The 72,089-nt window shown below is 44.9% G+C and overlaps 1 protein-coding gene across 2 annotated transcripts; it reads left to right on the top strand.

Moving 5' to 3' along the window:
* The first annotated feature begins 21,201 nt into the window (after positions 1-21,201).
* Ngf (nerve growth factor) lies at positions 21,202-70,138 on the top strand. 2 transcript variants are annotated; one of them, XM_071618780.1, is made up of 4 exons: positions 52,952-52,998; positions 54,524-54,570; positions 64,720-64,843; positions 69,350-70,138. In XM_071618780.1, the coding sequence occupies exons 1-4, from the start codon at positions 52,969-52,971 to the stop codon at positions 70,085-70,087; spliced, it is 939 nt and encodes a 312-aa protein (XP_071474881.1). In that variant the 5' UTR covers positions 52,952-52,968; the 3' UTR covers positions 70,088-70,138. The 2 variants fall into 2 exon arrangements, with proteins under 2 accessions (XP_027796098.2, XP_071474881.1); XM_027940297.2 differs by lacking the exons at positions 52,952-52,998; positions 54,524-54,570 and adding an exon at positions 21,202-21,231.
* The last annotated feature ends 1,951 nt before the right edge of the window (positions 70,139-72,089 follow it).

Below are 72,089 nucleotides of genomic sequence, written 5' to 3'. Positions count from 1 at the left end.
TATTATTTTGTATTTCACTGTGTTTTATACTTGATGAGGCACTCTTCTATTTATTCTCTCACTTGAGTCTCAGAATGACCCTATGAGGTAGAAAGGAAAAGACTGGACTCCACAGATCATCAGGCTCAACAAGGGTTAGGGACTACTCTCTTGATAGTTGTAACCTGGCACTTAATATACTGCACTATACAGTGAAGATGCTCAAACACCCGCTGAATAAAGGGATGGGTGGGGGGATATATGGTTATAGAGATAGATAAGAAGGTAGATGAATGAATGGAATTAGCCTCCATTTTCAGGATGGATTCAATTCCCAGTTCCACTTACTAATGAGTGTTTTGTCCAATTTTCTAAACCTTTTTTTCTTCATTTATAAAATAATGATTGATAATGATACTGTTTGATAGAGATAATGATATTGTTTCTGCTACCACATTGGGGGAAAAAAGGCACATACTCCTCACATCATGGAGATTAGGAATAGAGTCAGGCTTTGAGCCAGGCTCTGCTGATTGTTAAGCGAGTATTTGTCTTAACGTATTATGGTAGAGGGAGGAAGGAAATTATTTACTGAGAGTTTTATCTCTCAGGCACTATTTTCGGAACTTTAACATCCTCAATCTACAGATGAAGAAACTAAAACTCTGAGAAGTAAAATGACTTGTCCAAGATTCCACAGTTGATTTGGGGTCAGAATTCAGGTCTATCTAACTTCAAAACCCAATTTTTTCACCATCTGCCATGTTTTTATATTAGCTCACAATAAGTCCAAGTTTGGAGGCCTGCCAGGTTCCCCCTGTACCCCGGAAACAAGACTGGCAGTGTATACCAGAGACGTCAGTCCTACTGTGAACCATCCACCTAAGTTGTTGCCACAGTTTTAACTCTTGACTACTAATACAAACAGCCCAGAAACATTGAATAATTTGGGCAAAAACACGGCTCTGCAGTTCCAAAATTCTAGATTGTGAAACTGTTCTGACATTGTCCAAATATTTTACTCCATACAATCTAAATTTTAAAAAGAAAGAAAGACCCAGCAGGTATTGGTAACCCTTATGAGACAGTTTCCATGGAACTATTTATGACCCAGAATAAATTTGAAGTACATGAAGATTTATGTGGAAGTCACAGTATAGGAAAACCTGGAGCAAAATAAAAACAGAGCTTGGTCTAAACCCTTTTCCAGCCTTTCTATTATAGTCATTGGTTGAATTACCTTATAGGCAGGAAACAAGTCCACAAAGCAACTTAAGAATCAAAACTCTGATTCAGAATGTTCCAATGTGGGGCACACCTGTGCTCAGGAGGAAGGGAAGAAAATAGGGTGGAGAAAAAAGAAACAGCTCTAATCCTGGAACAAATGGAAACTCTTAATAGGTGGGGCTTGAACATGTTGGTCTTCTGTTAGTTGAATCTTAACTATAAATGACACAAAAATGGCCTAAACTAGAATAAAGCAAAATGTTAACTTATAGACTTAAAACTCACGAGGCTTGTAAGTTATATGTACCTATAATGTTTTGCTCCCTTAAAATTCATAGGACGAGACCTAACCCCCAGTGTGATGGCATTTGGATACAGGACCTTGGGGAGATAATGAGGTATAGACAAAGACATAAGGGTGAGGTTCTCATGATGGGATTAGTGTCATTTGTCCTTTTAAAAAGAGACCAAAGAGCTTGCTCATTTGCTCCTACCCTCTCCTCCCACCCCAGGTGAGGGCAGTTAGAAAGCCAGGAAAGGGGCCCTCTCCAGAACCTGTCCATACTGGTGCCCTGATCTTAGACTTCCCAGACCTCAGAACCATGAGAAATAAATGCCTGGGATTTAAGCCACCCAGTCAATGGTATTTGTTATAGAAACCAGAACAGAAAAAAAAAACAAAAACCATGGGTGTAACTTCAGGCATGGCTGGTTACGGGGGTTCAAAGCTGCCATTTTGACACTATCCTCTCTCCCAGTATCTTGGCTCGTCTTATTCCCTCAAGGCTTCATTGCCAGAAAATCTCAGGCCCCCATAAACCCAGAACGGCTCCAGCTTACATTGCAGTGCCTCAGGCTCAAGTTGGAAGGACAACCTTGGGGGAGGCATTTCCTTCTGTCTCAGATCTTCTGGGGAAATCTCCTTGCATTTCACTGGTTCTGCTGGGGCTGCATGCCCATTCCTGAGCCAGTCTCTGTGGCCAGGGAATGTGATGTGCTGGTTGCCTTAGGCCTAAGCCACCTGCTTCACCCCCCTGATTCTCCAGGCAAGGCTCTACTCAACACAGAGCAGAGCGAGGTAGGTCATCAAATGACCACAGGACATTGTGGAGGCGAGCGCTGGAGATAAGACGAGCTCATGCCTAGCAGTTGATCAGCGCCTGGGTAGGAGCACACTTAACTCAAAAACGAATCCCTAGGGCTAGGAAAAGAGTGATACAGCAAATTAGCAGATACCAGCAAATAACAGGCTGGCTTGCCTCAGGAAACTTGCACACCAAGTGTGTTATCAAGCCTAGAAAGTCACAAGGTCAAAGGGGAGTTCAAGAAGAAAATTCATACCTTGTGCATTTTAGCCCAAAACTCAGTGCATGGAACTCTACAAAAGATTGGTTTAACCTGTTTGGTTGTTTTCTAATTAAATAACTTACAGGTGTGCCTCACTTTACACTGCATTCATACCTGAATTACTATGCATTAACTGATTTGGGGGATCTTTTTTTCAAATGTGGAGCAATAAAAGGGGCACTGCGAAATGTATCTATGATGTGAAAAATCACCCTTATTTTCTCTGTATGTTTGGATTATGGCCTAGAGGCCATTTTATAAAGTGGGACCTGGTGGCATCCTTAAAACTCACACACACACACACACACACACACACACACACACATACACACCATATATATATATATAAAACGTACCTACAGAAGCAGCTTAATTTTTTTTTCCTTGACAATCTTTTTCCATATGAGTTCATCGTTGTGGGAATAAATCTCCTTACATTCCCTTCCCCAGACTGCTCCTCCAGACAACAAATTCCATAAACAAATAGCCTTTCCAGCAACTTGACAGCAGAAAGACTCCAGGAGCCAACCACCCCTGAACCAACAAACAAAATTCTGTTTCAATAATGTCTGTTTCCATGGGATCAAAGTTCAGGATCCTGACCATCTCTATGGTACGAATTAGCATGGCAAGTCCCACTAAATCAAACAGACTTCACCAGCAGAATCCAACCACAACGAGTGTCACGGGGACGGCTGCCAAACCAGGCATAGATTGTGGACTGTTCGGATTTGTCGATTTGGAAATGTTATTTGAGCTGTTGATAAAAGCTGATATTCAATCGGTACTAGAACTAAAGTTGTGCTTATTAGGAATTACGTAATAGGCTGGGAACTCGGGGGAGCTCCCTTCAGCCGGGGGAATGCACGGCAATCTTTTAAGAACAATCTCTTCCACTGAAAATTTCTAGGATTTATGAATATGACGGTGACATAAATGTCTGAAAGTAGGGCAAGAAGGGCAAAGAGGATATATTTTTGGCCTCTGTGTAATGTCGTTTTTACAAGAAAAAAAAAGGAAACGACAGGTTGCAAAGGATTTATAAACACTTGTTAATCTTTATTTCACCATCCCCTGCTACCTGCCCCCAACTCCCCAGGAAGAAGCAGGTCACTTTACCTCATTTGGTTTCAAGGGGCACTTAAATTCAAACCCAGAAACATCTCCCCTAACTGCTCTGCGGATGTCAAAGCTCTTCCTAAGTGGAGGGCTGGGGAGAAATGCTTCCTTAGATGCAGCAATGGCCGAGCCCTTCCTGAGAGGCAGTATTGATGCCATCGGACATTCATTATGCAACTATTTCATTCATTATGCGACTATCTCACTCAAACCTGCAAGTAACCTTTGGAAACACATGCTATTTTTATGTCCACTTTTTATTAACACACGATTAATTGAACATATAACTGGGAGCCACTGTGATGTTTCCACACATGTACACAGTGTCCATTGATCATATCCATTCATCCTTCCTTCTTTCCCCCAGCACCCTTCCACCCTTCCCAGTCTCTAGGAATCCCTATTCTACTTTGGGGTTTACTTTTTTATTTGTCTGTTTCCCCATATAAGAGAACTCATTATACTTGTCTTTCTGTATCTGGCTTATTTTACCTAACATGGTGATTTCCAGTTTCATCCATTTTGATTCCAACGACAGGGTTTCAGTTTTCTTTATGGCCAAACTATATATATCCCGTATTTTCTGATTCTCCTGTTGCTGTACACCTAGGCTGACTCCTTACCTTGGCTATTGTGAGTAGTAACTGCAACAAACATGGGCACACTCTCTCTTCTGTACGCTGATCATTTCCTTAGATACATACCCAGGCCTAGATACTGGAATCTCCATACTGTTTTTCATAGTGGCTGTACTGATTTATATTTCTACCAACAGCGTGTAAAAGTTACTTTTTCTCCACATGCGAACCGGCATTTGTAATTATGTGGTGGTTTTTTTTTGTTGTTGTTGTTTGTTTGTTTTTGTTTTTCTATTTGTTTTAATTAGTTACACATGACAGTAGTACAATGACCTTGACATATCATACATTTGAATCAGATGGGATATAATTTCTCATTTTGGTGTTTTTTTATAATAGCCATTTTTACTGGGCTGAGATGGTTTTGCATTTCCCCAAACGCTAATGATTTAGAGCATTTTTAATATGCTTATTGGCCATCTGTATTTCTTCTTTCGAGAAGTGACTATTCAGATCACATTCCTGATTTTAATTTGATTACTTGTTTTTTTATTGTAAAGTTTTTTGAGTTCTTTACATATTTGGGATATTAACCTTTTGTCAGATGATAGGTGGCAATTATTTATTCTAGAAGGAGTAAATATAGGTTGTCTCTTTCCTCCTGTTTCCTGTGCCATACAGAAGGTTTTTGGTTTGCTGTAAACCCATTTGTCAAGTCTTGCTTTCGTTTCTGATGCTTTGGGGCTGCCAGTCCTAAGACCATTGCCTATACTAATATCTTGAAGTGGTTCACCTTTTCCTCTAGTAGTTTCAGAGTTACGCGCTATTGTTAGTAGTATTTTGACAGATGAGGAAACTGACACTTAAAAAAAATAATAATAATAAGGGACTTGCCTGGGTCACACAGGGTTTGAAGAAACAAAGGGTTGGGAAAGGGACTGAAAAGCATGAGAACAGGTGAGATTTACCTGCTTCACCACTGTCCTCGGCCAAGCCCCAGAGCAGGTCCCAAGAATAACTAAGTGCCTCTGTTTTCTCAGGAAGAAAAAGGGGACCAGAACAGGCACAGGGTGGGTGGGGGCCCAAGGTTCCACCGGGTGCTATAGAAGCCATGCACCCATATGAGTAAGCAAGTCAGCCGTGCTTTCCCATACTAGGTTCAAGGTGAAAACAAAAAGCAACCTTGTGGTCCTCCCTCCTTACCTCCTGTCAAGGGTGCTCAGGGTCCCACCCCACCAATTAAAAGGCAAAAACACTTGAGGCCCAAGTTGAGTTACAATAAACAAAAGTGACTCCACAGGCCTCGTACAGGACCAGAGCTAGACAAACAGAAACAACAATGACGGTCCCTAGCACAAGGCACTGCCTTATTACTTATAGGTAATAAGTTGAAGGGGTGAAACACCCCGACATGTCCATGTCCTCACTGCCAGGAATGTTTTCTCATTATCTACTCATGTCTTTGTAGTCCTAAGCCAGTTCCACCCCAGGAAGCTCCAGCGCACCCTAGATGGGACAGATCAGGAAGCTATTCATTTTTCCGGGTCCCTCAGGCAGCTGACCCACCTGCACAGGTCTGACATTGCTGAACTGGGAAGTGCTACAACATCTCGGGAATACTGATGCTCCTTATTAAGACATTCACATTTGTGCTGTTGATTTATTCAAATATAATGGGAAATCAGTCTTTAATAGCTCTCTACGGTTTCCCGCACTTTTGGGGAACAACATTCCCTCCAACATACTAGAGAGGGTTTGAGCAGCCTGACTTCCACTCAGCAGACCCCTTGGCTCAGTCATTTGACAAACCTTTACTGAGCACCTGCTATGTGCCCCTGGCCCAGGGACAGGCCAGGCACATAACAGGTGCTCAGTAAAGCACCTGACTTTATGCCTGATCTCATGCTCCCCAGAGATAATAGAATCCAGACAAATCATGACAATGGCAAGTAGCTGGTTTGCACAAGGAACAGGTATATCTGTTACCATAGGAGCACAGTGCAGGGTTCAAGGTCACAACACAGGCTAACTAGTCAAAGAAGTGTTTGCTATTACAGAGCAGACTCAGGTTTCACCTGCACTTTGGATTCATTCTATCTTCAAAGTACAGCAGGATGTTGCTGATGAAATAAGCCCACACCACCCATCACACGTCATTCTATCCAGGAAGGTCCCCAGAAGTGGCTTCAGGATCCAGGAGCATGTGCAGTCTGACCTGGTGGAGGAATCTAGCTGTCTGCAGTCCTCCCTGTTCTCAGACCTGTAGACCACAGGAGTAGAGAAGGGACCAGAGGACAGTGGGTGCTGGCCAGCTTGCCCAACACACTCATGGGAGCAGTCACTCACTCCTACACACAATAAATATTTATGCTGTGCCTGTTATATGCCAAACACTGCTTTGAGGAAAGAGTTGAAACAGGACAGAAATCACTGCCCTATGGAGCGTTTATCCCAGTGCAGCAAATCAGACAATGAGTAAGAATAGCAAGTGTCATTACTGTGAACTGCTTCTTGTTCTGCACAATTTATTTGCTTCATTTTTACCACCATCCTAGGAGGTGGGCACTAATACTAACCCCACTTTACAGACAGGAAGACTGAGGCACAGAGAAGCTAAGTAACTTCCCCAAGGTCACTAACTAGGAAATAGAAGAGGCATGGGTTCGAACCCATGTTACACAGAGCTCAGGCTTTCCACAGTTGTGCCATACTGCAAGATTAATCAGTTATAAGTTATATTAGAAGATGATAAAGACAGTAGGAAAAAAAATAAAGTGGAGAAGGAATAAAGTGGATAGGGATGCCAGGGTAGGTGTAGAGGAAAGCAGAGTTTGGATTTTCAATGACAACAACCAGGAAAATCCTCAATAGGGAGGGGGCCCTGAGCAAAGACTCAAGAAAGTGAGGGTTATGCAAATATCTGGAGGAAGGAAAGTCCAAGGAGTGGATGGCAAGTGCAAAGGCCCTGTGGGGGAGCCTGCCTGGAGTGTTGGAGGAGCTGAGGTGGAGGGAGGGAAAGTAGAAAGAGACAAGGAGACAAGAGAGGAAATGAGGATGAGAGGCCGTATCATGCAGGGCCATGGAGGATCCTGACCATGAGGACCTGGGACATCTTCTGAGCCAGATGAAAACCTGTGGTGGCCTTTAGGTTTCCTGTTGAGTATTTCTGTCTTCCCCTTCCAGCCACATAGTAGGAGTGCCCTTCCTTATCCCCACACAGGACTTGCTCAGCCAATGAAACAGAGACAGAGGTGTTGTGGTCACTTTCAGGCAGAAGCTTTAAGAACCAACATGTGACTTGTCCTGTCCTTGTTCCTCCTTCAGGGATGGAGGGAGAATCCTTCGGGCTCCACCACCAAGTGGCCATAGCGAGCAGAGCTCTTCTGCCAAACTACACTGGGCTTGTAGTTTGAGAAATAAGATTTGTTGGGTGAAGCCACTGAGATTTCAGTGTTGCTTGTTACCTCAGCAAAACCCAGCTCCAAATGACAGCCACAGATTCCAAAAAAAGGATTTGGGGAAGGAAAGTTTTAGCAGGATTACTCTGGAGGGAGCTAATACTTAGAATAGAATGAGAGTAACAAGGTTGGAAGAAGAGAAAGCAGTCAGTTAAGAGAGAATTGTTACAATCTAGGTGAGGGATGAGGGGATGGTCTATTGGATCATCAATGACACATTCTAGATAGATGAAGAGAAGCCACTAGGGTTTGCCAGTGAACTTGATATTGAATGGAAAAGAAAGTCAAAGATGATCCCAAGACAACTAGAAAGACAAGAAAGCTCTCAACCCTGCAAGCTACATTCTCTCTCTCTCTCTCTCTCTCTCTCTCTCTCTCTCTCTCTCTCTCTCTCTCTCTCTCTCATACACAAACACACCCACACACACACCCACACACACACACACACACACACCAATAAAGAACTGTTTTTCTTTTGGCAAACCAAGTGCCTAAAATTTTACAATTCAAGAGTCACTTTGCTAGGATAAGCATTGCCCTTTTTTAGACTACTTTTTTAAAAACAAACAACAAAAAAAAGACCCAGTAGGAAGGATTTGCTTTCATGTGGATCCATTTGTTTTAGCAAATTTGCAATTCGGAGGAACCCTGGAAATCACCTACTTCAAAGCTCTGGTTCCTTCTGGAGTAATGAAGGCCCAGAGAGTCAAATGATCTTGCCCAAGGTCATGTGGAAATTCAGAGTCAAGCTGAGGGTGAAAGAGAAAATTCTTGACTCCTGGGGCAGTGCTTTCCCTCCTGTCCCATACCCAGTGTGGACACAGAGTGCTCCTGACCAGGCCTGGGCCTTGGAGAGGCTCCAGGGAGGAGAGAAGGGGACAATTTAAAAGAAAATTACTTCCCTCACTATTTTTGTGAACCAGTTTTGAGCAGGCTTCAGGGAGCAGCTTCACTTAAGGTTGCAAAACCTTTCATTCCACCAACCTTGACTTTACTGGTTCTGATCCAAAAGGCAAACCTGAGAGGAAAAATTATTAAAGGGAACTGAAAAGAAATTCATCCTGCTTTCTCTGTGTGCTTCTGACATCTACAAAGCATAGGAGACATTCCAGTCCCTTCTTCCCTCTGCCCTGTTTGGTGTTTTCCTGCCCTGCCAGCTTCACACCACAGTCCTTGCAAAGCATTCTTGGAGATGCTCCCCATAGGTCAGGCACAGCTACAAACAGACAGTGCCAACTCGCCTGTCCATCTCCTAGCACACTGTATCCTTGTACGCCAACTAGAATCGTCTGTATTATACATTTCTACGTCATACTTTAAATTTGCAAAGTGCCTGACTATAATTTTTACTGCATTTTTATTATTAGTTGTACCTATTAAAACAGTTATTTGAAACCATTACCATTGGAACTGTTCTCTGATGTTTGGCAAACCTTGGGCAATGCCCATTTTTAGTGACTATTGTCCTAGTCCTGTTTGGGGGTACGAGGAAAGCCAAACCACCTTTTTAGGTAATTGTTGATTGGAAAGTTCCCAGGGGTAGCAGAGTGGTGAGAGGCCACAAGGCAGATTTAAACCTGAATCTCTTTTTCTAAAATGGTAACAAAGAATAACTTAAAGAGAAAAACACTGTGACAGATATTCACACCCTTAGAGGCCAAGTAGCAGCCCTCAGAGCCATCAGCAACCAGAGGGACAGCTTGTGATGTTTATTAGGCCCCAACATTTTGAAAAATGTGTAGAATAAACATGAATCCTGTTAACGTTTCCTTCTGAAGCTTAAGTGAATATCTGCATCACATAAAAATGCCAGAAAGTATATCAAAGTCTATACAAATGTTAACTAAGACAGGGTATTTCCAATGAGTTTGTTTTCATTGGAAAAAAAATTGTCCGTATTAAAAAAAAAAAGCATGCTCTGTGCCCCATTCCTTTGTGGAGAGATCTGCAAATACTGCTCTTGATGTGCCAGGTGAACTTCCCAGCCTTCCAGGGCAAACCCATTCTGTCTTTCCCTGCACACAGGCAAAGAGCATGGAAAGATGGCTAAAGCCACATTTGGAACAATGTGACTCTGTGCACTGTTCCTGGACACACAGCCTGTTTCATATATTAACTGCATTCAAAATTCCATTAATGACAATGCCATATGTGCTGTCTTCAGTTTTTACCCCCATTTGTACCTTTCTTCTACCCTAACAGATTCCAGCTGTTATTAAAGAACACAGTCAAAGTCCCATTACAACAAAGATTTCTCTATTAACAAATGAGCCAAACAATGGCCCATTTCTTGGAATAATTTTATTCCGTTCAATTAATGGCTATTTTTGAAGACAAATTCTTCCAAGTACTATACTTGGTTCTGCCAAGGCAGAAATGAAAAAAAAAAATCTGGATCCCCCATCTCAAAGGGCTCAATATTTGAATGACAAAATTCCAACCCAACTAAAGAATTGTGATAATCCCTCGAACTTCATTCTGAAGGGACCTAATATAGGATTCCACACGGAGATGGTGGTTTTATACTATAGAAAAGTTAGATTTATTTTCCCTTCAATTTCTTCAGCTTTGTCAGAGTCTGTCACTCCTAAGTTCTAGCAGTAGAATAGGAGACTTCCACCTCCAGTCATTTCTCTGCAATAATAAAGATTTACTTCCAAAAGAACAAAAGAGTTTTCCCCACCTTAATCTGCCATTCAGGTCCAGGAGTATAACATTTGTGTTGACATGATACAACTGAATTGGGATTTATCAAAGTACACACTAGATGCAGAGTTCAAGCCAAGCCTTTGCCCTATCCTGTACCCTGGTAGCAGAGTAACTCTTTATTTAATCTCTGTCTCTCTTCTTGAGCTTCTTGTGCAAGCATTTTTTCCCTCACCACAAAATGTTTTTCTTTTTTAAAAAATGAACTTGTTGCTCCAACTGCTTGGTATCTGGCTCTGGGTCCAGCACTTGAGGGTAAATGGTGAAGTTGAAATGTGTTTCTGGATTCTGTGGTTTCAGAGTGGTTGCTCTTTCCAAACCAGGGTGGGCCCTCTGCACAACTGTCAAGTTGGCCAAGTCTGTCTGTCCCCGTCTTGGGGCTGCTCTCTTGTCACCCTTAGCTTGACTTGAGCAGAAGTAAATGAGTAGATGGGATTAAATACTGACCCTTTCACTGGGCCCTCCCTATGTGCCAAGAAGTATCCCAAAGTACCTTAGGTACCTTTTCTTGGTTGAATCTTCTAGCATTTCCATATGTATGCCTAAAGGGTATCATTCTTCTCTGAGGAAACTGGTGCTCAGAGAAGTTAAGTAACTTGCCCAAGGTCACAGGGTTAATAAGTGGTTGAGGCAGACTGACCTCAGCCCCAGATGAAGCAGCAGATCATTGGCTTCACCTCCATCTCTGTATGTGATATGGTACAAAGATGAATTCTTTGCTTTAGCCGCAAAGAAGAAAAATTCTTGGAAAAATAATAACTCAGCTTCGATCAAGTTATTCAGAGTCCTCCTGTCACATCATAAAACCACAGGACTCACTTACCCTTTGGCTATGGGACACCAACTCTTTGCCAGAGAGGTTGCTGTCACAGGCGGCGGGGCATACACCTGCTCAGTGAGGCTGGAGAAGCCTGTCTGTCAGGAAAATGCCTTCCCCCTAATGCACTTCCTTCTTAATTAAAATAACATTTTGAAAGTAAAATTATACAGTGTGTAGAATAAACAGTACAACAATAGCTGTGATTAATCTGTCAGAGATTGTATAATGTGATGCTAATGGGAAGAAATAAACTCCTCCTGGAGATCAAAGTCATCTCTGCACATGGGAACTTTAAAATTAGAATGCCAATAAATGAAAAGGCACTTCAGGCTTGCGGAATGGCAAAGGGAAGACAGCCTGAGGACATCTTGCAGCCCAGAGAAGCTAGGAGTTGCAGAAGACAGGTTCTGGGTTGAATTCTCACCTTTTTTGTTCCCAAGCATCTGTACCCCTTTTTCATTAACCTTGTGATGGCCACTCAAACCTCCCTCAGTCTGCCCAAAGTACAGTCCACCTGGTTTAGCCCACAACAGGACACAGTTGCATGTATGTGGTGGGGGGGGGGGGGTTCATGCAGGGGGTCATGCTTGCCTAGGGGAGGTCATATGGAGCAACCACTAGAAAGACCCTCTCATGTGTTATGGGCAGGTATCATTTCAAATCATATGTGTTAGACTCAGGAAGCAAAGAAGCTGGGATTAGGACCCAAATCTCCCTGGTTTTGAAGTCTAGGCTTTTTATCACGGAGAAAGATATATGCTAAGAAGAAAGCATGACTATGCACATTTTACTTATATCCACAGAAAGGCAAGCAAAGAATTGAAGAGCACACATGCAGACCTACCGATAAGCAACAATTCAGAGTGGAGTACCTATGTGTGCAGCATGGTGTTAGGTGCTGGGGATGCCATGGCCCTGGCCATCCCAGAGAGAAGCTTGTCAGGTTTGGGGGGAAAAGAAGGAAGACAAACAAGCAGATAGGTCTTTATCATAGAGGGTGGAGTATGTGGAGTATGGTGGAGACCCCATCAGAGGGGTTAGGGTCCCTCACCCAGACTTGGACAGCCAGGCTACCTTTGGAGGTCACACCTTCACTGAGGCCTGCGGGGCAGTCAGCTGAATGAAGGGGTACAGAGCAGAGCAAATGTGGCTAGAAGAGAGCAAAGCATGTGCAAAACCCCAGAAGTGAGAGAGAAAATAATCCACAGAAGTCAATACAGCTTTTCTGAGAGCTACCTGAAAACGTATGCAGGATGTTTTCAGGGGCCTTCCTCTTGACCCTGTTTATGCCCAAATACCTTCTTCATTCGGTTTACAAGTGAGCTCTTCCATCATTCAAGTCAGCTCTGTCACTGCAATTACCCTAAGAAAACCCACGGACTTCAGGTAGTTTTATCTCAAGGCCAGTGGGCATCCCAAGTCATTTTCTAAGAGTAGGACTGAGACCTCAGGGTGACCTAAGCACCATGCCGCCGCCCCCCCCCCCCCACGCCGCCCAACACACACATACACCAATCGCTCTAGAGAGGCAATTTTTGCCAGGCCCAAAATTGGGCAGAGGAAAAAGTTTAAAATAGGCCTCTTGTCAACTAAGCAATATCAGAAGAGATACTGCATGTTTCCCATGTGCTACACAGCAGTTGGGCCTGCAGTTCCACACCGAGGGGCACAGGATGCCCCACTGATCCCAAACTGCTTGCTTTCTGAAAAGAAAGACAGCCCTGGGCTGATTAGGCCTCAAGAAGCACACCAGATCATGGAGGAATTAAGTTAGCCAGCACCCCTGAGTGATGGAGCTTGACAAAACCTAATTCTAGAGACCTGACACCTGGTTCATTAATCATTTTTCTAAAATCAGCCAACTTCGGTGGTACCCACCCATAACCCAGCTATCCTGGAGGCTGAGGCAAGAGGATCGCATGTTCCAGGCCAGCCTTGGCAACTTAGCAAGACCCCCAAATAAAATAAAAATTTAAAAAAGGCTTGAGATGTAGCTCAGTAGTAGATCACATCTGGGTTAAATGCCCAGTACCATAAATAAAATAAAATGTTTCCTAAATTAGTCAGTAAGGCACAGTACTGAGAGCATGGATATGTCAGCCCACAGACTAGGTTGATTATTTGTAAGTTATTTTCAACACCATTATTCAAAACCTGTGGGTATCTGTTTAATTTTATGTAACATGCATTCATTGAGGATCTATTGTATTCCAGGTATTACAATGAGTAATAAAGTCCCTGAGGATTTCACTATTTCTTGGAGAGAGCAGACTGTTGCCTACTACACAAATGTAATAAGGAGATGACTAGATATCCTTTTTAGCTTTTCCCAGTCTGTGATCACCGCCCCCCACCCATTCTGCCAGAGGCATGTGGTTTTCACAGGGTGCTGCCGAGACTGCAGCCACTGGAATGGAAAGAGGAGTCGCTCTTTAGCTTTCCACATCAAGAGTAGGGTTTCTGAGTCCACAGCAAGACCGTGGTTTTGAAAGTCAGGCATTCTCAAGGCAGCAGCTGGAGGGAGGGCTCTGAATTCCTTCAGCCCCCATAAAATATCAAGAACCAGGCTTGGAGGACTTGATCACAGAGTGTTAGTAAAAGCCTTTTGGAGGGAGCTCAAGATGTGACTTAAGAGGGGCTGTGACTGAGAAGAGAAGGAAAAAAAAAAAAACACTCTTGCCAGCCCCAGAGAGGAGGATGGATGGGGGAAATGGGATGGGCAAGGCCATCAGCCACCAGGGTCCTTGTTTTTTCTCGACCTTTGACCTGCACCTCTGATAGGGACTGGGTATTATAGAAATAAACAACTAGGGGAGAACCAGAGGACATGGGAGCCTCTTTCCCTGTGTTCAGGCCTCTGGGAGATGCCCCGCTGTTGTTGGCTTGGTGCTGAAGCTGTGGAGGAGTGAGAGTATGGCTTCCATGGGGAGGTGAGTCCTCAGCAGAGACTCTGACATGATGCCACGGGCTCCCTTCAGCTGTGTTCAGTGTATGGACACGACTGACCTTGACCGCGTTTCTGAGCTCCCCAATTACATATTTCACATGTGCCCTTCGATGTCCCAGAGGCCCCCCAAAATCCTAAACTGAAGACTTCTGCTTCCCCATCCACCACATGGGCTCCATCTTTGGATGCCCTATCTTCATTGTTAACACTGCCATTGACCTGGTCAAGCAAATCAGGAATCCAGGGGGCATCCTGGAGAACCCTTCCTCTTCCTCACCAACCCCCTCCTTGATCCAACTATTCCCTACATCCTGATAAATATGTCCCCCAAACGTATTCTGAATGTGTCTCTGCAGGTACAGTTCCCAGCATTTGGCTCAGGCTGCCACCACCTCTGTTCACCTCGACTGTGACTTCAGGCCCCAGGTGGTCTCCCAGGGGTCTGGTCCTTCCCTCACCCCCCATGATGCAGGCCCTCCTTGACTTCTCCTATGATGGCACTAGCTTCATCTGCTGCCGTTTCCTGTCCCATCAGCACCAGCCTGGCTCATCTTCCCGGCATGCACCATGTCGTCTCACAATTGTGCATCTTAGTTCAAGCTGTTCCCTCCGTCTCCATTGGTACCCTTCCCAACATTCTTCTCCTGGCTCTTGCTCATGATTCAAAGCTCAGCTCAGACAATAACTCATTAAAAAATATTTATTACGCATGTGTTCTGAGCAATACAGAGTGCTAAGAAGCACCTAGAAAGGATACAAGATCTTGGTTAGGGGGATCAAGAAAAGCACCCCACCAGACACATCCTCAAAGATTCTAAAAGATGCATCACAAAAGAAGAGAAATGGGCCAGATGAAGGAGGTTGGGGAATGGCCGATAGTTTTTTAAATGACATTTATGGCCCTGAGTGAAATTGCAAAATGATCTGGAGAAATAAATTCCCCAAGGCTAAGACTAAAGCAAAGAAAAGGAATTAGCAAAGAAGGGAATGTAGAGGCAGGAGGAGCCAGATGGCACAGGGCCTCCTAAGTCACTTTAAAGAACATGGAACTTATGCTAAAGTGCAATTAGGACAAAAACAAAGAGTCCCTGAAGCTCCAGGTAGGTCAAATTCTCCATCCTCTGAGCCTCCACATTTTCCCCTTGACCTCTCACCAATCTGTATGTCCACTTCCCCTTGGATAGTAGGTTCTTATAATAGCAAAAAATATTTCTTCTTGAACTTTGTTTCCTTGTACCTAACATAGATCCTGCCCAAGGACAGGGTTTTATTAAATGAATTGAGCTTAACCCCTGACATGGTGGCTCAGAGAGTCGCCCAGAATGTCACCTACCCCACCTATCTCCCACTCTTCTTTAGGAGCATTACCAGTGAAGGTAATGAGGCTCCTACACTGTCAGCTGATAAGATCTTAATTGTCACCATGTGACAGAAGAGAGAAGCCAATGCTTTCTGCAGGTTGGAATTTGATCATCCAGGAGTTCTGTCCCAGAGGCACCCAGAGCTGGTGATAATTGTACAGTGAGACCTGGACGGAGGTGCACCTACTTGCCTCGCCCACAGGCTCATGAGACACACTGAAGACTTGTCCCAGCAGGAGAGGCCTCTATAACACCAGTGACAACACCTGGTCTGCATGATCCACATGGTGGCCATGAGATAATGGGGTGGGGGAGGTGGGTAGCCCTTGTTAGGACAGGGACAAGCCAGTCTGAGAAGGTGGAAGCTGGCAGCTGTTTGGATCAGGTCACTCAGGGCACCTGACCCCCAGAGGTTCACTTGACTCTCTTGGCACCTAAGAAGCCCATTGCTTGGATCACCTCTGCTAGTCTCTGCTTCTGTCACATACTCTTGTCAGAAAAACCACCATTTTTTAATGGGACAGGAGTATAGTATACATAAAATAATGTACATTTGTTAAACAGGGGAGGCAAATTATTAGAATTTAAATTTCATATATCTAGAGGCTACTTTGTGTATTTGTCGAATCCCCAGCATCTAGAATGGGAATGGAACATGGCTGGTATTGAAATATTATTTACTCAATAAATTTAACCAATAAAATTATAGGCAATTTTAATTATTATGCCTCAAAGAAGATAGTGTGACCTCCAAGGTCACACTGCCTCAGTGGGTAGATGGATTAGGTGGACTAAAGTTGCCAGTTCCAAGCTGGTGGCTTTCCTGGCCTGTGGTGTCCCCGCAGGAGAAGGGCTGAACTGTTGGGTCCTCAGTCTAACCTGTCCCAAGGAAGAGACCTGTGGGGCTACTGCCTCACTCAGTTAAGATCAAGGGTTTTGCAACCTAGATGCCCCCCAATAGATGAATGGATAAAAAAAATGAGATATATATATATATATATATATATATATATATATATATATATACACAATGAAATATAACTTAGCAATAAAAGAGAATAAAATCATGGCATTTGCAGATAAATGGATGCTGTTAGAGAAGATAATGCTAAGTGAAGTTAGCCAATCCCAAAAAAACAAATGTCGAATGTTTCTCTCTGATATAAGGAGGCTGATTCATAGGGGGCGGTAGGGAGAGGGAGCATGGGAGGAATAGACAAACTCTAGATAGGGCAGAGGGGTGGGAGGAGAAGAGAGGGGACATGGGGTTAGAAATGATGGTGGAATGTGATGGACATCATTATCCAAAGTACATGTATGAAGACATGAATTGGTGTGAATACAGCCAGAGATATGAAAAATTGTGCTCTATATGTATAATAAGAATTGTAATGCATTCTGCTGTCCTATATAAATTTAAAAAATCAATTTGAAAAAAAAAAAGATCAAGGGTTTTGGATGGAGAAGCTGAGGGCCACAGACGAGAAGGGAAACAGTTTCTGCTAGTGCCTATGCAGGTAGGCTAAAACAAGAACCCACAGGGACATCCGGAGTGCTGGTGACTGAGGAAGCATGCAGGAGTGGTCAAAGTTGGAGCTATGGTTAGAATCGTGAAATCAGGGTAGAACTCCAGGAAGAACAAGTGTGAAGGAAAACAGGAAGCCCTGGGACGGAGCTGTGGGAGACACAGGCCTTCTGAGAGCAGACAGAAACTTTAGTACTGTAGACAGTGTGACTCAGGACAGCACTGTCACAGCAGTCTCTGGAGAAAAGTGTTCCAAACAAGAGGTCATCAGGAGGGGAGGCTGGGGACCAGCAAAGTCTCCTGAACTTGGCCTAAAGGAGGAATAGACACAGTTCAATAGCAGGAGTGTCACAAATTTGGGTTCAAATCTCTACTCAGTCATTGTCCAACTACAAGACTTGAGAAGTGATGTATCCTTAAGGCATCAGTTTCCTTACCCACAATAGGAATGGGGCTATGGATGGGACACACCAAAGTGCCTCGCCCCATGTCTAAAATAAGGGAGGCAATAGATAAATGCTGCTATGATCATGTTGGGGGTCGTGTTTTTTGCAACTGGTGTCGTTGAAGAAAAATATCCGTTCCGTAGAGGGAAGGGGAGGGGAGGAAGATGGAAACCATATTGCAGGAATTTAAGGGAAGCCAAGGAAATGGTAGATGTAGATCACTTTGCTGAGGAAATTGATGGTGAAATGAAGTTGAGAAACCTAGTAGCTGGGCCAGCAGCATCTATAAGAGAGGGAACACATACAAATGAAAGGGAGGGAATGAGGAGAGATGAAGAAAATGAAGATTTCACAGCCAGAGCGTGAAAGCCAGGAGCAGGTCCCAGGAGTGGGCAAAGCTGGGCCCTAAAGGAAAAGGGGTACCCCTGACTCTCGTTTCCTCCCAAGCCTTCTCCTGCAGCCTGAGGTCATCAGGTCTTCCTCTCTGCTTCCTTGAGGGAGTGTTGTAGGAATAAGACTCGCCTAGAAATTCAGAAGCCCTGCTCCTGGCGTTGACACTGGCTATTTGTACTTGGCTGAGCCTCTGTCCCTCCTAAGCCCCTGTCTCCTCATCCATAAATAAGATGGCTAGATTGATCACTTGCGAGTCCGTAACCATGTCATCTCACTAAGTGTTATGAAATATTTCCCCTTCTGAAGTTTTTCTTCACGCTGATTAGAAGGAAAAGGAGAAAGGAAATCTGAGTTACAGCTATCACTTCCTTCAGCAACTGGGATAAGATTTCCTTATTTCTCAAGTATTGCAAGCAGATCCAGTGGTCCCATGTCGTTGGTGGATCTCTGCTGAGCCTGCTGGTGTTTTAAATAGCAGGTGCACTTTGTCCTGGCTTCTGGAATGAGGGGAGGGAGAGGCAGGAGGTCTGTGCTGGGCTGAGCACTGCTGTTGATGAGACACTCAATGGCTGCAGGCTTCTGCATCCTCAGAAATAACAACAATTACTGTACACGCCACAATCTGTCCTCCAAGTCAGCAAATGCATCAGCTGCTGGTTATTTTGATACCCTGGATAAAAAGCTCTTTCGAGAAAATCTAGTACAGGAAAACATCCTCATCCTCTGCTCGTCTGCACCATTCTTTCTGGCCGCTGCCCTCTCAGCTGTTTTTCATTCCTCTAAGTGTGGTTGGTCCAGGCCTTAAGGTCCTTCTCTCAGTGACCCAGAAGAAGGACATTTCTGTTTGAATCCTTCAGGAAAGTGGAAGAGGCACAAGAAGAGACACCTGGCAATGGTTTCTGAGCCAAGGCTGGCCTGATCTGGAGCATGCTGGGAACCAATCCAGTGCGGATGGATTGTCTGACAGCCACAAATGGCTCTAGCTATTGTTGAATTCAGTAAGCACTTGCTGAGCACCTACTACATGCTAGGTCCTATGCCAGGACCTAGGGAGGAGGTGATAAACTTGGCCAGGACTGATAATCAAATCATGACTGGAACACCAGCTCTCTGACAGTAGTTACCACAGCCATCTCACAGAACCTAATACTTAGTAGGCTTTCAATAATAATCTTTAGATGTTTCTGTTTGTTGTTTACATATTCTTATTTACTCAAGATCCTTCAAAATCAAGAGCAGAAAGAGATCTAGTTAGGAATGGAAAGAAACTTTTATTAAACCAACATGTGCCATAAGAATATGATCAACAATTTGGGGGTGGGGAATCTGTGCTTAGATTCTGCTTACTTCATTTTTCAATTTCCCTCTTACATACCACATAAAAAAGAACCACAAGTGCCTCCAATCCTTTTGTTCTTCTGGGTGACACCACAAGGACACATACAAAAGCTTTGCATCCAATAACCAAATTCTGTTATTCTGAAATTTTAAATTTCATGCCCAAGTTTTCAGGCAGTTATTATGTAAGAGCAGGAGTTGGCACTTTCCAAAAAAAATTTATCTATGACATGAATGATGAATGAATTTGTCCTATTGTCCGGAAATCCCTTTGTTTAATTGGCAATGATAAATTTCCTAGTAGACCACCATGACTATGATGTCACTTTTGCAGAAAGGGCCATTTAAGGTGTTCACTGTCCTCTTGCCCTCAGATGATGGCGGAGTTCATCCACCAGCCTGTATCTAACCAAACCAGATGTGGACTTCATAAAGCTACAGCTGATTTCCAACTCCAGGGCTTCTCTCCTTTTCCAGAGCAGGATGGAGTGGGAAAGAATAAAAGGGATGAATGGGGCCAAAGATGAAAATAGAAAAAGTTGAGACCTCAGACCAATCTGCATCCAGGAAGTTGGAAGTATCTAGGCAGGGTTTATCTTGTTCAAACACCACAGGGTAAGGGACCACCTAGCATTTGTAACACAGCATGAATCCTGTGCCTCCTCAAATCCCAGCATCAGGAAGGACACCCTTTTTCAGGGTTACACTGGCATGGTGTCAACAGCAATGGGGAGACTCAGTGCTCCACTCTCCCTCTTCACCAATCTCCCACTTTCTTTCCTCCCTAGTGTCATCCACACAGGGTATAGGGCCTTTGCCAAAGGAAGAAGTGAAGATATCCTGCAAGTCCAAGCTGGGAAGGAGTACAAGGTGAAAATTTTCAAAGACCCTAGAAGGTTACTTCAGTTATTGATACACATTCGGTGGAATATCTGACTGTAGATTTATTTCTGCTTTGCTGGTTTGGGGCTGGAGCAGAAGGGCAGACCTGAGTCAAGCTCTGAATCTACTAAACCCAAGAAACCTTGGAGGAGATCCCACCTCACTCAAGGTGGGCACAGTGGGAATATAAGGGATTGGGTAGGGGCTAGGGTGGACCAGAAGTCTTGCTCACAGTCAGTGTGGGCTTACAGACCTTTTGCAAAATTGATGACAACTGTGGACCCTAGAACCAGGAAAAAAAAATGCAAGCATCATGTACAGACATATATATTCACCCAAGGGATCAGGGACTCTGGAAAGCTTAAGTTAAGGCCGACGGGGAGTGGGGTAGAGGTATCCTGACGCCTAAAGTCCTATGCAGAGTGACCCCAAGCCCAACTCGCCCCTACCTGGGAGCCTTCTAGCTGATTCAGGTTCTCAGAGCCGCCGCCCTCTCGTGTCAGAAAAGTCCTGGCACCTGACTCTCACAGAGCTCCCCTGGGTGCTCCTTTAGCTCACTCAGACCTGCAGGGAGCAGGTGATGTGCGGGGCACCCTGAGCAACACAGGGCAAACCCAGGACGAAGGAGGAGAAGGAGGCTGGCAAGGCATGGGGCAGGGCGGGGAGATGAGGGGAACTCAGAGCAAGTCCGCCCAGCCCCAGTCTGCTGACCCATCTGCATCGGGGGCTAGCACTCTCTTGGTGCCCCAGAAAATCCCCGTGCGGGCTTTGGGCGCGCTGCCCTTCCGACTCGGATTCGTTTCCCTTTGCCCGCTGGAGGTCTGAATCTTTCCCTGGTTGGTCGGGCCCCCCTCCTGGTAGCTGCGGATCTCCAATCCCCAGGACCCCCTACAGCCAGGCATCTCCGCCCAGCCACGGCAGGTGCGGGGCTGGGGGTGGGGGCGGGGTGGGGAGGGGAGGGGTAGGGTGGGGTGGGGGGGAGGATTTGGAGCGAGTGTGACTCAGGAGACCGGGAGGAGGGGCTAAAAACATTGAAGAAGCCTGTTTCAGCAGCTTCACGCTCCGGCACAGCAGAGAGCGCTGGGAGCCGGAGGGGAGCGCATCGGTGAGTCAGGCTGCCCTGAACCGAGAGGGGTGCAGCGAGGGCGCCGGCGACGGCGCCGGCGGGCCGGGGTGGCTGGGCTTCCCAGGAGAGTATGCATGGATCCTGGTCTGGCTAGATCTCAGGGGACCTCCCCAAGCTCCCGCGGGCTGAAATGCACCCCCTGAAAATAATGTCCCGAAGTGGGTGTCGGGGCGCGAGACCCTCGGTGGGGAGGCGAGTCCAAGGAAGCACCGCTTACTGTGGTCGTGGAATTCCCAGTCCCAGGAGAGCTGGGAGTCTGGTAGGCACCCCTAGCGCCTGCAGAAGCCGCAAAGCTGTGCTAGGGAGGACTAGCTCGCGGGTTAGAAAAGAACTGCGCGCAAGTGAGAAAGAGCAAATGAGCACGGAGAGAAGGGATGCGCGCGCTGGCTGCAAGCTGGCGGGGGCTGGCGGACTGGTGGCCAGCGCTGCGGAGGGCGAGTGTACAACACGCGCGGGCTGGGGAATGCGCCAAGTCGGGAAAGTGCTACGTTGCCCCTAGATGAGGGGACGAGACGGGTAGAGCGTGTTAGACTTGGTGAAGGGAATGGAACGTGAGTTTCGGAACTCCTCCGCGTGTTGCGAGAGGAATGGAAGTAGCGATTGTGGGACCCGGGATTGACATAAGAAGCTTGCGCGCCAAACGCAGGGTCCGACATGCTAAGGCCCTGCACGGAATCTGCTGGATATCCGCAGCTCGAAGTCGCCGAAGTTTAATCCTGCTACTTGGGTCTTACGCTTTATGCTTTACCTCCAAAAGTCTACTGCTAGGTGTGGGAGAAGCTGGCACCCAGGGTTGGGGCGGGCAGCGCCTTGGGTTCAGGAGAAGGCTGTAGAGGAGACAGAGAGGACTTGGGGGTCAGGGAGCTGGAACTTTGAGTCAATGTAAACAAGCAAGCGGCTGAGCTCCATTTGATTACAATGATTACACACACACACACACACACACACACACAATCTCTGAGATTCTTATGGAAGGTGTTTTCTGCTTGAACTTTCTTGTCTCCTATGACTTGAGAGATTAAAAAAAAAAAAAAAAGAGTCTGCTTGCCAGGCTGGTTTTTCCAAGTAGTTCCAGGCTGGAAGTTGTAACAGTTTGAAGGATAATTTATGGGTGTTTCGTGTATTAAAGTGTATTAGAGCAAAGCCTTTTGGGTGCTGTGGGTATTAAGGAAAACTTAGTGCACGTTCCCAGCTGGAAACCAAAATAGTGCTCTCCTGGGTGTCTCTGCCCCATCTGTCATCTGAAGCCAATGGAAATCCTGGAGAAAAGGCACTTGATTAATTGTCCTGCCTCCATCCTCTGAACAGTGCCAGTCCCCTCCACCCCATACATACATGACCAGTTTCATTCTGCAAATTCAGCAATGGCAGTGAAGGACCCACCAGGAGCTTGTCTCCAGGTCTTCCAACTCTTGAAATTGTCATAAAAGTGTACTGGGCGGGGGTGGGGGGGGACTGTTTCTCCTTTTCAAAGCAATACAGAAGGGTAGCAGCTGTTGGTCCCTGCCATCCCTTTTTGCCCTGTGTTTACATTTTTCTAGAATGTCTGAAACTTTCCTTCTCTGCAGAGTCACAAAAGAAAGGCTACATTAGACCTGATGGGTTCCTTCTGTTGAATAAGTCAGGTGTCAACTTTAATGACCTAAATGCTAATTCACAGTGGGCATTATACCCAGAGGTTCAGAGGGGACTTGCAGATGAGGGTGAGAGTAGTCTGGGGGCTGACATTGGCCCAGCCAACAATGACTAGCAGAAGAAATGAATGTCCCTCTTTTTGGTAGTTGGAAGGAGATGGAATTAGTGTCACATTCTGTCACACCGTTACACTGCTCTTTTCTCAACCTTTTTATACATTGTTAAGCCTGAAAGAGAAAATCTATCAGGGGGCACTGCAAATGGGAGACCAAGGTCTCTGAGGGACACTTGATTTGACAGAACTGTAAGAGTACCTCTGAAGATTTTATAGCTAGCAGCTGGAGCCGCTGCTGTCCTTGGGCAGCCATCTTACCCTAAAGTAGACCAGGCTTCCAGAGAGTTGGCGAATTGGGCCTACTCAGGACAATCATCCAGTGCTGATGGCTCTTTCCCTTCTTTTAATGCTTAGCAAGGAAGGAGGCCCTATTGCCTACCCCATTACTCCCCCGCCCCAAGGGCCGGTAGGCCCAAGGTGAGGTTCCACACTACCATTTTTTTTCAGGAAGAAATCTGAAGGGGGCCCAACTGCCGACATCAGCAGGGAGAGTTGGGCATGGCAGGGCAGGGCTAGAGCCTGGGGGAAGTTTCTCATCATTACTAAGATTAAACTGATGAGCAAAATGCCACTTTACTTTTCTTTCTTTCTTTTTTTTTTTTTTATTGGTTGTTCAAAACATTACAAAGCTCTTGACATATCATATTTACTTTTCAACGAGTGCTGAGCGGAACTGCACTGGTGGAGCGCACTTCATCAGAGCTTAGAGAAACTACCCAGAGATAGGGCCACTGCTCTTCTCCACTGGGCATGCAGTAGGGCCAAGGCCCAGACCCCAACAGATAGCAACACCAGAGTGAGGCCCAGGGGCCCAGCCATTTACCTTCTGCCAGTGGGAACTCATAGGGACTTCACGGTCCATCGCAGGCCTTGGAGACCTTTGCAGGCAGCAAATACTCTGTACTCTCAAGAAACAGCGGAAGGTCTGCTAAGGGTGTGCATCAAATTCCTGGATGTCTGTGAGCATACACCCATGTTCCCAGAAAGTGTCTGTTTCTTTGACTGGCATCTCTAATCTTGCAGACTGCCAGGTGTCAGACTTGGCCAGGCCCAAGAAATCAGTGGAAGGGGGTATCGACTATTAGTTTCAGAGAACACTGTTTGGTGGCATCAGGCAAATAAATGAGAATGAAAGACCCTTCCACAACCCATTCCCTGGGGACCTTGCTTCCTGATAGGAGGGTGAGGGTGACAGTTGAGATCCTGATTCCAAATGGCAGTTTGACGAGGATAACTCCCCCACCCACAGGCCAATGTGCAAATAGAGAAATTGAGGCTGTGGGTCATTGGCCTTTCACTTGGGTGTGCCCCGGCACGGAAATATCCCTGTTTGAACTAAGGAGAATAGACCTTCAGCCACAAAGTTTAACCAAGACCAGAAAAATGAGAACATACCATAGAGGAGAGGGGTTTTTTTTGTGGTTCAGTATGTTTTCATTGCTCTTCTGTGGGCTACATTACATGCTTTTGAGGAGTTTCTATAGACTGTTAGTCTTAGACTGGAGCTTAACAGGAATCAGATTACAAAGTTGAGATGATCTCTTGATATTTTCCTCCTGTATTTTGGGCAAACTTCCCATGGTGGTTTATATAAACGGGTGGAAAGTCATTGGGGCAACTTGAGCAAGTCCCTAAATTACTCAGGAAATCTATGAGACCAGTGGATTGATTTAATATTGTTTCTCCATGGGACCGTTGACATCTCACGGCAATTCTTGGTTAAGTGCGATCAATCTACACAGCACAGAAAGTGTAGTACCTATCCCCATCTCACCTACTGAATGTCAGATGTCATCGTGATAGCCAAGCATGCCCCCATAAAAGGCTAACTGCTTGTTAATTAAAGATACTGCTGCTCCCAGTTGAGAATTCCCTTGAAAATGATCAAAAAAGGCCTTTCTTCTTGGCCTGGTACTAGGTCCCTGAATTGTGATTTCCAAAGTCCAGATCCTGTCAAGTGTCACTCTTTACCTTCTGTGAGTAGAATTTTACTACAAATAACCCACAGGAAAAATAATCCAAAGAGTGTGTGTGTGTGGAGGGGGACTGGGGTATCAGAGCATGGCAGCTTCCTTCTCTGCCATATGCTATTAAAAACACAGGCAGACTGCCTGCCCCGGGAGTCCCCAGCACCAGGAGGAAATCCTCTCCTTTGCTAAATGGATCATATTCTGGCACCAGGAGATCTTTCCCCTGAAGCAGAACCCCACCACGACCCTCAGCCCTGACAGCATTTAATACAACGTGAGTACATATTGATACCAAATAATACAACTGTACCCAAGCTGCAAAATAAATGAGAATCAATACATGACAGTTGATAGAAAAAAATGCTGCACTAGTGGGGTGGTGCTTGCAGCACTGGGTTTATTTTCAAATAGAACAGCTTATGTTATCCTCATCTCTTCCCCCAGAATGTCACTAGGGGACCAAAAGAAAAAGAAAAAACCAGAATCACTTGTTTACTTATAGTGTAAAGGTATGAAGGGAATAATATCTATGGGAGGTATTATAGGAACATGTCCTGGCTGCTCACTCCCAAATCATTAGAAGTAGGAGATGAAAATCAATGCAGGGTCAAGGCTATCAGAGCTTGGAGCTAGTTCCTAGTGGTAATCCTGTCCCTCTGCCAAGAAGGAGGAGGAGGAGGAGGAGGAGGAGGAGGAGGAGGAGGAGGAGGAGGAGGAGGAGAAAAAATGGATGCAGGAGATATAAGGAAGTGCCCAAATGAGGCTGGTCTAATGACAAAAATCTGTGAAGTGGGACTAGCTACAATGCTTTTTGAATTGCCCAAGAGTTTGACCAACCTCTTTCACGTGTGGGAAGTCTTTTTTATTACTAGTAGTATTAGTCAGAGTCAGACAGCCAGAAAACTTCCCTGAAAATTCACCGCTAGGCAAAGCAGCCGGAGAGGTTTTGGCACTGCCTATGTGGCTTCTGCAGGTGGAGAACCCTGCAAGGGGAGGGATCTGGCTATGAGGTCAATGGGAACAAACAGCCTAAATATTGCACAGAAGCCATTCCATGCTGGGCAGTTATGATCCACTAGTTTTGGAATCATTTCCCAGTAACCACAGGTATTTGCTATCTGGTACAGACCAACTGATTTTCCTGTTTCCCTTGGCTGTTCCTTCACTAGCAAGGCTTGGTGGTATTTATCTCCTTCCCACTGCATGCTGTTCTTCCATGAGCCCAGGGAGGACTGTCCATTCTGAGGGAAGCCTCCTCAAGAACCCAGCTCTTGCTCAGGGAGGGGGAAGCATTCTGTTCTCAGTTCCTCGTCACTGCGCGGATCACAACCCTAGTTTCTCATAAGGTGACTTGCATTTCTTTCTTGCTCAGCCTGGTGAAATGGCAACCTATTTTTGGATCTGAGCAGACCTGGCTCAGAGATCAGCAGACTGAGGTATACTACCTTGTCATTGTAAACAACCACGTGTCGAACCTCCACAGTGTGTGGGAGATGCCAAGGGGGGCAGGCTCCCTGTGGATGGAGGTGATGTGTCAACCAAAAAAATAAAAATAGAAAAAAAAAATAGTAAGATTTTAAAAAGGGAGAGGTCATACTGGGTTCTAACTGCCTGAAAGATGCTAGACTAGATAAGTAGGGAGAAAGGAGACAGCATTACCAGCAGAGCAGAGCAGACACCCAGGTGGGCGGCTCCTGGACCCAGTTCCTTATCTCACAACAAGGCTACAGTAGTGCCTACGCTGGCAATCTGACTGTGTGCCACAGGTGAGCTGATGTGGGCAGAACACTGCGAGGGCTGGGCTAAGAAGGCACCAAACAAACACTTCCTTACCTGGTGCTTTTCCTTGGTGGGGCTGATCCAAGGGCAGTTTCCTTCATGGTCCCTTCACTAAAGGGACCATGACAACATCTTTGTATGTCTCAGTGTATATAAAACTTTGCTGCATTCAAACAAGAAATCTTTTCTGTTGATACTGAAGTCTTCTCTAGGAACTTACTCACCTCTATTTTGACCTTCTGTAATTAACATTCTCACTTGGATGGAATTTCAGCCCAACGTTTCATCTCCCGAATTATGTTTGCCTCATAACATCCCAGCAAAAGGAGACTTGGGGGGTATTTCGCCTGTAATTTTTTATTTGGGGGGCAAACGTCTCCTCAGACTTTTCTGTCAGCAATGTTAATCAGTGCTCGAGAATGGCAGCTTTCAGAGTGATTTGGTTCTCTTCCCTACATAACAACCCCTCTGTGTCTTTAGAATTGTTGAGTATCTTGCCATGTTGACTAGAAAAGGAAAGAGGGAGGAATTGAAATACTACGGTGACAGGGCACATACTCCCCCAGACTCAGCCATGGGTGAGCAGCAGCTGTTGAACTGTAAAGAACCCGTGATCCCTGCCCTGCAGGGGAGGTTGGTTCCCCATATAGCTACCAGGCTACCAGGTTGATTTCCTTCTCTCAATTAGCATTTTTATTAATGCACTAGGGAGTTGGGTCATGCTGGGGAACTCACAATATAATTCTGGATCCTTTTCCTTCTTGAGTTTGCTCAAGAACTCAAACTAAACTTGCTTCAGAGGCTCAGCCGATCATATGCACAAGCAAGGCCATAGCCTGGTAGGGACAGTGGAAGCTAGAAGTGACATGCCCCATTGAAAGGGGACAGGCCATCCGCTGCTTTGCAGTGTTGTAGGTCTAGTGTGGCTGAGTTGACAACTGTTCAAAAGTAAGTCAAAATTTTGAGTTTGAATATGTAATTTCTTTACTTTCAAAACATCAGTTACCGTTCAAACAAAACCTATGTGGGTGATTTTTTTTTTTATCTTCTTACCTAGATTAATACTCTTGGAGAAAATTGCCAAGAAATAGCTGAAGAAGTGCTAACTTTGTATGGCCCCAAGAACTCTAAGAAGTGAGAGGCTTGAATGACCAGGAGACCTCTAGGAAAGCTTCATGTGTGTGTGTGTGTGTGTGTGTGTGTGTGTGTGTGTGTCGGGGTGGGGGGATATCTTGCAGGTGGGTAGGATATTCTAGAAGTCTTGGCACCAAATCAGTTGGAACTGCCTTTCAATTCAAGTTGTGCCTTTTATTAACTGTATGACCACATATTCAATCCCAGTAAACCTCAGTTTCTTCATCTAGGAAAGTGAATCAGAATGCTGACTTCAGAAGGCAACTGTGAAGGGGAGGGGAGAAAATGCCAGAAAACCCTTGCTACAATCTGGAATATGTCAAATGCCCAGGAAGCCTTAGCTCTGTGTGCAGTGCTAGTCAGCTGAGAGGGGTTGTGGCCATCCCAGAGGGCAGCAACCTCTGGCCCTTTATTCACACTGCTGTTTTTGAACCTTGCCTACAGCTGTCTCTCAAGGACTTGGGCCTCTTTTGCTTTTTCTGCTGCAGGAAAAGCACAGAAGCCTGGGTTATTTCCTTTCCTGCTTCTCCCCAAGGCCTGTGGCCACTTGCCCGCTTGTCCTCAGAATCCCACCCTTGAAAACCTGACCCGGACCACAGGAGAAAAACACAACCAGTAAGAAGGAGAAGTGCTCTGGGAGGCTGTATAGACATGCACGGCAAATATTTAAAGAATTCTTAGGAATAAAAAAAAAATATATTTGTAAATCTGGATTTTTTCATGAGGACATCACAGGAACATGTTTTCTCAATTATCGTGCACATTGCTTGGAGTGAAGTCACTGAGTCCACGGCTTGTCGGGGCTGACTTACTCTGAGCCCTCTGGTCTGGACTTTATGACCTAAATCAGATTCAGCCAACCCTGCCACTGCCCCTAGTTGTCAAACGAAAATTGTCCCCAAGCCCTAAACCGGGGTGGAGACATATACACTCCCCTGAAAAGCAATCTAATTTCAGGTCCTGGTTGTACTCACCAAAAATTGAGAAAGACACTTCCACTCTTGATGGTGCATTGATAGAGTCCCAAAATCCTTTGCATTTCTCTTTTCCTTTAGAGTTGATTGTTAGATGGTGGCTGTGCACTGCCCATCAGGGCAGATGAATTTGCTAGGTTCCAAAAGCAGAGAAAATAGTTTCTTTTGCAAAAGCACACATCAACTGCCTAAAATATTACCAGTCCGTGCCTGACATCAGCGATTATGTTCTCTGGATGGATTCCTGGATTGACTCTTTTCCAAGCAAATGGCTTCGTCAGATATTTGCAATATTTCTGAAATATTTTATTAGTGATGTCCCCTCACCAGAGGGATGATCCACGGTACACAGTGAGAAAGTGCACCTCAGAAGCAAGATGCTGCCTAGGATCTGCAGTAACTTTTGTTCTGGAAGCATCTGTGACCTCCTCTGTGCAGTGAGACTAATTACTCCCCCATAGATACAGCTATTGTGTGGACTAAGTGGCAAAGATGTATGAAGTGCTGGATACTAGGCCTGCCACCAAGGAGGCCCTAGCCAGGGAAGCTGCTCTGGTCATCCGTCTTTAATTCCTATTCCTCTTCCTCCTCTTCTTCTTCCTCCGCCTTCCTCTTTTTCTCCTCCTCCTCTCCCATTTCTCCCTCCTTCCCCTCCACCTCTTCCTTCTCCCATTTGCTTTCTCAGTGACTGTTCAACTTCATTACAACTCGGACTTCCCTCCGTGTTTTTATCCCTGAGTTTTGCTTTTCTTTGACAAACTCAGCAAAGAAGAAACAACGATCTGATTTTGTCTTTGGCCCCACTTTCTCCACCCTCTTTCTCCCATTTCTTGTTTGCAGGGCCCTCTTTCTGCCATCCTCTTCCCTACACACGACCATGACAGTGATTGTCCAGGGGGCACAAAGCATCCTTCTCTCTGCTACTAGATTCTGTCACAGGGTTATTGTGGCCTTTCTTGGCCTTGTCACGGAATCTGGATAAATGCTTTGGTGCTAGTGTGGATGCAGTGGCTCCTGTTCCCAGAAGATCATATCCTTTCCCCTCAGTATATTTTTCTAAGGACTGTGGAGCCAAGATATTATTAAAATGTTGATATCATAAAAATTCTAAAGAAGTTCCTGCCCAGTGCAGAGAACTAACAATTTCTGGGGAGTGAGGCTTTGGGCTACCCCATTGTGGAGCGTTTACATTTCTTTCCTGAGTAGCTTCAGGGCTCTTAATGTGACACTAGAACTGACACCTTTAGATAAATCAAGCCCCCATCCTAACTCCAGCCAAGGGGCAGTCTGTCACTGACCTCAGCTGTTCTGTTTCTGGTGGAGGGCACATGAAAGGGTGACCCACACCAAGATTCTACAAAAGGGCCACAAAGGTGACATGGCCCAATTTCCTTGAGAGCCTGGCTAATGTAGCCCTGAAGACAGATCAGTGATGACAGACTGCCTGGCTCTTTGTTCCCAGGGAAGCTTTCGCACCCCCTTCTTCTGTAGCTCTCTGGCTCCCCTGGGGCTCATTCCAACTCTCTTCTAGTAAAATGCCCTCCCTCTGGGCTCCATTTTCACTAAAACTCAAAGAGGATTATTTGTGACATCTCCTCAAATGCTGAATTCCTGCCCAGACCAAACATTGCTCTTTCCAGGCAGTCCCCAATTCTCTATTTAAGGTTGCAGGACAAAGGGACAGAAGGAAAGAAAATGGACCCGGCTTGAAAGGTACTTTCCCCCTCCACAAGACTGTCCTTTCTCCCCTCACCACCCACACGCTACTCACTGCAGAGCTAATGTCCCAGACCAGTGCTCTTTTTAAATGACATTTGTAGCCAAGAGAGATGCTTGCATCGTACAAACCCCATCTGAGCAGGTGAATACTGTTTTTTTATTAGTTGTTTTTTAGATATACATGACAGTAAGTGCATTTTGACGTATTATACGTACATGGGTTGCAACCTGTTACAATTTTGATCACATTCTTGTGGTTGAACATGATGTGGAATTGCACTGGTCGTGCATTCATATATGAGCATAGAAAAGTTATGTCTGATTCATTCTACTGTCTTTCTAATTTCCATCCTCCCTCCCTTCCCTTCATTCCCTTTTGTCTAATCCAGTGGACTTCTTTTCTTCCCTCCACCCCCGTGTTGTGTGTTAGCATCTCCACATCAGAAAGAACATTGGGCCTTTGGTTGTGGGGGAATTGTACAGTGTAACTTCTTTTAGGGAAGAATGCATCATATCTCAAAAAGACAAGAACGGTTAGTCAGAGGAATAGGTGGGAACTATTGAGCCAAGCCTGGGGGAGGCCGAGTGGACTGCTCACCAGTCAGTAAAGAGATGTTCACATTCATTGCCCCTGCACCTGTGTTTTAGTAAAAAGCAAATGCTGACTTGTTTCTTTTTCTGTGCCCAAAAGGGGAGGAAAAGTGCATTTCCACCCTTTCTTCAACTTGCAATGACAAATGGAATCAGTTACCCCCAGAAGCAACACACCACCCAGAATGTTCCTTAAGCATGAAACGAATGACCTCTCTTTTCATCTGGGTTACAGAGTTGTTTCTGGGCTTCCACAGGCAAAGTGTGAACGCTGGGCGATGTTTTTATTTTTCTTGTTGAAGAGGTCAGACACCAAAGTCTGACTCCAGATTTCATGCCCATGTGTCAGCATCTCTTTATCTTGGAAATGAAAGAAAATATTTTAGGGGTGGGGTTTTTAAGTGCTGTTGTTTTTGAATTTTTCCAAAAAAAAAAAAAAAAAGAACAAGACGCTTCAGAAAGCAGGGGGCTTAATCAAGCAATAAAGCAACAAATACATCTCAAAATATAAATACATCTCGTATAATATGTCAAAATGCACATACCTTCCACTCACTTCAACTTCTTCAATAATTTGGACCGATTACAGAATTTTGACTGGCAACACGGTTGCTTGGAAAATTTCCACAAACCTGTCTAAAGCTATTTCTTTTATGTACTAGGAAAGGTGTTCCACAAGAAAGAAAAATAGTAAGTCAGATGTAGATTATTCCAATTCAACAGCACTTAGATTTAGGGGATGAGGGTGTTTCTCAGAATGACTGGATTGCTATCTGTATGACTTGGGAAAATTACAGAAACTCTGAGCCTCTGCATCCTGATCCGCAGAGTGAAAATAAAAATATTTACCTGCATACCTAATTGGGACTTGCACTGAGTATGGCTGATGGCTGGGAAGACACCTGGGGTGTAAATATAGAAGGCTGGATGTGAAGACCTAGACAAGGAGTGGGAGACTCCAGGTGTTTGTCCTGGCTCTGCCCACGGTTGGGAGAGGGACTTTGACAGTCACATGCCCCAGATGAGTGGCTGCCCATCCCAAATGCTGGAGCAGATGTTGAAGCACTTACAGAAGCCAGGGCAGAAACCAGGTGTTCTGCTGTGGTCAGGATGGAGGCCTGTGCCAGGCGCTGAGCAGGCCCCTGTGAGGCAGCAAGCAGCCAAGGGCACTGTGGAGGCAGCAGGCATGTGCAATGAGACTCATCGGGTTTCTAGGCCCAGAGGCAGCACAAGGCAGAGGCAGGCTATAAAATTGGACTCCTAGCACGTACTCCTTAGTGCTAAGCTTAAAAGAGGTGACTTTTGCTTTGTTGTTCAGTTGTCCAAAACATGGGTATGGTACTCATCTAAGGCAGATGTTACAACAATGACAGGATACCTCGTGACACACAGTGCTCCCAATGTCCCTTCACCCTCATGGGTCCACAACATCCTCTGTATCTTCTAGATCATTCTCTTCTTGAATGACCTCATCTTCCCTGGACATGAAATATGACTTAAGGTTCTGGGTGTGTTTCCATTCTCGACCTCTCCCCGGGGCCCCCTGGCTCTTACATTGTCCTGGCATGTCTGCTCGGAGATCTAGAGTGGACTTCTCAAATTTAGAGTTTTTGACCTTCAAACTACTCTTTCCCTAGTATTATTTGAGTCTTCCCCATTTTAGATAATGATATAATTATTCTCACAGAATAGTCTAGGAATCATCTTTGATTCTACCTTCCTGCTCGTCTTTCATATTTAGTTCACCAATGAGTTTTTTGCCTTCACCCTCAAAATATGTCCGGAACCCAGTGGCTTCTCACCACCTCCTACTGCCTCTTTTGTGCAAACTGCGGTCACCTCCTTACCTGAATCTCCCCCAGACCTGCCTGCTTCCCCTCTTTTTCGTTGTTGTTAATTACAGATTTTATTCTCTTTCCCATTTACTGCCTCCACTCCTGTTCCCCAGCCTTTAACCCAATGGCAGCCAGAGAGTCCTTTTAAAGATGTCAGTCATGTCGTGGTATTTCCCAGCATGCGACCTCCAATGCCTTTCCACTATACAAGAATAAAATCATATTCTTGCCATGGCTTTCCTTCAGTAGGTCTTCACTAGGATCACTTTTCTCCCATGGGAACTTTGGCAATATCTGGAAACATTTTTGGTTTTCACAAGTTAAAGAGTGCTACTGGCATTTCATGTGTAGAGGCCAGGGACGCAGTAAACATCTTACAATGCACAGAACAGTCCACCACAACAAAGAAATATCTGGCTCCAAATGTCAATAGTGCCGAGAGGGAGGAGCCTGCCTTCAACGATCTGGACCCTGACTCTCTCCAGCATCTTCTATCACTCCTTGGCCTACCATGCAGCCACCAGGCTCACCTCGCTCTGCCTTCAACACACTGCCCTCCCAGCTATCCAAGGGCCTTTTCACCTGCTGCTTCCTCCATCCGGGATACTCCTACCAGACTTGCTCATGGTTAGCTTTTGCTCATCATCACTGAGATCTCTCAGGTGTTGCCTCTTGATCACCTTAAGATATTTATTTCCACCCTCACAAACCCTGACACTGAACTTCCTCACCCTGCTCGTGTGTTTCATAGTACTTAATTCTATGACTTGTTTTCTTATTTTATTGTATCTTCTACATGGAATGAAGGCAGGGAACCTGTTGGGTTCACCAAGTAGTTCACATAGTAGGAGCTCAGAAAATATTTGTCAGGTGAGTAATTCAACATGTACCTGATAGGTACGGCACAGACATGGCTTACTACAAAGGGGCCAGAAAGGAAGGGCTGCAGGATTCAGCGTCTGGGGGAAGGCATTCTTGGAGGAAGCATGGCACAGGATACAGAGTAAGTTTCTGGAGTTGCTGGTCCCTCCAGACCAGCTGGCCCTAAAGTAGAGCAGGACTTTGGGGACTGGCTTCCTCTCAAGCACATGGGCACCTGGAATGGCCCCCTTAAAGGTTAGAGTCAGCTGTGGACTGGAATATTTAGTAGGGTGGAGAGCCCAGCTAGAGGCCTAGGGATCCAAGATACGATTGGAGAAGAGTCAGGAGAGTGAACAGAAGAAGGACCAGGAAGGAGCAAGCTCAACTTAGGGTGGCTCAGGCCAGGAGTGGAGCCCAGTAGAAAAGAGCCCATATCTTCAGGGAACATCTCTAGGTTAGCTCATCTGGGCAGCAGATGGGGATGGGGGTGCTTCTACCATTGGATCTCCTGAAGCCCAGTAAAGGGGCTATTTGGACCTGGGGTACTGGGAAGGCAAATAAGGAATAAAATCAAAACCAGGCAGACAATGTGTCCTGTGCAGGCATATTGGCCTATATAGAGTTGGTGGCACATGAGATCATGGTATGAAAAATGCAGTTCTGGAATAGTCTTGATTCTAAAACACTCTGACCCATCATCCCCCATGAATCCTGCATTTCATTGAAAATCAGTCATTTCAGTAAAATCACATATAATGATGGTTAGTACCTGCCAGGTGATGGGTGGAGTTTTCCGCCCCTGCCTTCCAGGTCAGCCCTCTGTGCCATTCCTAATAATGATATTGACGTCCAAGTTTTGAGGGAGATGAAATGGGAGAATGGGGATTAGAATCACGTCTCCAAGATTCTGACTCCAAGTGATACAGATTCTGGGGTTTGTAGATCTTGGAGACCCCCCCAATAGAGACATGCCCAACCTCAGGTACAGAGCTGTGGCCTTCCCAACATCTTTTCCAAGGGATAGGGTATGGTCAGGGTCTGTGTCTTTAGGGCCACCTCAGAATAACTACTCATGACTGTGGATCGTCTTGCTGCCTGGATACTTCTGAGGAGTTGTCTACATGAGATCAGCTGGCCAACACCTCATTTTATTAGTCTGTTAATGTAGGTTTAAAGTAGCACACCTCAGAGGTAGCCAGCTTACTCCAACCTACCAAAAACATTATTATGAAAATTTACAAGGTCTAAAGAGTGATATAATGGTGATGAAATTCAGATGAGTTGGATTACCCTTATGTCTAATTTAGCCCTGACTCAGTCTATAAAAATATGGATTTTCCTGCAGACATAGTCTCATAGCTGCTGGGCACTGTGTGCCTTGCAGGGCTGGGGCAATGAGGTTGTCTGTCACTCTGCCTCAAAAATTCTAGAACACCCAGGCTGACCATCCATCCCTGAGTCTCTGAACTGCTCACATTTCTTGCTGACTTTTCATTCACAGAACCCATCTGCCAACTTGTCATCTGCCCCCCTTCAACCATTAAGTCCCCTTGTTGATATAGACAGGTTTGATGTCCTCCCACTTCTCCATGAAAACATGATATCTGAACCTTCATTCATACCAAGAAATACATGCATGATAAAGGCTCAGACTGATTGATGCTTATCCCTGGGGCAAATGCTTTTGAGCAGCCATCAAATGATCTCTGTTAAAAGGTGATAAACCACTCACAGACAAGGCGGCAAGCCAATGACTGGCCTTGGTCCTTCCTTCCTGCTAACTGCGACTTTAAATAAATGACATAAACTCCCTCTGAGTCTCAATTTCCTCAATTGTGGAACAGGAATAATAATAATATCTCCCTCATGAAATAGTGATTAAAGGAGAGAAGACATGCAATACTTAGCTCAGTACTTGGTGCATAAAAGCTGTCCAACCCATGGCAGCCATCCTCCTTATGTGAATAAAATCTTGGAAAGTAAAATCCAGACAGTAGTCAGTGAATCATGGGAATACTTTGGAGCTGGAGGTCTTTGTAAAGTGAGAGGGCAAGGGGGTGGAGTTTAAAATATGAGGAGACCCCCATGCAAGGATTGCAGGTCGATGCCATGATATCAAGGTGTGATTTCTTGTTCACTTGTGGGGTAAACCTCAGTGAAGACACCTGTAAATGGGGGTGGTAAAGTTGCTGTGATGGCTCACTATAACAATGCTTAGAAAATGGTTAACATGGCATGAGGCACATAAGCCTCAAAACATAGAACTTTCTTGTGGTTCTTGCTACTGTTATCAAGACCGGTCTTCCCCGGCTAGTTCCGCTGCCATCTCTTTGCTCTGGTCAAGCTACTACATAGGCCTAACCCGGGTTCCTAAGGCACTATTCCAGAATTTAGGCAGGAACAGTGCAGCCCCCACCCCAACAATCTCTCCCTTTTACAGGGCAATTACTAAAAGCCACTTCCACAGACTTCTGGGGACCACTCCTCACAGGTTCCACAAGACTTTGTCACGTGTAAAGGCAATGTCATGCTATGCACAGACAGGAACAGCCCCTTTCCTTTCTTATTACAAGCCTGGAATTGATCCCTCCGGGCTCTCAGACCTCATTCTGGGATGTGAAAAAAGCAAGGGAACCATGCCCCTGACAGGAATTTAATTCAGTCATCAGCAAAGGGCAAGTGTCACAGGGCTTAACTTCTGCCCTTACCCCTGCCAGAAAGTGCAAGACCCAGATAGAAAAAAATAATAATAATAATAATCCAGAGACAACTGTCCTCTAGATTTCTTGGACAGAAATAATTTGTTTAGTGTTTCATTTATCATCAAACCTACAAAACTTGGACTGTGGCTGTAGCTCAGTAGCAGAGCACTTGCCTGGCATGCGTGAGGCACTGGGTTCGATCTTTAGCACCACATTAAAAATAAAATAAAGGTATTCTGTTCATCTACAATTACCAAAAAAAAAATTTTAATCTACTAAAGGGGTTGGGGTTGTGGCTCAGTGGCAGAGAACTTGCCTCGCACATATGAGGCACTGGGTTCAATCCTTAGCACCACATAAAAATGAATAAACAAAATAAAGATATTGCATCCATCTCTAACAAAAAAAATATTTTTTAAAAAAGCTACCAAAACTTAAAGATGTTGTAAGAACATCTCTTTTCTGCCTGTTTTCCTAAGCAAACATATAAAAATGGAGAAACTTTTTGGTCCCGCCAATATTGGTAATTGGGATTAATTCTTAAATTCTTATTGCAAGGAAGTTGCCTTTTTTTTTTTCCTGTACCAGGGATTGAACCTAGTGAACGCTTTACCACTGAGCTGCATCCCCAGCCCTCCTTTGTACCCTTTATTTTGAGGCAGGGCCTCACTAATTTGCTGAGGGCCTTGATAAATTGCTGAGGCTGACCTTGAACTCGTGAGCCTCCTGGCTCAGCCTCCTGAGTCACTGGGATTTCAGGCATGTGCCACTGCACCTGGCCGATATTGCCTATCTTAAAGCTTATTTTTCACTAGTGAATAATTAGTGTCCTCACTGTGTGCACACATTCTGGGCTTTAGGGACTGTAAGGACATTTAAGGATTATACCTGTCCATGGGGGATAAAAGGTTGTCATCTGACTGACACTTCGTATTTTAACTTTAATTCCAAGGAACTTTAGGCATTGGGGGGAAAAATATCACTGGGGTCAATCTAGTATCACAGGGCTGGCTGTCAGACACATTCTTCTATGACCCTGTAGCCTTGGTCATAAAAAGGAAATGAAAACATTTTATCATAAGTCTTCTCGTCTTCTGTAGATTGCTTCTGCTATCTGCCCCTGTCTGCACCTGTGAGACACACAAACACACACACACACACACACACACACACACACAGAGGCAACTGCTGTTCCTGTCTGATTCAAAGATCCATGGAATGGTAGAGTTGAAAAAATCATGAGAAATCATGCAATCCTTCTTAAAATAAATGGTGGGGCTGGTGGAAAGGTAGGAAAGGAAACCAAAAATCTAGTGGATGGAGTGCCTGTCACAGTGTGAGCAGCAGAGCCCTGCTCAGGACTCCATTCATGTCTTCCTTGCAACTTTCATTAACTCTTTATCAAGCACCGTCTTTGTGCCAGGAGCTGTGCTGGGAACCCGAGACACCTTGGTGGACAAAACCCATATGTAGTTGCTGTGCTTCTCATGGGGCTTACAGGCCAGTTAGGAGGGCAATCTGTGATTGATTGGTAATCCAGGCGGGGGTCGGGGAGTGGTTCTAAGTGCTGGGAAGGAGAATCCACAGGCTGGTTGATGGTGTGACCTGGGAGCAGGCAGCAGACTTCCTAGAGGAAGGCATGATTCATTGGAGATCTGAAAGGTAGGCAGGAGGAGAAAGAGGACAGATGCTCCAAAGACAGGGGGACGTCCTCCTTCCTGGTCCAGGCAATGTTTAACTGTGGTGTGCTGGAGCCAGCTCACAGGGACCCACACCTGCTCCACCGTGAACTTCTCTTCCTAGCCCTGCACTCTGAGGTCATGTGGTAACTTGAAATTGGCCATCGTGGGCATATTCGTACCACAGAAAGCAACGGATGCCACAAATTCAGGCTTCCCCCAACTCCAACTTTGGAGAGTCATTTTTACCAGCTCCACAGGCTTCATATATTCCACCTGCTTCCTGGCAGTGGGCAGCACAAACAGTGCCCTTTAAGCCAAATGCCTGGTCTCCCTCCTGCAGAAACTACCAAGCACCCCCCCCCAACATGTGACTTGGGCCTTGGGCTGTTTATTACAGACCCTGGGCCATCTGGCTCCTCCTGGGATCCAGGACATCCCAACAAGTTAATACCAACCCGCTAAGAAAGAGCCTGTTCTTGTGGTCTTCGTCACCCCCTTGCCATCTAATGATATTTATCAACCACCCACGCCTGCCCAGCACTGTATGAGACACTTGGCCAGGCAGATCTCAAGTACGACTTTGACCCCTCAGGAATTCGGGGCCTGGCTCAGGCCGCTAGACTGACATTGTTCCTCCCTAATATAACACAGGCTGCTGGGAGCACAGAACCAGGGCCAGAGCCCAGGCAAGGGCACAAGGGTAGGAGATGGCACTGTGTTTTACACAGTGTATCTCTAGACACACGAGGCTCCGGGAGGGAAAGGGTTGGAGTTCCCAGTAGGCGTGGTGTGGTCAAGTTGTAAAGCAGTGAATTCCACCACCCTTACACCTCACTACCCACCTAGTTCTCTGAAGAGATTTGCTGAAAGAAAAAGCAAGTTTTGAGTTCTTGTGAAGACGGTCAATTAGCAAGCGTGGAGAACATTCCAGGGGTGGAGGGTTCATGGTGGCAACCCCTTGTTTCTAGGGGATATGTGTCTATACTGTGTATATGTGTGGGTGCGTGTATGTACATGTGCACAAGTGTACATGTGCCCACCTATGTGTCCATATGTATGTATGTAAATGTATGTGTGCATGGCTTTGGTGTCCCTGTGTGGTACACAGAATATGGAGGGAAACCAACAATGGCTGTGGGATGGGGCAGGGTGTGCTGAGGCAGACAGGACTGAGAAGTGGAGCATCTAGAAGGGAAGGGCGGCCAGGGGTCCAGATGGGAAAAGAAGCAGGGCATCCAGGATGCACAGGGTTCTCTTCCCTGTGAACATCTGGCTTTGCCCTCTCAGCCTGTGCTGGAGAAGGCACCCCCTGCACTACAAAGATGCAGCCATTTGCTCTCTTGACCTAGAGTCGCCACCACTTGGGGTGGCGGTGAGTCTCCAGGAGGCCTCTCCTCCCTGACCCAGCAGTAGCTCTGAATGCAGTGGGAGAGCAGCCCTCCCAGCTGCAGACACCGAGTCTCCTACCCTCTCCTCAGATCGTGAAGCTGCACGTCTGAAATGGAGCGTAGGCAGGAGTGAGCAGAGGGAGCACTGTTGGGTGAGCAGGGCCAGCAGGTAGGCTGCCAGGGTGGTTTGGGGAGGTGCGACACAAAACGGGGGATAATTTGAAGGTCCTGAGTGCAGAGGAGACGATGAAGGAGAGATCCCAGAATATACTGGGAAAGGAGTTGACTCAGAGTGGACAGACAGAGGCAGGTGGACTTGAAGAGAAGGGCCCAGGTGCCCTGAAGAGAAGCCCCACCCCCTCCCTGGATCCCTTTCTCTGTTGTAACATACTAATGGCCTGTGGCCCAGCTCACATGCTGCTGCCTTTCCTGGTACTGCCTTGGGGCCCAAGAGAATCCCCTGACCCTTCTGACAAGGTCAAAGGTCTTGGCCCAGTCACTGGGAGCTGACAAGACAGTTTGGAAGAAAAGCAGTGTCCAGTCCTCTGCAGAGGGACTGGGGGCAGAGAGACAGTACACTAGTGCAGGCTGTGTCCTCTAGGGCGTCTAGAGGGGATGAGAGGAGTCTCTGCCCACCAAACCTTGTGTGTGGCAAACAGCTGCATCTGCCTGATGGAAAGATCTCTTCTAATTCACACAAAGCCTCCACGGGGCCTGGCTGCAGCCCCAACCCTGGAAGCCCATGCAGTCCATGGGAGGGGGCTCCAGAGAGAATGAGACTGGAGTTTATGTTGGGGTTCAAGAGAGGGGCATCCTGTGGGGAGGGAACAGTAAAGATCCGCGTTACCCACTTAACAGCGTCACCTAGGGTCAGCACCGGGCTGTTAGTTACTCTGTGGTCTGAAGATGAAAGGATGTTTTCCTTATTAACGTAGAAATAATTAACTTGTTTATGTTATTATGCTCATTGTCTAAATATTGTTTAATAAAATGTCTTATTGCTGATAATTACCCAAGCCTTACAGTAAACACGGGACTCCCGCGGAGGCAGGGGTGCATTTATAGTCACATAGAGAGCACCCAAGTGTTTACTTTGCTGCCACGTAGTCACCTGACCGTGGTCCCCTGACTGCAGCTCTGTGGTAACTCCTTATCAACCCCAGGTGAAGAGCGCTCCGATAAAGAGCAAATTATTCTCTGTGGTCAGATCCCAAAATACGTGGGTGACAAACACAGTGGCATTGTTTCCTCCACTGAGTCTTGTTTTCCATGTGTGGGAGGAATTCCAGATTGGAGAATTCTGAATCCAGACTTCGTAGATTTTTTTTTTTTTCTTCCTAATCGAGACAAACACAACTAATGATAAAGAACAATACCAGCCTGGCTTCTATGCTCTGAAAGCCTCCGGGTCAAAACCTGACCTCAATAGGGATTGGAAAGGATCCAATAGCAACTACTGTCTTCTGTTGTTGAGTTGGACCACAGACTCCACCAGACCAACTTTCCCTTGGCTTCGGAGCCTGGACACAGAGCAGATGTGCCCGCCTGCTTATGCGCTGGAGGATGGAACTGCTCTCCCAGCTTATTGAAATCAGATGCAACAGCACTCAGAGCTGCCCTGCAAACAGATGGTAACTCTGCAAGCACCATCATATTGGAAAATTACAAGAGCCATGACTCCATCTCCTTACTGCCCTGCACAACTGTATTTTTACCAACTGGGCAAGAGAAAGGTCTTCTCTTCTCCAACCATATACTGTGAGGGACCAGGCTCATGTTTAGATAGCTAAAGCAGTAAAATATATTCAACCCCTATCCACAGCTTTATTTTCCATGGTTCTGCCTGAGGTCAACCATGATCTGAAAATATTAAATGGAAAATTCCAGAAATTAACACTTTTGTCAGTTTTAAATTGCATTCCATCTGAGTAACTTGATGAAATATGGCAACATCCCATTCCAGCCCTTCAGGACATGAATGATCCCTTTGTCCAGCGTATCCATGTTGTATACCCTACCCCACTGTTAAGCACTTAGTAGCCAAATCAGTTATCAGATCAGCTGTTGAGGTATCACTGTGCTTGTGTTCAAGCACCCCTTGTGTGGCATGTCACAATACCAGTATCATTCACCTCACTTTGTCCCATCACGCATGCTTTGTATCATCTCACATCAACACAAGAAGGGTGAGTACAATAAGATAATTTGAGAGTGAAGAAAAGACCATATTCACATAAATTTTATTATAGTAGATTGTTATAATTATGCTATTTTATTATCATTTATTGTTGTTAACCTTTTACTGTGTCTAATTTATCAACTTGGTCATATGTATACATGCACAGGAAAAACACAGTATATATATAGAGCTCAATATTATCCATAGCTTCAGGCATTCACTAAGGGGCCTTAGAATATATCCCCAATGGATGGGGGGGGGGTTACTATATACAGATTTGAATATGATAGATAATTCTGGAAGGATGTGCTCTAAATGTTAACATTAGTTATATCTGACTAGATGAGATTGAAATAAAAAACAAGATGGTATATGTGGAATCGAGCATACCTGTTTGAGGAATTTGCACTCAATTTCCAAATGGCATTCAACTTGTCATAAACAAATCCTGAGTTTATGTGGAAATATTTCTTTAAATATGCTGTATACTTAAGAAAAGTTTATCTTAAAATGCTAGGTAGTTAATAAACTCAATTGCTCTATATTTTAAAAGTTTAAATTATGCTGAGTTTCTTTTGAGATTTTTCCATGTTAAAATTAGGTAATCTGGACAAAACATTAAGTTAGACTTTGTTGATTGGTTGATTTTTGAGATTTACCTAAGTAAATCAATACATAGCTTCAGTTTCTTCTCTGTGTAAAATACTCAACAACTCTACTCATTGGGCTATTATGAGCATTAAAAGAGATAATCCATATAAAGTATTTACCAAATACCTGACAATGAGAAATTGGACAAATTTCAGCTGTCATTAGTCTAGTGTTCTCTCTCTCTCTCTCTCTCTCCTCCTCTCCCTCTTTCTCTCCATACACACACACAAACACACACACACACACACACACATTTTCATTTATATTTTCTTTCAAAGATGACATCAATAATTGCAAAAAAAATAATAAGCAGACAAACGAACAGAAAACAATTACTTTCTGAATTAACCTGAGATAGACCTGAGTGCAAAACGAATAAATATCCAGGGTCCAGCTCAAATCCTCCAGCATCTATTGACTCTTTGGACTTTTCTCAGCTATCCTCCAGGTGATGCTTGATACATCATAGCAAGAATTTAAGATTGACAGAGACCTTAGAAATAATCAATCCTCATCTTTTGATAGGTGACTTACCCAACATCACAGGGCAGCAAAGCCAAGACTAGCCTCCAAGACCCTGACCACTCGCCTCTTTTCCCTCTGACAGATGGACTCAATTGGTTGATAATGATATTGACTCCCCATTGGTCCTTAGCCTGCTTCATAATGTCACACAGCATGTAGCCCAGCCCCAGGCATGTAATAGGTACTTGAAAGTGGTTTGATGTGCAAGGTGCATGCTCATCAATATAGGGATAGAGTCTCTGCCTTCAAGAAGCTTTCAGAGATTAATCAGGGAAGGCACAGCAGGGCATGAGGGGTTCTCAGAGAGGGCAAGCTTGTTTAATTTCATCTCTAGAAGAATGAAGACCAGAAATTGTATATAATAAATCTCAGTGAGCTAATTTTTTAGGCTTCTTACTCAGGCTTCTTACTTCTTACAAATCCCTAAGCTAGATAGTTCTCAAACTTATGTTTATAGCCCTTGACCTCTGCCTTAACTATAGATTTCTCTATCAACTCCCTCCTCAAACTCTCCACCTGTATATTGGGTTTAGAATATAGGTGTCTCCACTTTAGCTCATCCCAACCTAAATTCCTGATCCTTGCCCTTCAAATCTGCTCCTCCCCAGTGTTCTCCATCTCAATAAATGGCACCCCCATCTAGCAGGATGTCAAAAACTTTGGATTCTCCTTAATTATCCCTTTCCCTCACTGCTCCACAGCACAGTCCACAAGGAAGATCCTATTGGCTTCTTTCCTTCCACATATCCCTTTTACAGTGTCCTCTCACCTACCCCACATTGCCACCACAGCTCAGACCACTGCCCCCTCTCCCTCAGATGACTGCAGGAGCTTCCTCACCCATCTTCTGGTTTCCACCCTGGGTCCCCATTGGGCGTGCTCGGCTATAACGAGTTATGTCACCTTCCCGCTCAAAACCTTCTCATGGCTTCCCGTTTCCTTCAGAATCAGCCCAAACTCTCCAGCCACAGAGATGGTTTGCTGTCTTCAGCCACGTATGCTCCTGCCTCAGGGACCTTACACTGGCCCTTCTCTGCCTAGAATGTTCTTCCACATTTCTGCATACCTCTCTCCCACACTTCGGTTATTTCTCACCGGCCATCACCTCATCACAAAGTCCTTCCCTGACCAAACTAGCATTCCCCGGTGTATAATTCCAACTTGTTTACCATGCTTTGTTTTCTCCATCACTTATCAGCAATTGGTATTTTGTTGGTTGCTTTTTCGTTTTTTCGAGAACTTTCCCATTCTATTCATAACTGTATCCCCAGACTCCAGAACGATGCCTTGTCTTGTAGGTGCTAAAAGAGCGACTCCACGATGCACTTTTTTTTTTTTTGTATCAGGGATTAATTTCAGGGGCACTTAAACACTGAACCACATCTCCAGCCCTTTTAATTTTTCATTTTGAGACAGGGTCTCACTAAGTTGCTCAGGGACTCATTACATTGCTGAAGCTGGCTTTGAATTTATGATCCTCCTGCCTCAGTCTCCTGAGCCACTGGGATTACAGGTGTGTGCCATGGTGCCCCACAACAATGCATGGTCATTCCGTCATTCCTCGATTGTTGGGTCTCGTGGGTGTTCGTCTGCTGCTCTTGCTAGGACGCTCTTTTTCACCTCTGTCATCCCTGCAGCTCTGAGCATGGGGCCCCTGCATGGCACAGGTGCTCCTTATGCGTGTACTGAATTAAACTGAATGATTTCCAAGCACTAGCCACACATTTTCGAGTTCAGTCAAGTTCATATTATCAGCCAGAAGCCCTGTGCCCCAAGGATTTGTTCATTTTCCTGAGAGAGCCCCAGTGTTTCATGAGAACTTAGGCGGCAACCCTTGGAAGAAAACAACACAGAGCTTTGTGTGATGGAGAAAACAGGGAGGTGCAGTCACAGTCAGGGCCGTTCGCGGCGACCTTTTGCCAGGCCTGAGTGTGCAGAGCCAAGCTGTGGGGAAAGCCGTAGAAGCAACTGTAACCAAAGGGTTCATCAGATCACAGCCACTAAGGTCACCAGTCTGTCCTGGAGGGGAGGTTTATGCCATCCGTCTGCCACAGAACCCTGTAGACAAACCACAGTGACTCAGACACACCAAATTTTTTGCTCCTGTCTGATTCTGCTACACTTCTACAGACCCAGACAACCTTGTTCCTTGACTTTGGAATCACGTCCATTGGTTTGAGTAATGGACTGGGGTCTTTCCATCATGCCGTCCTGGAGACACACCCCAGACCCCGGTCAAGGGAGGCTGTGCCACACTGAGGTCTTTCCACCAGCCTGCTTCTCTAGAAGGAATCCAGGTGCAGCTCAAGCTGTACAAACTTCAGGGCTGGAAGAGGGGCTAGAACATGACATGGCGTACTAGAAAGCATTTACAGATTTATCTTAAAATCAAAGGTACTTGCAAGAGTGGATTCAGCCCTGCCTTCGGCTATTTCCTCGGGCTCACACGTTTAAAGTAGAAATAAGTCACAAAATGTGTCATTGTCTACTTATACTTTCTCCTGATGGCAATAGAACATGACTCAGCTCCCCAGGTCACCATCCGTTATTTTTAGACCACTCTGTCTTTTAAGAAAAATCCTTTGGCCACTGGAAGACTCGTTTCAAAAGTTGATCTGAAAAAGTAAAACAATTGTACATTTAAAAGACATAAAAAACCAAAGAAAGAAACAGCTTTATTAAGGTAAAGAAACTTAATATGATGGGTATATTCGCTTTTACCTTTTTAGTGGGTTGGTGCCGATAAACAATTCTTATCTTTGGAAATGATGCCAGGAAACCCCACTAAATCAAAGCAAGTACAGATTTACAGAAAAGCAAACAGCAGCTGTCTCAGATCACCCAGGGGTCTGAGGCCAACAGTCTGCTGAGAACTCATCAAACCCAATCAAGCTGTTCAGGGCACCAGAAATCTAAAGAATAAAAGTGTAAGCCCTTTGGGAATAGTAAGAAAAGATTCATCCAGATTTTTAAAAAAGTGTGTCCAAAGCTCAAACCATTACCACAGACCAAAGCAGGACTCTCCACACCAGAGCTGCAAAGAGGCCACTTCCAAAAGCTACTTAAGTGAGACGTAAAGCATATCTGGATCTTTCCTCCACACAGGGACTGACTTACAGTGACAGAACTTGTCCCCCTCTCTGGAAAATCTCCAAATCACAATCTCACAACAGTTACACTTGTTTTCAAAGCACTGGTCAATTCAAGAAACCATGTTCCTTGGATGGTTTAGACTGTTCTCAAAAATGAATTTCTTGGTATATGGATTCACATAATATGTTGCCACATTTTTAGTTCATACTGTTTCCATGGTGAAATAAATTTGACCTCAAGTATCTTCTAAGAGCGCCCCAGTGCCTACTGGCATGTGGAAAGCTGAGTACAGAAAGCTGTTTCTAACCCAGTAGTTCCCAAATGTGCTTAACCATGGAACCTTTGTTTCACCAAACCTCTTTTTACATCCCAAGGGTGGGAAGCACTGCCTTGAACATTCCAGTGACTTCAAGGCCAAGATCGAGGCCCACTTCCTAGAGAGATCATTCATTCTCTTAGAAAGTGGACATTTGTTAGCTGGCTTCTGTAGGTCAGGCTCTGCCTAGACAAGGAGGCAAATACAAAGAAGAAAGTGTCTAGATTGCGGCATGCTGGTAGTATCAACGTAATGGAGGAGATAAACACGTATGTAAATATCAGCATTTTTTATGGGAGGAAGGCCTCTCTAGACCCCTTCATTACTGACAGTCTGTATAAAGTAATTTACAACCCATATTGTTCAGTAATATTTTCTGTGCATTTGTCTTAAAAATATTATGTGTTACTATAGTGTTACTTTAGTAACACCATATTATGTGTTACTAAAGATAAGGCTTGTGCCTCATAATTGTCTAGTATCATCTATAGTACCTAGCGTGGGATTGGACACATAATAATTCATCTAATGTGTACTGGTTGATTCATTAAAGACTCAACTAGGTGATTCCTTGATTCCTTTTTAGTTTTGCAATTTAATAATCTTTCTCAAATATTGGTACAATCTTATGCCTACAAAATTATGGTGAGCCACAAAAGTATGTAATAATTAATAATTCATTAGTTCCAGTTTTCTAGGGGGTTGTCTCAATGCCACATAAGTAGCTAATTTCATGCACACAGCCTCTCCCAGTGACAAGCCACAGCGAAGGAAAGCAATTTACTCTCTGCTTATGGCCACAGCTTAAGTGTTACAACTTAAAACTTAGTGATTTGACCTTGTAATCGGAGAACAGCCAAGTCTCTTGATTTTACATATGAGCATCCTGGGAATCAAGTGAATGTTTAGCTATTCATTGTAGAATTTAATACAGACTAGGGTTAGCCACAATTGGTAACACTTGGGGAGTTGTTAATTTCTTGCTGGCAATTTCACTGTAAACTCCCTTCATAAATTTCAGATTTAAACTTGGCATTGTCATCCAGATTTTCTGCATATCTATTTGATTTACATATGCTGAGTGGTTCCTAATTGTATGATCAGTAAATAGATAGCACCTCTGATGCTTTAAGTATCTGAGAATTCTCCAGAGCCGCAGAAACTTATTTCATAAGTGAGTGAGGAAGTGAATTTTGTGAAGATGGGTTGCGTTGGGTTCTACAATGATGTGTCAGGGTTTCTCAGTCTTTGTGCTAGTGATGTTTTGGCCAGATGTTTATCGTGATGGGAGGTGCTCTAGGCCTCATAGTCTGTTTGCAGTATCCTCAGCTTCTACTCACTAGATGCTAATAGCATCCCTCCTACCCATAGATAACACCAAAAAATGTCTCCAGATAACACCAAAAAATGTCTCCAGATATTGCCGGATGTAGAGGTTAGGTGGGAGGAAACTTCCCCTGGTGGAGAACCACTGAAACTAAAAGAATTCCTGGTGGCTAACTAACATCAGTTCTAGACTGATGCTAACTGAATTTTTCATTTATGGACCATTAGTTAGTAGGTGCTCAGAGAATGAAAAGCAATGTTTATTGTGCTTTGGCACTACATACTGTTCTCTTTCTAGCCTGTATAGCTTAAAAGAAGTTACCTACCCTCTCAGAATCTTACTTTCCCTATAGACACAAGAAGAGGAATACCTACCCACATGTGGGCACCAGCAGAAGAGGGCCATACCCTGAAAAACTCCTCGTATTATGCCAAGCAAGTAGCAGGCATGTATTAAATATCTCTAGTTCCCTGCCTCCTCCTGCTACTCTTCCCCTCCTCCTCCGCCCCCTTTCCCAATGTCTGAGACAAACATAACCAAATTATATGCACTACAAATGGCTTGGTGGTTTCTTTCTAATTTTTTCCTTCTATAGCACAGATAATCATGAACTGACATTATATCCAAACCTTATGTGAGCTTTGGAGAACAGAACAGCCTCAGTCAACAATAGATAAAAGAGAATCTGAGACCTCAACCCTCCCCTTCATGCCCAAGAACTTCCAAATACAGATGAATGCATCCATACATCTCCACATATGAAACTGACCGTTCATCAGTTTTCTCATTCTGTGTTCAACATAAGATTGTAATGACTAGACAAAGAGGCTACTCCCAGCGGGGTTGATGGAGCCCTGCACCAGCACCCATCCTCAGCCATCAAATAGACCTGGTCACTTCCTCAGCTGTACTGTATGAGCCTTTGAAAAATGAAACAGCCCAGTTTAGGCACCATGGGGAGGAGGCTAACCTGAAAACATATCTGGTGTAGTCCTGGACCTCAGGGATTTACAGAGAAGACATATGGAAAGGCTTATGAATCTTATTTTCATTATAAAGGCATTATAACAACATTACAAGCCATTTGGAGAATGAGGGAAAGAGGAAGGGGATCACCCAAAGTTCTAACACTCAAAACAACTGTTTTCATTTATGAATTTACTTCCAGGCCTTGTTCCCACACACATGATTTCCCTCGACTATGGTGATTCCACACACATTCTCCCCTCACCTGACCCCACCCCCATCTTGCACTAGATCACAAGCATTGCCCTTTATCCCTATTGTCATTTCGGTTTTCGTATGTAATGACTGCAAAGAAGTTCTGGAAAAAGATTTCAGGAACTGACATTATATCCAAACCTTATGTGAGTTTTGGAGAACAGAACAGCCTCAGTCAACAATTAACTATCAATTAACTAATCCCTTATTAAGGGATAATGCCTTATCCCTTAATCAATTAACTATCCCCTTATTGATGAACACTTGCCTTCTGATTTTGCAATTATACAACATTTAGTGGAGTGGGGGATCCATAAGTATAGCTTTTCCCATGTCAGGATCATCTTCTTCAGGACAGAATCTCAAAAAATGTAATTAATAGGTACAAACTGTGAATATGTCTACAGTATTAAATATAGTATTGTCAAATTATTGCAAAGTACATTATTTTGTTATAGAAGAATTTGTAAGTCATTACCAAATACAGGAAAGTAAAAGGTCTAAAACAATCACTCATAATCCTTTAATTCAACTATTACTGTATTTTCTTCCAATCTTTTCTCCCTGTATCTGTTTTAATGTAAGTATCTATCTAAAATTCGTTTTATTATATTATCAAGACTTGCCTTCTTAAATAAGCAGTTACCCAGTGTAGAGGAGTAACTCTAGTTCACATAATATAAGGGTCTCTCTGGGCATGGTGGCACACTCCTGTAAGCCCAGTGGCTCAGGAGGATGAGGCAGGGGGATCACAAGTTCAAGGCCAGCCTTAGCAACTTATCTAGGCCTTAAGTCACTTAACTTAGTGAAACCCCGTCTCAAAATGAAAAATGTAAATGGTTAAGGACACCTGGGTTCAATCCCTAGTACCTAAATAAATAAATAATAGGACTCCTTAGGGTGCAAAGGGTAGGTGGCTGGAGGATACCTGATTGCTTCAGTACACCCAGAAGCCTTCTCTGCACCGTTCTGTTACGGGCCAGGTATCTGCCCTCCCTGCCAACAGGACTCTCTTCTGTCGTTCCAAAGTCAGTGCAGGAGAGGTCTGTGAAGTGGAACCAAAGGTACCTTGAAAACCCTTTAGGAAGGAACACATTGGTCCTCTCCATAGAGCCTCTCCATACATCCAACCAACTCCTTTTCCCTCCACGATGGGAACAGGTTACTCACTCTTCCTTCCATTAAGCACTGGATGGAGTGGCTAGCTTCCAAAAAAAACCATATTACTTTAAAAAAAAATACAAATCTTTAACATCAGTATCACACAGAATGAAAGTTCAGTGAAAATCAACTCTGACATAAAACTATGTTGTATGCACACATATTTGCATATTCAAGTCTCCACCTCACACACTCATTTGGTGATTGCCATGTGGAATCATTTGCACTCTTTAAATCGTTATTCATTCTTTATTTCTCTTCTTTCCTGTCCTCCTTCTTTCATTTCCTCTTTCCTGCCTTCCTCCCTCCTTCCCTTTCTAAAAAGTGTTGTTGTTTTTTTTTCTGATTGCATATAATTGAAGTGACATGTTTAAAGCTCCTGTAACAAGAACCATTACATCCTAAATTGAGCACTGTTCACAGTGGGGAATGCTGCCACCACTGGCAGCCCACTTCTCTTGCTGAATGTCTCTGTTCAGTGGAGGTAGCACCTGCCCCTCCTCCATTTCTTCTCATTCATCCCTGTGGCGTGTCCTGCAGTGGTGAAGGGCAGCTCTTCTCCCTCGCCCTGTGGAAGCTTTCCTGAATGCCTAACATCCCTACCTATAGCCATTTTTTTGTTATGAGGTGGTTTCCAGATGCCTCACCTTCTTGGTTCATCATTAGCACTCTCCACACTGGGGGAGAGAAGGACTGGGGGCTTGGGCTGAGGCTGTGGTTCCCTCAGCCCATGCACTGACCGACAGAGCAGCCCCCTACAGGGAAATGGCAATGGCAGTGGCACCGAGGAACAGTGGAAGCACATCCCTGAGACGGCCTCTCTGCAGCCCCAGCTCCAGAAGGCTGCATCCCAGATTTATGGATGGCACCTGGTGAAGCAATGATGCAAAGGCAATGTGAAATCCAAGTACACCATCATCTATCTGTGTTTGGATTTGGTTTGGGGTTTTATTAATGACAGTGGATTTGATTAAACAAAGTTTACACAGTAACTAACTCCAGCTGGATCCAAGCATCAATGGGAAACCCCAATTCCCCTGATGTTGTCCTTCTGTCCTTTCCACTCATGATTTCTTTCCAAAGCATTTTCTCCGAATCTGATAATGGTGAGGTCATACGATCTCATTTATTTGAAGGGCCAGTCTGGCACGCCCAGCCTGGCGGCCCTGCGATGAGATGAAGGACTTTTGCGTTGGAGATGCTGTGTGCCTGGATTGTGGCCTTGTCCTCACTTATGTGATGAAATCACTCGATCGTTCTGCCAAGGCAATGTTATCATTGGGTTTGGGTGCGGATTTGGAATTTCTCGAACAGAAACCATATTCAAATAGATCACTAATTGAAACATCATCAGGATTGTCTTGTAACCTTACCAGAAGCTGGTTCAATGAAATCTGGGTCCTTTGGTGGAGTTGTTACTTATTTTGAGTGACTATGATTACCTACTGCTTGGGCTTTTTCTCTAGGGAAATCCAAGAGGCATGTCTTACCGGTCCTGGCAGAGGTCTGTGGGCCTGTTTGTAATTTGTGCAGGGATTTCTTCCTCTCCCCAAAGCTGGGGTTGAAGTCATCTTCAAAATCGTTTATTCAGTCTGTCTCCTTCTCCCATTTCTCTGTGTCTCGGGCTTCTCTCTTGGGCTGCCTTCCCTCCTGCTGCTACTGTCCCTTGTCTGTGGGTCCCTTTCTCCCCCCCCCCTTGCATTTTTCTCACTCCCCTCTATTGTTTTCCTCTGTCTCTCCTCTCATCTGCTGCCCTTGCCTCTTCCTCCTGTTCTCCTGCTCTCTCAGTTCCTTCTTACTGTAACTCCATCCCCCTCCTCCTCCTTTCTCATTGTTCCTCTTTGATGACAACAGGTTTCCTAAGGATAGGGCAAATCTCAGCTCACTAGTTTCTCCCAGTGCCTGAAGGCATTGGGTTGTTCTGATTCCTCTGATCAGGACTCACCCATTCCTGCCACAACACTCATCAAGCTTCCAACTGATGGGAAATGAGATAGGTATTTCTGCCTATGTCCCTGACCTGGGCTTAGCCCCAGCCTGGCCCCTAATTGGAATCAGCAGATCCAGCACCAGGACCATGGCCAACATCAGTGCCAATATTAGTCAGATCCCTCATGGTGCCAGGTGGGGACTGGGCCAAGTGGCATAATTAATAGCCAGTGTGTGCCCTTCTGATGTGTCTGCCAACATGTCACTATTACCCTGTAGGTGACAGTCATTGCTCACTGGTATGGAGCCCTTTTTTTGATTTTCACCTTTATACTCACTGTTCTTGAGAATCTAAAACAAGACATTGGCCTGAACTTTTTAAAGAGTTTCTAGAAGCAACAGACTGGTGGGCAAGAGGAACTTCCAGATTTTTACCCCAGCACTTGCAGTGAAAATCACCAGTCTGCTGTGGATGCAGCTACATGATTCCCACTATTAAAGCAACTGCTCAGTTCAATACAGTGTAGCAGAAGGAGATATCTTCTATTCTGGCTAGGTGGCCTGTATGTTTTTCACTGAGTGATTCTGTTCTTTTAGGACAAGGGCATTTCACCTGTGAGCAATGAAAGCCGTATGTCTGCCTTTAGAAACCTCCTTCTTCACCTTGTGATTTACTTCTATATATGATGCACTCTCAGCTGAGAGCATGAAGCCTGGACAATTAAATCCTGATTAATTCGTGCAGACTTGGGGAAGTCAAGTTAACGATTCACAAATCGAACCCACTGCCGAATGTCCCTCCACCACTCCCATCTCTTTGCATTTCTGTTCAGTGTTTTTGCTTTCCAGTCGCCCCTCAAACCCAAGTCATTGCTTGGCATTTTCTTGTTTTAGAAAGCGACAAACAGAGCAAGCAGAGAAAACACTGTATGTTTTGGACTAAAAATGAAATCATTAGGGTAAGTTTCTATTCTTGTCGCCTGGAATTCTACTCTGGTTCTGATTAAGTTCAACAAAGATATTATATTTGATGCTTTCCTGTAAATGTATGAGATGGTTTGCTATTGCATGTCCATGAATGGAAATATTAACAGACTACACTTGGCTCCATCTGCCTCTGGCTTGGTCTTCACACCCAAAAAGCCAACCAATAGAGAGTTATAACCCTAGGCCAGAGTGAGTAGCTCCTGACTTGCTCTTGTGGTTTCTCTTCACGATCTCAGAAATAGAATTTTATCCAGAAAATGTACAAGAGTAAATGGAATAGCCACATTCTAATCTTTATAAATTGCCCAATAAAGAGCAACTTTATTGGCTAATGTAAGCACTAGGGTTACGATTAGGGCTTAGTATTTCTAAGCCTCTGCCATCTATGACTACATTTCTATCAGAAAAGTGGGTCCTCCCAAAACTATTTCTAGGTGGGTGGAGTATTTCAATAAGCAGGAAATATGGTGTCTGGGCTCCCTTGAGATTATAAACAAGGAAAGACTCATGACAGATAAGTGGAGCAGTCAAAGGTATTTTATAAGACTAGAAAATCTGCTGTTGAAAATTTTTAAAGCAACTAGGTAAATTCAAGAATAGAAATATGCAGAATCCCACCTATATTTTATCAATATCATAGAAGCAAAAGTTGATACTCAGTTCAAAAACCCAAAAGGCAAAACTGTTACTCCTTTGAACTGGTTAGACGTGTGAACCTTCGAGTAGGGAAGGAGTGGATCGCAGCTGGAGATCTGAGTTCCTGTCCGTCATGCACTATCCACTAGGCCATGTAAACTCATATTTCTGTAAAATGGAGATAATACTCACCTCAGAAGATTTTTAACAAGCATCTTAAAAGACAATATATAGAAAGCCCTTAGTATAGTGTCTGGCACATGTTTTTTGAATTATTAGTGGTAGTAGTTGTTTTTAACCTTCTAGCCCACAGTTTATGCTAGTGAAACACTGAGCATATTTTAACACATCACATTGTATTACCTTTAATTTTACACCTAAAATAGCAGTGGTTCTATCCTTATCAATTAAGTCATAGGTCTAAGGGAACTCTTCTGGAGACTTCTATCTCATCCCTGTGCTTTCTTTCCACAAACTCAAACTCAAACTCAGTTTTTGTATACTTACCCTAGTAGCCCAGAAGTCAGGAGTGCCCTACTCAGTCTGAACAAGTGGCAGAAAGAAGCAAGTTTACCAGGCCTCCTCCTGGGACAGCTGGCTGGCCACTTCTCCCTCTGGGGTAGGAGGGCCATGAGAGAGCCATACTCAGGGCCTAGTGTTTAACTCTCTGGGACTTCCCCTCTGACAAGTGTGAGCCCATCACTGCCATGGGACTGGACATTCTGAAGGCTAAAGGAAGTGGTTAAGGAGAGTTTTCCCTCTCTGCAAAGCCCTAAGCACAAAGTCTACTTATCTTCCTATATGAAGAAATGGAAAAACTCAAAATGATCTGCAAAAAAATCATGTACTTATATTTCATAGATTGCATCAGACAAATGGAAGAGCCTACCTCACTTTGGAGGGCCAAGGTACACAATTCTTTATTTGCTTTTTAATTTATGTGTGTGCGCACATGTCTATATTATAAGTATTCTTGTGACAGTTATGGATATTAATCTTTTGAGATAATTCTAAGAATTATCAAGGGCTAAACTGAAACGTGTCATCGTCAATATTGTGTATTTCCATTAAAAATACAATATTGACAAAAGAAAAATTTTAAGAGAAAGGAAGGGAAAAAAACACCTTCCAGAATGAGTCTGGAAAATAATATGATAGAATATATAGGAAATCGTGAAAATGTGTCTACACCTAGCTCTATCCACCACTCAGTTGGGATTTATCTGGACGTAAATAACAATTCATTGAACTACTCTAGAAGACACTAAATGACATCCAGCTTGGCTCTCTTCTGCCTCTGGTGATTTTACTGACGGCTGAAGAGGAGGCAGGGGTGGGGGACACTGGTCAAACCTCAGTGGCTCCAAAAGTTTCCTTAATTTTTTGGAGGAGATGGTGGCGATTGTTGGAGATATTGGTGCCATGCTCTTTGGATCTAAATGTATAAATGCTGTGAAGCTCTGAGAAGTGGGAAGAGAGAGAGGAGAAGCACACAGGTCTCAGGGCTTGGTGGACACAAGTGCAGGGAATGTTTGGCAGTGTGCTCTGCCCATTACCAGTGCACATGCCTTTTGAGATGCTTCCTCTCTTGGGGACAACGCAAGCAAAACAAACATGCTTTGATGGATATTCTACTGGTTGTAAAGTTCTGGGGGTTTGCTTATTTTATTTTTATTTTCATTTGGGTTTGCTTTTCAATCCTCAAAAGGTTTTAATCTATATTTGGGGAATATGAAAATCAGTTCTATGGAAGAAGGAAAAGTAGCCACAGTTCAAAAGAAAGCAGGGATGAAAGTCCTGGACACAGGTGGGTGGACACGGTGCAGGGAGAAAGCAAGGGCTTTATTATACAAAGTAACCCAAAACTCTGGGTTAGGCAGCGCTTACAAATAACTGAGGCCAGCTGGACATGGTGGCACATGCCGGTACTCCCAGTGACTCAGGAAGCTGAGGCAGGAGAATAGCAAGTTCAAGGCCTGCCTTAGCAAGACCCTATCTCAAGATTAAAATTAAAAGGGCTGAGGGTGTTGTTCTATTGAACAACAGTGCTCACCTAGCATGCACAAGGTTCTGGGTTCAATCCCCAACACACAAAATAATATTCATAACAGTAGCAATAACTCTGGCCATCACACAATCCCACAGATGGGTCAGTGTCCCTACAGCCAAAGATGAGACCTGGAGCCTGACACAGTGACTGGGCTCAGAGGGAGCTGGGCAGTCGATTGCCCACATTCCTAGGGACAATGGATGACACTCTTTAGACCAGAAATGACAGAACAAGTCCCTTGAAGGCCTTTAAGGTGAAGATCCCTTCATAGACAGGGGCCTGGTGCCAGGACCTCGACTGATGCACAAGGAAAGGAGAGAAACACTAACAAATGGTTTTCATTATCATTGTGCAGTCTCCACCCTCATTCTGTATGTGTGCGCTGTGTTTCTTTTTCTTTCTTTCTTATCTTCTTGTGGCTTGTAACTAAACAATGAGGTGATTGCCATCCCAGTGGATTGTGCAACGTAACCAGCAACTGAGTTGGAGCACAGCCTTCTCCAAATAATTCTGGGCAAGACAAATAAGCACACTGGAATCAGGTGGGGTGGGTTTGGCACGACACCTGTGTGCACTTTTTAGTGCTTGTAAAGAATGCAGAAGGAGGGTCTGCCATCTTGATTTCTAACAGCACACCTGTCAGCCCACCAATGTGGCATTTTTCTGCTTAAATACAACCCCACGGCACCAAAGTAAAGGGTGTTATCCAGGTGTGTGGATTGGAACCTCTCGTCATATCTCAGTATGATATAATGATTTACAGTGGTTGAATAAACTGGCACCACTGCATGAAGTGTTTTCAATTCTGTTCAATCAATATTCATGAAATGCCTACTCTAGGACAGCCCCATGTTAAAAAAAAATATATATATATATATCTCCCCTCAGGAAGTTAATAATCTAGGAGGAGCCTAAATTTGTCTGAAGCCCCTGGGTGACTAAGCATCCATTTGACCATGAGGATACCTTCCATGTCTTATTCTCCTTGTGGCTCACTTTCCCTGGGAGGCAGCAATTATCCCAAGCGAAGATGCCATTAACATTACCATGACTGGCATGGCAGAGCGGTAGCTAAAGATCACGGAGCTGAGCAAACCACAGCCATAGCTGGAGCAGATTTCATCCTCCTGATGGCGACGTGGCTGAGAAAACAGATCATCTCAAAAGCAAGTGCTTCAGTTTGTTACTCAGCATCTTTGTTGGCAAATGATTGCAGATAATGGTCCTGCAGCTGCAGACTGAGCGGTCTGCCGTTGCTGAGTCCCACCGAGCATGCGTGTGACCAGTCATTCCAGTCACGAAGTCCTGATTCCTTCCTGCTGGAGGGAGCCAGATGAGGCATGGGGTGGACAGGAAACATCACTTTCCCTTCTGTACCCACCTCTGCCAGTAACTCACTGCCTGATTTTGGCTGAACGTCTTTAATAATATTAATAAGAATAGCTAACATTTATGTAGTGCTAACTAGGTGCTGGGCACTGGGCTAAATGCTTCTTCTGTTTAAGCCTCTCCATAAACCAGTGTGGATAGTATAATTATTCAGATTTTTGAGAGGAGAGGCTGAGGCGCAGAGGGGTTAAGTCACACAGGTAATGGTGACACAGCTGATAAGTGTTTAGGCTGAGATGCAGCCAGCTCTAAGTCTTAGAGCCTTGGTCAGGAAAAGCAGCCACTAGGGGTCCATTACAGCTCTAATAGTTGTATAATTACACAACATAGTTATAAGAATTTTAAAATAAATTAGTTTGTACTTTTCTGAATCTTTGTTGGGGGTGTACCAGGGATTGAACTCGGGAAAACTCAACCACTGAGCCACATCCCCAGCCCTTATTTGTTTTTGTATTTTATTTAGAGACAGGGTCTTACTGAATTGCTTAGCACCTTGCGCGCCATTGCTGAGGCTAGCTTTGAACTCGCAATCCTCCTATCTTAGCCTCTCAAGCAGCTGGGATTACAGGAGTGCACCACCACGCCCAGCTTGTACTTTTCTGAATCTTAATCATGAAAATGGTTCCTCTTTAGAAGCAACAGAATGAGTGACGGGTTTGGGGTGTGTGTGTATGTGTGTGTGTGGTGACTGAATGCAGAAAATTGTCCTACACTCATCTCTGGAATTTCTAATTACCCACCCCATAATGTTCTGGGTCTTTAAAGACAAATGCACTTTGTGGATCTCTTGTTAGCTCCAGATTGAATTTCCCCAGTGCAGAATTTTTCTATTGCTCTTGTTGTCATGGTCAAAGAAACCCTAAAAAGAGTAACAATAGGATGGGAATATTGCAAAACATAATTATATGAGAATAAAGCGACTTTAGAAGGACTAGCAGGCTTTCATCTCCCTTGACCTTTCCTCCTGAGATAATGAGAGAGTTGATGAAACTTCTTAACATAAGCTCATAAATGCCCATCTCAGAGCCCTTCATTATCGTTAACCACCCTGATGGCATTCCGACATTCCCCATTTGGAACTGGGATGGTTAAAGCCCTACACAGGAAGTAGCTGAAAGAGCACAAAGCCCCCCTCACAAACACACATGGGAATAAATTCTTCATTTGCAGCTCTTATCTTAGCCTCAGGTTACCTAGGATTTGTATGTGCTGCATGCCCGGGCAAAGTTGAGCTGAGTTATCTTTCATGCCTTGAGTCAGATTTTCTGGGTGTGAAATCAGCAGACAAGCCAGGAAATGTCAGGGCAGAAAAGTGAGAGAGATCAATATTCTGTGGCAGCTGTCACTCCAGAGCTATGTGGAGTGGGAAGGTGTCCTATATGCCCACTGTGATGGGTTTGGTGCTAGTTACCTGCGATCCACGGTTGCAGGGAGATTGCAGTGCAGTGATTTCTTCAGTAAAACTGAAGTTCAGCTGCTCAAACCGAGATGGCCTCTTCTCCTGGACACTTTAATGAATAAGGGTAGCATATTCCTGGAATCCCTACTTTCAAATCCCTTAGCTCATCCCTTATCCCTACTTAATTGAAAGATGGGCTGTCTGCCTTTTTAAAAGCTCTAGGACCCGGTGTGTCTGGTAAGCCAGGATTTTTTTTTTTTTTTCTGGTCTTTTTCAGGGATATGGATCTTTAGCTTGTCTTAATTTCTGAAGTTACATCTGAATTGCATTATAGACGTATGTGTTGTAACATTTCTTGACCTGGTACTTGGAAAACATACCACACACTGAGAGGAAAAGGCTAACTCAAGAAGAGCTGAGGACATGTAATCCTACAAAGCAAATAGAATCAAGGGCTTGGATCCGAGTTAACATTTGCTGGTGCTGTCTTGTTTTCATTCATGTCTTAGCCCCAGGTTGTCATCCAAGATCTGCCATGGGCTGGAGCCCTCCATAGGTGCTGTTATTATCAAATGTTAACTTTGACTCCAGCCAACCTGAAAGTCCCCTTTGTTCCCAAGTATTGCTGTCTGCTCTTAGCTCCGAGCATGGGAACAACAGACCAGGAAAGACCCAAAGCATAGCTGAAATAGATCTTTTTCTTGTGGTTTAAAGATCAGCCAGTTGGAACCAAAGCCATGTTTTCTTAGGGTCGCAGAAAAGTTTCAAAAACGATTGGATTATTTTTGGCACTCAAATGTAGATTATAGATATATCATTAGTCGTACTGATGGGTTACACTACAGGGGCTGTGATTTAGCAGTACATTCTTGCAAAAATATTCTGCCCTCAACTGTTATGGACGGCTGCTTCGTGTTTAGATATCTTCTACCACATTAATGTCCTTGTAATTACCCACACTTTGAAAACCTCTCTGTGGTGTTGGCCACATGAATTACCCCAGGCAGGTAAGCACATGCAGATGGTGGCCAGCCACACACAACAGAAGGCCACTCACATTGAGAGCAGATACTCTCATTCTAAAGCTCAAGGTCAGCCAACCACACAGTGGCCTCTTCCTTGAGCTGCCTGACTCTCAGAGAAATGCTAAGAAGGGTTTTGTAATTTCCCCCAGAATCTCCCAGCATTATAGGGCTATTTCTCTTCAAGGAATGTGACAGGCAGTTTAGAATTGTCAGCAATGAAACATTCAGTCAAAAAAGAATAGCAGTTTTGCTGAACCTTTATATCTTCCTGAGTCCTTTGTGCCAGATGCACTATTTTCCTATTGGACATGCCAAAACCACTAAACAGTTAAAATACATCAATTATCTCATAGTGGCCAAAATTGAATTTTTTTTCCAAAAAAAAAAAAAAAAAGAGCTAGTCAGCAAACCTCACAGTCATATTCCATACTAGAAAACTTCTGATTAGGCTAAAAAATTAGGAAAACAGACTTGGAACACAAAAGACTTCAAATTACTTTTCCTTTGTGAACAGGCTCAGAGTAAGAACTCACAGAGGAGAGAATAAAGGGGAATGGTTACAGCCCATGCAAGTTACAGCAATAGCACCAGATAACAACCTCAACAATATGTTCTGGATGCCTCACATTTCAAGTGAGTTTTCCCTACTCATAGAACTCTACCAGGTGGAAATTAGGAGAGAGGGGCTACTACTGCCCTGGCACTTTGTAAGCTTCTCTAGGACTAGCCATTGCTTTGTGGACACACATGGGATACATGATCCAACAGGGCTTTCGGGTCAAACATGCCCACAAATCTTTGGTATTCAAAATGTGAGCAAATAATCCTTGGGCTTATTAAGAGTAAGCCAATGAAGGAGTAAAAAGAAAACTTAATTCACAGATATCTAGACAATCGAGGAGGGGTGTGACAGAGTCAGGGAAAATACTCCCTAGTCTGCAAGCTATATTCTCTTACCATCTTATTGCTCATAATGTGACCACATCTGTACTTTATATTTTCTGAGATATGTTAATTTCTTGATCATTTCTCTTAATTACTAGCAGCTTATCAAAGCCCATGCCAAGCATCCTCTTTATCCCATGCAGCCATGGGCCTCAGGGCTAGCTTTACATTAGGAGTTTCTAGGGAGCTTTATGAAATTCTGATGCCCAGGCAGTACTGCAGAACAATGAAATCAGGGTCTCTAGAGGTGGGACCCAGGTAGAGGGAGTTTGTAAAGCTCCCCAAAAGAGTTCAATGTGTGACCAGGTTTGAGGGCCACTGCTGTAGAGGATTGGGAGATGGCAGAAAGTGAGAGCCAGGGATGTAGATAGACTCTTCCATCAAAGTACAGCGTGAAGGACTCAGGATGAGGCTGGTTGGCAGAGTTAGCAGATTTAAATAGCTTCAGTTAATGCCATCACTCCTCAATAATCTATCAGCAGAAGCACAGTTTCCTTGAACTCCTTCAATGACATAGTAATTGGATTTTCAATAATTTATCATTAAATTCTTGGTCTAAAATATCATTGAGAAAATGAAGGGGAGACTAAGGCAATGGTCAATAGAGAGGGATACAAAGAGACTTAGCCCTAGAGGTCTTCAGGAAAACCTCTTTCCCTTCAGTGTAGCAGGCTCGGACAGGTTGGACAGGTTTTCTGGAGTAGACAGGGGCAAGGAGTCTTTGCCTGTCCCATGGAAAAGTACAGTCCACAGTAGCAGACTTAACTGAGCCTGAATCAGACTCTTTGCCTTGAATACCTCACCCCATGGGGAGGTTGCAGTTGGGAAAAGACCAGTATAGACCCCCTAAAGCAATGGTCCTTAAGCATACATCAGAGTCATCTCAGGGCTTGTTAAACCACAGTTGTCTCATTTCACTCCCAGAGGTTTTGACTCAGGATGTCTGTGATGGAGCCCAAGAACTTGCATTTCTTCCAAGATACTGTGGTACCACTATGCACCAGGCTTAGAATCGCTGCTTTCAAGCATCAGAACCAGGACAGGCCAGGTTCCAGAAGAGTTACACTAGACTTTAATATATTCCTTTATGTCCTATAAGAAGGAACAGAAGATGGTCTTGAGATGAGCTGGGATTCATTTCCATGCATTTATCACAAGTTTGAGTGCCATCTGATTTCTTAAGTGATTGCTCCATGAGAACAGATAGGTTTTAAAAATAGATATTCATTTGGGTTGTTTGTCCCTGACGTATTCACATGAGAAATTGCTAATATTTAAATTGGATTTAATTTTAGAGCCTCAACCTTCACTAGCATGAGACTAAAAATAATAACAAGATCTATGAAAATCATTTAGTGTTTCAGTATTCTAAGCAGGGAATTTCTCTCTACCATAGCAAACAACTCACACTCACACTGAATGAGAGAAGACCAAAGGCACTGGAGATGCTGGACAGGGACTCAAATAGACCAGTCAGGTGCCTATGTGAGATTGGCAGGAACCACGGCCTACACCCGGTGGCCTGGGCCAGAGGTTGCAGATAGAGGGCTAAGGAACCTATTGTGTTGCCCCAAGAAGCCAGATCTGCCTCGGAGTTTGTGACATACACATCATACTCATCACAGTGGGCTTAAATGCTTGTTCTTTTACTCACATTTCCTCATCCCTGGATTATTTATCATAAGAAGTATTACATCCTATTCTTTGTGTCCCCAGTACCTAGCACAGTGACTGACACAGGACCTACAAATTTAGTGTTTAATTAATGACCTAAGTTGGGCACAGTGGTGCATGCCTGTAATCCCAGTGGCTCCTGAGGCTGAGACAGGAGGATCACGAGTTCAAAGCCCTCCTCAGCAACAGCGAGGCGCTAAGCAACTCCGTGAGACCCTGCCTCTAAATAAAATGCAAACTAGGCCTGGGGATGTGGCTCAGTGGCTGAGTGCCCCTGAGTTCAACCCCTGGTACCCTCCCCCCACCAAAAAATTAATGACCTAAATAAATCCCAATACAGGGGAAAACATTCATCCAATGAGGATGCAGACTGGAAAACATCAACTGTTGTAGGATCACAGACATCAGGGACAGAGATTAGCATCCCTGCCAGCTCCCTGGCCTGCAGAGGAGAAAACTTGGGGATGTTTAAAGATGCCAAGTGACTCATTCAAGAATCAGAGGGAACTGGATCAGCCTACAAATTGGTGGGTTCCAGGCTTGCCACCTGTAAGATTTAACCAGCTACCCAGATGAAGGGTCTTTGGACCCTTCCATGAAAGGGACAAGATAAATACCTACATCTTAATAAATACCCTAGGGGTATTTATTAATAAATCCTCCCTTCCCTGGGCTAAATCTAACCCTGAAAGAGCATGAAAATGGTTGTAACACAGAATCTCACCATTTTTTATCTATCTTTTTTATCTATTTTTTAGTACCAGGGATTGAAATCAGGGGTACTCAACCCCTGAGGCACATCCGCAGCCCTATTTTGTATTTTATTTAGAGACAGAGTCTCACTGAGTTGCTAGCAGCCTCACCATTGCTGAGACTCAGCTTTGAACTCATGATGCTTCTGCCTCAGCCTCTGAGCCCATAGGATTATAGGTGGGCTCCACCACAGCCAGCGTAGAATCTCACCTTTTAAAAGAGTATTTGAGTAAGTTTTTATCCCTCGGCCTGAATCCCAGTTGAGTATTGAAAGACATTTTTGTTACTTTCTGAGATATTTTGAGCAGGGTGGTAAAGGAAGAGAGATGTCAGCATCCCAGACCTCAATCTCATGATTTCCAGTGGCAAATGAAAACCGTTTCGGGGGCCCTTCCTATCTTCCCCGTCTTCAGGTCCTCTTTGTGGTTGGGGATTTGGGGAGCCATGGAGGTCTCTCTACATTTGCTTCCACAGCACAAAATGAGAGAAGCTTGAAGGAAGATTAGAAGCAGGGTGGGGGTGGGGGTCAACCCTGGAACAAGATGTAATGGGAAGAAGAAGTTTTGGAATTGGAAAGACAATACAGACAGGAAGGCTAAAGTATCATTCTAGAACTTTCTCTACAACAAATTCTGTGATTGAAATAATCATTCATTTATTCATCAAATATGCCATGTTGCTCTCCTGCTTAAATCCCTCATCCCTTCCTACTTATCTGAGTAGACAACCACGGCTCCTGGCTGCGTTCCTGCAGACCTGGCACTTTCTACCCCTCCAACTCATTTTCTATGCTTCTTTCCTTCATGCTCCATTACTTTGACCTATCTTTACCCCAGGGCCTTTGCGTTTGCTGTTCCTTCTGCCTGGAATGTTCTCTCCCCATTCTTTCTCAGCCTTCATCTCTCAACTTGAAGACCACTTCCTCAGAGAATTCTTCACTGAGTGCTATGTCTGTAGTGGCTCCTTGATACATCTGCCTCTTCCATCATACCCTACTTATTTCTTTCATGATATACAGAATCTGAACATATTTATTTATATGACTATAACCTCCATGAGAGTAAAAACTCTTATTCGTTTGCTGTGCTCCCAGCACCAAGAACAGTGCCTGCCACTCAGGAAACATTATTGAACAAATGAAACACCTATAGGTCAGGTTTACAGAAGTGAGAGAACAGAATCCCTTTATTAGTTCTAGAAACTATATGTTGAAGTTGAATAGAATTTTTTCCCCATCATGTCATCTCCATAGCTTCCAACTCCTAAAATTTGTATTTCAATTTGGTGCTCTGCAATTCATGCCTTAGTTCTATATGAACTCAGTCTTATGTATGAAGTGGTCAGGTTGTCTAATTTGCCACGGTTGCTCGTCTACATTTTCATCAAAGCATGAATTTTTTCTGATTTGTCAGGAATTTTTCTCCTGAAACATATCATAATTAGGCTGGTCTTGAGTTGGGTCTGCTACATCTGTGCATGTGCAATGTACAGAACAATTTCCATTTTGATTAAGGGTCTGCAATGGTAGGACTCTGCTGTGGGTCTGAAAGTACCTACCCAAAGTATAAGATCAGCCATGGGCTGTGTCCAGGCAAGAGTGAGAGGCAGATGCCTTGGCAGATCCATGCAAGACCAGGCCCCTGGCAAACTCAGTAGCTACACTCTAGCTTCATCCTGAGCTTTGAGCTGGTAAAATCCTAGAACAAAGGGAAACAGGACTTGTCCCCTTGGCACATCTCTCCCCACTTGGGCCCAGGTATCCACCCCTCTACTGGGGAGTGTGGTGAGGAACCTGTCTCATGTCAGCTCTCCTTCTCCACAGAGTTCTGGCCCATGGTCGTGCAGTCCAGGGGGCTGGATGGCATGCTGGACCCAAGCTCAGCTCAGCGTCTGGGCCCAATAACAGCTTTTCCAAGGGAGCAGCTTTCTCTCCTGGCCACACTGAGGTAAGTAAATGCCTGCAATATATTTACTGCCCTAAGGTGTCTAGCTCTGGACTGGCCAGAAGAGGAGGCCGAAAGTGACAGGACAGTGAGCCACAGGCTAAGGAAGGGGGTCAGAGGTAACTGGTCAGCAGAGGCCTAGAGCAGTGCCTAGCAATGCTGCAACTCTGACCTTCGTAGCCTGTGGGGGGAGGAAGCCCCTCGTGCCCTCAGGTTGGCCCGATGGCTTCCAGGAGTACAGCAAGAGTAAGAGAACACAGGCCTCAAATGAACCATCGGTCAGAACCTCCACACAACCCCTCAGGCTCTCTGAGTAGGTGACCTTGGGAGATGGAAGGTCTGTGGTCACCTGGCCAGTGGAATGGAAGGGTGGGGAGGAGTTCCAGATCAGGAAGGATACTGGCAGGCCTGGCCCTGAGTTCCTCTACCAGGTGTGAATCCATGCATGTGCTACTGAATCTTACTGCACCTTTGTTTTTTGTTTCCTCCTCTGTACAATGGTACCCATATGGCTTACTTCCCAGCCCGGTGGTGATGGTTAATTAGACAAATATGCCCATTATGATAGTAATAATTATTATCTTATTTCATTCATTCTAAGATGTGTCTCTGAGAATTCAAAGTCTGAACAGTAGATTCTGTTCTCAGGTGGAACACCTGACCTGGTGGAGGCCAGTAGACATACAGGTGCCTGTACCCACTGGTGCTGTCTGGCTGCATATTTCTATCATGGGCATTTTAAATACTTTGGGATCAAACCTACATGATGCTCATGTTTACCCCTGAGAGAAGTCAGTTGGTGTTTTGTTCATAGGTCTTGGTATATGTTTAGGGAGGCACCAGATTCTTTTTAAATAATTGGCTTCCCGATGGGTTCTTCAGTTTGAAGTACAACAATTTAATTCCATGTACAATAAAACCCCAAAGTTCCTCTCTAATGAAGATGTTTATCTCTAACAACAACAAAAAATCTACATGATGCTCAGAAACCTGAGATGCCAGATGTTTATAAAAACAATTAAATACTTAAATGTTTCCTTATATCTGGATTTATGGTACCTAGAAGGCAAAACCCTCAATATAAACTGAAACTTCGTTTTGACACTAGAGGTTGAGTGAAAACACACCCTGGGATTCACCTATGTGTGAGCTCACGGGCCTGGAATGCAAGTTGTATGAGGGGAGAAAAAGGGGTAGGGCCTGATGGCCAAGCTGACCAGTCCAGTCCCTTCTTGGTCTCTAGACAAGAGTACACCACTGGCTCCTTTGAACAGGGTGATGGGACCAGAAAAGTGCCTTAAGCAACTATGTAAGGAAGCCAGGGTAGGAGGCATTGGGATAAGAGAGCTAAAGGTCCAGGACATTGTGTGGGAGACAGTTCCTATGACCTGACCCAGGGGCACAGAGGTGAGAATGGAAAGGAAAGGACAGTTTCAAGGAATGCTACCTCAGCAGGACCAAAAGGGCTCAATGCAAGACTAGGTGGAGGGCAGGGAGGAAAGAGCAGATGTCTGGAATGAGCTGAGCACTGGGAGCTGGTGGCTGAAGGCAGGAAAATAGGGAAGAGCACATTTCAGAGGATATGAAAAGATGATCCAAAGAGAAACTGCAGAACTACTTCATAAGTCATCAAGTGGTCCAAAAGGGGGCTGCTGCTGTTGAATACAGAGGAAGAAGAGGGGTGATGATAAGAAGATTGTGAGTATGAAGATTCTGGTTCTGGAGGTCTTGCAGAGAGTTGCCCAGAGGAAGCCGGACGTTCTGAACTAACTTCAAAGGAGCAATTAGGCCCCAGATCTAAGTCTGGGCCTCAGCTGCACAAAAAGTTGAGCTTCATTCCTTGGAAGGAATGAGCTCACCAAGGGAGACTGTAGGATGTGGCAGTGGGGAACAAGGAGCAGATGTCCCTTACTTCCATTGAAAGCCTAAACTTCAATCCATTTTTCTTCATTTCCTTATCCAAATTCTAGCAAGTGTTACTAATTTGGATATAAAGGGATAAATTTCAGTTTTGTTTCTTCTCCCCTAATTCACCTGATGAAAGATACTGTGTTCTGAGAAGAAGAAATGAAAGAAGTGAAATTTAAAGGCTTGAATTAGCTGCCAACTGAGTAATCAATTCTATAAGAGTTGGCTGGACATTGATCAGCAAGACCATTGGCCAACAGATCTGATGGTGGTCAAAAGCCCAGATGTGTTCCCTCCTCCTCCTGGCTGGCTAAAGAACTGGAGCAAACAAAACATTCTTCAAAGTAACCAAAGAGAAAAGAATTTGGTGGTTTCCTTCTTGGTATCTCACCAGAGAGCTATTTTGAGCTCAACCAAAGCACAGTATTGAGGAGAAGAACACACTGCTTTAAAGCCGATTGGGAAAACAGGACATAATCCTATGCACAAAGTTAAAGAGAAAAAAACATGACAGTGAAGGAAAGAAAACGGAAGGTGAGCTCCTCTGGCCACCCCCATTCACTCTCTCCTTCATCCTCATCATATTTTTTGAGGACCTACTATGTACTTCACATGGCCACAGAATGCTTGATATGCAAATCACATAGCTTTAAAACACTGTCAAGGAGCCAGACATGTGAGCGATTATCCACATCACATCACCAGGAGAGGGTTATGCAGAATCTGCTGGGGAAGGTGAGAGAGGTGCCTGCTAAGGAATGGGGTACCCAGCTACACAGGTGGATGGGATATGGCTCTGCCCTTCAGGACCTCATAGCCAGTGGGGAGACAGGCCCAAATGCTTGCTTCCAAAGAAGTTTGAGAGAGAAAACAATGTGAGAAAAAAATTGTGGATGGAGGGAGTTCAGAGAGTAAATAACCAGCAAAGAACCAAAGAAGATAAAGTCTGTGGCCACAGGGAGATGGAAATGACTCAGAATTAACACATGTTTTGTGAGCACACGCTTAATCCTAACCACCACCCTGGGAAATAGTGTTTATTGTCCACCTTTTATCAACAAGGAAACTAAGGCTCAGAGGGATTAAGTAGCTTTCTTCTTGCTAACAAGTAGTTGAACGGGATATCCAAACAAAGTTTTCTAAACCCAGATCCAATGCAGAGTTCTTTTCGTTACACTGACTTAGCAGGGAAGAAAGGACCTGCACGCTGCACATGCTCATAGGGTATGCTGAAGTTCAGAATGGAAAGAGGCTGCCTTCAACTGGTGTGATCTGAGAAGGCTTCAAGGAGCAGGGGGTGTCTGTGCCAGGCTGGAAAAGCAGGTAGGGGAAAAAATGACCTGTGAGAGAAAGAGACCAGAGAAAGGATAGACTTGGAAGTTTGGGGAATACATTCTATAGGGGATGCCGCGAATCCTGCCAAGAAGACTTGGGGAAGCTTCACAGAGAAGGCAACATTGCTCTACATCCACAGGTATGAATAAGAGCTCAAGAGGAGAAGACAAGGGTTCCCCAAGGAGCAGAGCTTGTTCCACGATTACTCGAGGGGATGGGCAGTGTCACTGGTAGGCAACTGCCATGCAGCATAGAGCCCTCTTGGGGACAGATGGGTTCATGCTGTTTGGTCTACACTCACATAAGAACAAGCAATAAAAAGAAAAGATACGTTTAAGAATGAAAAGAAAGGGAGGGAGAGAGGGTGGGAAGGAGGCTGGAAGGTCAGACTGGATTAGTAAGGGGTCAATTTTGTATTCTATTTCTGGTCCACAAACAAAAGTTTGTGACTTTAGGCCTGTTGGCTGATTTTCTAAGAATCATTACATGTGAAGGGAAGATGGTAGTTCCTAACCTGACTCACAAGTTCCTGAGAAATTAAAAGTATACATGTATGAACATCTAAAACCGTCACTCAAAAAGGAACCATTAGCAGTAGCGGGTTTGAATGCATGAGGTGGTGGCTGAATAGATGATGGACTAGGATGGTCCCAGAGTGTCACAAGTCTTTTGCCAAACATGACGCTATGTGGCTTCATAACAAGGGTTTCAAGTTACCAGATCTCAGAGCTGACCCCGTGCTGCTGTCTGAAGGGTATTGCTCAGTGCCGAGGCTTCGGGACCTGTCCCCAGAAGCACCTCTCAGTGCTTTTCTAGGGGAATCAAAACTCTTGGCAGGACCAGTGCTGTCACATCTGTGTCACGCTCATCCCCCAGCCTCCCTGGCACTCATGAACATCCTTATTTCCCGTCCTCCACTGCCTCATGCTGGCAGTTGGAGAGCTCAACAGACTCTGAAAATGATGTTCCCACGCTCACACCAAGCTACTGGGCAGGATTTCAGGGGCTCTTTCTCTTCCAAAAATAGGGTAACCACACATCCAGATTGGGTCAGCAGGGTTTATGCCTGTTGCCTCCATGTAATTGTTGCCAGCGACCCTTTACCAGTCAAATGTGTCCCCATTTGGATCCAGGGCCTCCTTATCCATGGGCCACCAAGGGAAGCCTCTTGGGATCCTCTTGGAAGGTGATCTCTGAGGGACCCTGAGACAGACCCACAACACCTGCACTCTCCATTGAGTCACCCTGGTGTCTTTTTCATTCCAGGTGCGCAGCGTAATGTCCATGTTGTTCTACACTCTGATCACAGCGTTTTTGATCGGCATACAGGCAGAACTATACCCAGACAGCAATGTCCCAGCAGGAGACGCCATCCCGCAAGTTCACTGGACTAAACTTCAGCATTCCCTTGACACAGCCCTCCGCAGAGCCCGCAGCGCGCCTGCTGCGCCGATAGCTGCCCGGGTGGCAGGGCAGACCCGCAACATCACTGTGGACCCCAGACTGTTTAAGAAACGGCAACTGCGCTCACCCCGCGTGCTGTTCAGCACCCAGCCGCCACCCGCCTCCGCGGACACTCAGGATCTGGACCTGCAGGTCGCTGGCGCTGGCTCCTCCAACAGGACTCACAGGAGCAAGCGCTCCTCCACCCACCCCGTCTTCCACATGGGGGAGTTCTCCGTGTGCGACAGCGTCAGCATGTGGGTTGGGGATAAGACCACCGCCACGGACATCAAGGGCAAGGAGGTGACGGTGCTGGGAGAGGTGAACATTAACAACAGTGTATTCAAACAGTACTTTTTTGAGACCAAGTGCCGAGACCCCAATCCCGTCGACAGCGGATGCCGGGGCATTGACTCCAAGCACTGGAACTCGTATTGTACCACGACTCACACCTTTGTCAAGGCGCTGACCACCGACGACAAGCAGGCGGCCTGGCGGTTTATCCGGATCGACACGGCCTGCGTGTGCGTGCTCAGCAGGAAGACCGCCCGAAGAGGCTGATCCGCCTCGGCCCCCCACCCCACCTGCCCCCTCCACACTCTCCTGGGCCCCTCCCTACCTCAACCTGTAAATTATTTTAAATTATAATGACTGCATGGTAATTTATAGTTTATACAGTTTTAAAAATCATTATTTATTAAATTTTTGAAGCATCCTGTGTGCTGGCACTTCTGTCCTTTTTCCTCAATGAGATTTCTGCAAATTTCTGGAAGATGCAGGGTGAATTGTCCCTGGCAAACTTGACCCTCCTCTAAGATCCACGCCCCACCTCCACCACCGCAGCCGGTACTGCAGCTTAAGGCAAAGATCACTGGTTCCAGATAATAGCCTAAAACCAGGCATGATTAGGAAGGGAAGTCTGCTGGGGTACAACTTTGTTCTACATTCCAGAGCCAAATCTACCTAATCCTTGGATTACCTGCCCCGCGGCCTGGATCCATGAGCCTTGATTGCTTCACTTGGGAAAGTTAATGGAGTCTCATCAGAGACAGATCAGGGGTAGGCACAGGGCTGCCCCCGACCTCACAAAGGCTCCGGCTCAGTCCCAGGGGTCTCACTGTACAGACAGGAGGAAGCTTCCGCCAAAGACCTGTGAGGCTGCTTATGTGTAGGGGGAGATCTGCTATCTGGAAAAGTTGTAACAAAATAATCTCCCGAGACCTGTCACGGTAGATCTGATTTCACGTTAAGTTTGCCTTAGCACTGATGGCTGCGCCTCTGCTTATCCCCTGGTGGCTTCCTGCCGAAAGACTTCATTACTCCAAGAAAGCATTAGGGCCTCCGACACTCTTGCCACCCACGAGCAGCCCCAGCAGCAACTTCCAGGGGCCCCAACTTCAGCTTACAACCAGGGAAGCCAGAGACCTGTCAGGAAAGGCCTTTTGAAAATGTTTTATTCTTTATTGGATAATTTCCACAAGTGACCATAGGTGGCTGGGACCTTGAGACCTGTAGAGCAAGGGGTGGAGGGGAGAAGAAAAGACAGAGATAAATGGAGTAAGAACAAATACAAAAAAAAATCCAAGCAAGATGCAGGGGAGAGGTGAGCCACAGCAGCAGGGCACAATGGCCTTCTGCTCATCCTAACTGCAAAAGGGAACAGGGGGTTGTGAGGAAGGGGAGGGGCAGGGCAGAGGAGGAGGAGCTGGAGGGAGTTGTGCTTTCATCCTTACCAGCACCCCCTGCCTCCAAGACACCCAACACCCTGGGTAGTTTTTGTGGGATTTGTTTGTTGTTTGTTTGTTTGTTTTAATATGCTTGTGAACCATTATCTCAAGAGTATCTCAGAGAGAGATAAAGGTGACAGAGAAACTGTAGGATCTACCTTGGAGCAGGGCTTGACCCAGCCTTACAAGCCACATTTTTCCCCAGAGCACTTACATTGGCACAGAAATTTTATTCTCTTATCCATTCCCTCTCCCCACAAGAAAGAAATTTCTACTCTGGTTTTAAGAGAACAGGTCCAAATTGCCCATCTGATAAAAAAGCAAATGATCACAATCATTTCCTCTGCCCAACCCTAACCCAATCCAAATAGGGCAATTGGAAATGCAGGGAGCTTTGGCCCAAGAATCATTTGATGAGGGTAAAAGCATGATGAAATATGCCCTCCCCCCCCCCAAAGCTACTGCAATTGGAATAAAGATTTATGTTCAAGAAACACCAACTGGAACATTCTGTGCTGAGATGCTTGGTCAGATAAAGGCCTCAGTAAGGGAGCCCTCCCACTGACCGGTGTCTAGGGGTTTTACTGGGTACCTGTGCTGTCCTAGGCTCCTTCCACAAGCAGATCCTGAGACCCTTTCTCTTAGGCCTCTTGGTCCCTGGAGATTGGAGAGAGGTGGTGAGGGAGGTACGCAGGAAGCTCCCAGGCAGGACAGTTTTGTTTATGAACAGCTACACCAGCAGAAACCGTGCCTGAGAGCTACTCCCATCATTGCAAGACTCCTGGGACATCTGAAAAACCTTGTTGGCCCCCCTGGCAAGCCTCGAGGAAGGCTCA

The sequence above is a fragment of the Marmota flaviventris genome, chromosome 10, assembly GCF_047511675.1.
Source record: "Marmota flaviventris isolate mMarFla1 chromosome 10, mMarFla1.hap1, whole genome shotgun sequence".
NCBI lineage: Eukaryota > Metazoa > Chordata > Mammalia > Rodentia > Sciuridae > Marmota > Marmota flaviventris.
Note: the sequence above shows the minus strand (reverse complement) of the source record. Positions and strands in the feature narration are given on the sequence as shown.

Excerpts from the sequence above, each read along its gene's own strand:
- Ngf (XM_071618780.1), top strand. The coding sequence starts at position 52,969 with ATGTTTTGGACTAAAAATGAAATCATTAGG. Across the intron at positions 52,999-54,523 it reads CTAAAAATGAAATCATTAGG|ATTGCATCAGACAAATGGAA; the intron begins GTAAGTTTCTAT and ends TATATTTCATAG. Across the intron at positions 64,844-69,349 it reads TCTCTCCTGGCCACACTGAG|GTGCGCAGCGTAATGTCCAT; the intron begins GTAAGTAAATGC and ends TTTTCATTCCAG.